Source organism: Panthera uncia, assembly GCF_023721935.1.
Source record: "Panthera uncia isolate 11264 chromosome C1 unlocalized genomic scaffold, Puncia_PCG_1.0 HiC_scaffold_4, whole genome shotgun sequence".
Classification (NCBI taxonomy): domain Eukaryota; kingdom Metazoa; phylum Chordata; class Mammalia; order Carnivora; family Felidae; genus Panthera; species Panthera uncia.
In genome coordinates this window covers 26,333,536-26,405,624 of record NW_026057585.1, presented here as the reverse complement: position 1 = coordinate 26,405,624, position 72,089 = coordinate 26,333,536, and the positions used below count along the sequence as shown (strand labels likewise).

The 72,089-nt window shown below is 42.3% G+C and overlaps 1 protein-coding gene and 1 non-coding gene across 4 annotated transcripts; one reads left to right on the top strand and one right to left on the bottom strand.

Moving 5' to 3' along the window:
* Window positions 1-39,416: 39,416 nt before the first annotated feature.
* Window positions 39,417-39,501, top strand: TRNAR-UCU (transfer RNA arginine (anticodon UCU)). Its single transcript is given in 2 exon segments — window positions 39,417-39,453; window positions 39,466-39,501. It is a non-coding gene; the product is annotated as a tRNA-Arg (tRNA).
* A 10,415-nt stretch (window positions 39,502-49,916) lies between these two features.
* DNTTIP2 (deoxynucleotidyltransferase terminal interacting protein 2) lies at window positions 49,917-70,628 on the bottom strand. 3 transcript variants are annotated; one of them, XM_049616785.1, is made up of 7 exons: window positions 69,561-70,628; window positions 66,890-68,535; window positions 64,925-65,063; window positions 62,122-62,217; window positions 60,545-60,709; window positions 58,894-59,003; window positions 49,917-51,080 (listed from the first exon to the last, which is right to left on the bottom strand). In XM_049616785.1, the coding sequence occupies exons 1-7, from the start codon at window positions 69,630-69,632 to the stop codon at window positions 50,987-50,989; spliced, it is 2,322 nt and encodes a 773-aa protein (XP_049472742.1). In that variant the 5' UTR covers window positions 69,633-70,628; the 3' UTR covers window positions 49,917-50,986. The 3 variants fall into 3 exon arrangements, 1 of the variants encoding a protein (XP_049472742.1); XR_007454702.1 differs by lacking the exon at window positions 49,917-51,080 and having other exon boundaries at window positions 58,919-59,003; window positions 59,732-60,709; XR_007454703.1 differs by lacking the exons at window positions 49,917-51,080; window positions 58,894-59,003; window positions 60,545-60,709 and adding exons at window positions 65,360-65,398; window positions 66,215-66,263 and having other exon boundaries at window positions 62,142-62,217.
* Between the last annotated feature and the right edge of the window lie 1,461 nt (window positions 70,629-72,089).

Sequence of the window (72,089 nt, the reverse complement as noted above, 5' to 3'; positions counted from 1 at the left end):
AGCTATTATAAGACTGATTAATTTAACTACAGAAAACGTAAGAATATCTATTGAACAAAAGAAATAAGACAAGCCATGAAATGGGGCAAGATATTTGCAACACCTACAACTGACAAAAGATTAGCATCCAGAATATATGAAGAACTCCTATAAATCAATTCTATAAAAAATGAGCAAGGGGTGCCTGAATGGCTCAGTCAGCTGAGCGTCTGACTCTTGGTTTCAGCTTGGGTCATGGGTTCCAGCCTTGTGTTGGGCTCTGTGCTACCAGCGCGGGGCCTACTTGGTATTTTCTCTCTCCCTCTCTCTGTCCCTCCCCTGCTCATACTCTCTCAAAATAAACAAATAAACTTTAAAAAAAAATAGTTTGGAAAGCCATTTTTAAAAAGATAGGCAAAATATACAAACATGCATTTCAGAGGAAAGAAAACATGAATTAGCAAAAGCTAAGATGAATGGCAATATCAAAGGGTGTGGAGCATTCCACTCTGGCAAAGTGTAAACTGGTTCAATCACTTGGGAAAACTGTTTAGTATCATATAGTAAAGCTGAAACTACAGATACAATACCCCATCACCTGGGACTTCCACTCTTATATATATATATACCTGATGCTAGGGTTTCTCAGCTTCAGCATGGCTGGCATCTTGGACCAGATGGTTCTGTGTTGTGGGGACTGTCCCATGCGTTGCAGGATATTTGGCAGCAGCCTGACCTCTACCCATCAGATGCCAGTAGCAATGCTCCCTACCTAGTCGTGGAAATCAAAAACGTCTGGGACATCTGCTGACTGTCCCTGACTTGACATTTCTAAAAATCACCCCTGTTTGAGAACCACTCCTCTAGGCTCTTGTGCACCAGCAGAGTTCTACAAGAATGTTCACAGCAACACTGCACAACACAGCAAAAAGCATAAACACATGAGCAAAAAAAAAAAAAAGACTGTAAAACATAAATATCCAGCAAGTGAATGGACATCTAAATTATAAATAATTGCAAGGAAAGATCACACAGTTCTAAAAATGAATGAACTTCTCCTAAGAATCAAAATTACCCTTATAAACATTGGGGAAATAAAGTTTTAGAAGAACAGATTTAGTATAATTGTTTCTACAAAGTTTAAAACATAGGGGTGCCTGGGTGGCTCAGTAGGTTATGCATCTGACTTTGGCTCAGGTCATGATCTCATGGTTTGTGAGTTTGAGCCCCGTATCAGGCTCTGTGCTGACAGCTCAGAGCCTGGAGCTTGCTTTGTATTCTATGTGTGTCTCTTTCTCTGTTCCTCCCCTACTTGCTCTCTCTCTCTCTCTCAAAATAAATGAAGATTTAAAAAATAATAAAATAAAACATGTGAAGTTAAATGGTTTATTATCTAGGAGCACCTACATAGATGGTGTGGTAGACTGTACTTCCCAAACATGGCTGCAACAGTATCTCTGGTTTCATATGCTCTTCCAAAACCTTGTCACTCTTCACTCAAGGTGGAGTCAGTGTCCTTTCCCCCTTGAACTCAGGTAGGACTTTGTGACCACTTCAACTAACAGACACTATGAGACTTCTGAGGTTAGGTCATAAAAGGTGATAGAACTTCTGCCTGGTTTTCTCTCCTGGGATGCTCACCCTTGAAACTCAGCCACCATGTTGTGAGGAAGCCTGGGCCACATGGAAAGGGCCACGTGGATTTAAGCAAGACTCTAGGCCTCACCCCAGCTCCAGCAGCCAGCTGAGGAATCGCTTTGGAAGTAGATCCAAGAGCCCTCAGTTGAGCTGCCCCAGCTGATGGTGTGAAGCAGAGATTAGTTTTACCTATAGAATCCTGCCCAAATTACAGATTTGTGAGGAAAAAAAAAAAAAAAAAAAAAGAAGAAGAAGAAGATCATTCCTGTTTTAGGCCACTAAGCTTTGGGGTAAGCAGCCAACAGCCATCTAGAATAGATGGTAAAAACTATAATGAACAACATGGGTTGAGAACATAAAACTTGGGACCAGAGTTACTAATGGGAGAGGATGGGGAATGTGATTGAGCAGGTGCATGTGGGGAACTGCCTGCCACAGAACGTTCTAGCCTGCTGGCTGAGCCTACCCTCATAGATGAGTGAAGCCACACACCTCTCCTACTCCTAAGCACCTGCTGTGTGGAGGGTGAGCAGTCCTGTGTGGCATTCAAGAGCTAAAGAAAAAAGTTCAGCCCACAAAGGGAAGAAAGTGCCTCGATTCCATGGTGTGGACACAGCTGGCCCCACCAGTCTGCTGCTGTCTTCATGCAGGCCCGAGCTTTTCTGAAGGGCTAGACAGAGACTGTGCAGTGAAGGCTCTCCTTAGGCAATGCTCTTCTGGCGGTTTAATCAACACTTACAGTTAACTGCTGACATTCTGGAAACAAAAGCAAGAACACTTGAAAGGACAACAGTGAACACTCTGTGTCTGAGCCACCAGGAATATTCAGAACTGATCCTCAACAGTAGCATGAACACTGGACACTTATCTTCCAGAGAGAAGGTCTTTGTGTGCAGACCTGGCTCTTGGCAAGGTTGTGGTGGTGGAAAACTGACACTGATACTCCCTGTATGAGCTTCCCTTACTCCTATTGAGAATTCCATGTCCTGTGGATCCAGTGTTTTTCAGGCAGTGAAGATGGCAAATGCAAGGTCTCAAGAGGAATTCTGCTCAATCGTGGGGATTCCCAGGAGGGCCAGTCTGGGAGGGGTAAGGCTGGAACTCAGCAGCGGGATCATTCTGGAAGCTGAGGCATATCACTCATTCCTGGTCTCTAAATGAGTAGAGACCTGGGGCGCCTGGGTGGCTCAGTTGGTTAAGCGTCCGACTTTGGCTCAGGTCATGATCTCACAGTGCGTGGGTTCGAGCCCCGCATCGGGCTCTGTGCTGACAGCTCAGAGCCTGGAGCCTGCTTCAGAGTCTGTGTTTCCTTCTCTCTCTGCCCCTCCCCAACTTTCACTCTGTTTCTCTCTCTCAAAAATAAAACATTACCAAAAAAATTTAAATGAGCAGAGAGCTGAAGATGCCCTTCAAACAAGCAATGGTGATCTAACAGTGTCCACCAAAGAGAGAGCAGATTTAAAAAGAAAGAAACCCCAAAAGGTAGCTTTTTATAGAAAGTGCTTTGAAAATTAAAAAAAAAAAATCACTATTATTTGCTATTTTTCTATGATAGAATCTGGGTCTATTTTTTCTAAAGCAGAAAAGCCTCAAAGTCAAATGCTTCTGAGACATAAAATGTAATGAGTAAAGGGTAATAGAGAGTGGTGGGGACTGTAGCAAAGAGACTAAGGACGAGCCTTTACTAAGGGGGCCACCACTACTCCCCTTCTGCCTGTTGCTGAGATGAGGAAAGCTTGCCCTGGAATGTACTCAATCTCCTGGTTGTAAAGAGAAGCCAGAAGTTCAGACACTCACATAAAAATTCACAATTTCCAAAATAAGATGCCAGCTAAAACAAACATGTATATGAGTAGCATTTGGATGTGTGAAGAGGTAAATAACTACCTCACGTGTTTGTGGAGAGGATGAGTGAGATAGAATTGAACCAACAATCTTTACTAAACAGGCATCAGAAAAACCTAGAAACGTAACAAAAATAATCAGCGTCTATTCACTGTATTTTCCAAAGACAGCCGCACTGGTACCTTCCATCCCACAGGCTATTTTTATTATGTAATCTTGACATTCCTTCAAGTGGTGGGGCTCCTTTTCCTCTCCTGAACCTGAGAAGGATGTTATGACTTCCTGAAGCAACAGTATGGTGGAAGTGATACTATGGGACTTTTGAAGCTGGGTCACAAAAATGCCATGCATTTCTGCCTTGCTCTCGGAAGATGGTCACTCTGTCACCCTGCCTCCATGCTAGGAGGGAGCCCAAGCAGCCTGTGGAGGCCAATGTTGAGTAGAACCAGAGCACCCAGTTCACACATCCAGCTGGGCTCCTCACCAAGGCCAGCTCCAACTTGCAAGCAATATGAGCAAACCATCTCAAAAGTAGGTCCTCCAGCTCTAATTTAAGCAGCCCCAGCTGAAACCATGTCAAGCAGAGACAAACCAGCCCTGCTGAAGCATGCCCAAATTGCAGATTCATAGGCAAAATAAATCAATGTTGTTGTTTTAAGTCATTAAGATTTGGGTGGTTTTTTTTACACAGCAATAGATAACTGGAACAGGTTCAAACAACAAACTATTAGCCAGAGACACTCCCGGAAGAGTAAAGGAAGAGATCCAAGGTCAATTCAGGATCTTCTATGGCAGAGAAGCAAAATTTTGTGGGTTAAAAGGAAAAGGTGTTTTTCTTCCAGATTTCCAAGGCTGAGGCAGAACCCAATGAGACAAGTAGTGGAGGGGAATGGACACACTGAGCCCTAATTCAACCTAACAATCAGACTGAAGAAGGCACTGTAACCCTTCCACATCTGAGTGTACAGTCCAAATCCTTTTCAAGTTTGAAGAGCATTTCTATTTATCATCTGGACAAGTGTTCCCCAGAACAGGTTCTCATACTACCCTCCCTCTATATCCAACTTTCTTAGAAGGGGGTCTGGGAAACTGCATTTTTTAAACCACCCACTAGAGGATTATCTGTGCCAATTTACATCCACCCATCTCTCACGTAACGCTTTCAGACATTTTCTTGGGGTTATTATTAGGATAATGCTTATGGCTTAACATTTAGACAGCCCATGGCTCTGTCAGGGGAAGAGCAGGTGGGTCATTTTTTTTTTAATGTTTCTTTATTTTTGAGAGACAGAGAGAGACAGAGCATGAGCAGGGGAGGGACAGAGAGAGAGGGAGACACAGAATCTGAAGCAAGTCCAGGCTCTGAGCTGTCAGCACAGAGCCCAATGCAGGGCTTGAACCCATGAACCGTGAGATCACAACCTGAGCTGAAGTCAGACGCTTAACTGACTGAGCCACCCAGGGGCCCCAGCTGTGTTGTTTCTCAGCCAGCAGAAGCCCTACCTCCTCAGTGACTGGGTATGATGGGCTTGGCATTAGGCTTCAAGAGGTGCAGGGAAGGGAGCATCCAAGATAGATGGTGGGTGAAAACTTAAAAATCAAATAAAGTCAGAGACAGTTGTGCAGACCAGAGCCTCAGTCCCCCATCACCCCATTCTTTGGGCATTCACCACCTTTTCCCTTCACCAAGTCACTTGCTCAGTCCCAACGAGGACCCCAGCTGCACCTGCCTTCTCTTCAGTAGTAGAAATAGGCTACAAGAACTTAAGCTAAAAGTTAAAAAGTATGTGATTTTAGTAAAAGTGATAACTGAAATATCATTAAATATTTTCTCTTGAAGCAAAAGGAAATGCTTGCCAGCTAATGAAGATATAGAATCTAACACGTAAAAGCCTACTATGCGCAGGGCACTTTGCTAGGTACTCATTGCTGGGGAAGGCAACTGGACCATCTGTATCGGACAAAAGCCACAAAAGGTTACATGCAAGTTGCAAAAATATACCTACAGGTATATGATGGTATCTTTATCAGGTAATCTGGAAGCTGAAACACCAAGCTAATCACTGTGGTTGTAACTTGGGGTTGGATGGGGTGGGGTCGGAGTGGGAGGCAGTGTGAGATTGTGAGGAAATTTCATTCCTTTCTTTTTTTTTTTTTTTTTATGAGAATGAGAAAGGGAGCTCATGCGCAGGGCTTGATGCAGGGCCCAATGCGGGGCTCAATCTCAAGTTGTAAGATCAAACCCGATGTGGGGCTCCATCTCAGGACTATGAGATCACGACCTGAGCCGATATCACCAGTTGGCATAACTGAGCCACCCAGGTGCCCCTGGAAATTTCACTTTCTAAAATAAATTTCTCTGGGGCGCCTGATTGGCTCAGTCAACAGAACATACAACTCTTGATCTCAGGGTTGTGAGTTTGAGCCCCACATTGGGTGTAGAGATTACTTAAAAATAATATCTTAAAAAAAATTTTTTTAATGAATTTCTCTGAAATGTTTCTCTTCTGTTTTTATATTTTGGTGATGGCAGTGTATTAAGAAACTGTAATAAGAAATATAATAAAAACTGTAAGGATTATTTTAAAATACAATACTAGTACTTTAAAACTATCTTTGTGGGGGTAATATTTGTACACAAAAATGCACCTATTTTAAGCATACACTTTTGTTTGGTGAGTTTTGATAAAAATACACACACCTACAAACACCACCTCAATCAGGATATGGAATGTTTACATCACCCCAACAAGATTTCTATCCCTTCTACCCCAGACAACCATTAATCTGCTTTCCTCACTAGAGATTATTTTTGTCTACTCTAGATTTCATAGAAGTTAGAAGAAAATGTAATGTTCTTTCCTGTATCTAGCTTCTTTTACTCAGCATGTTTTCTTTTTTTTTTTAATTTTTTTTATGTTTATTTGTTTTTGAGAGAGAGAGAGAGAGAGAAAGAGAGAGAAAGAGAGAGAGAGAGAGAGAGAGAGAGAGAACATAAGCAGGGGAAGGGCAGAGAGAGAGTGAGACAGAATCTGAAGCAGACTCCAGGCTCTGAGCTATCAGCACAGAGCCTGATGCAGGGCTCGAACCCACAAACCGTGAGATCATGACCTGAGCTGAAGTCGGACACATAACCAACTGAGCCACCCAGGTACCACTCTTGCTTTCTTTTTTTCTTAATTGATTTATTTTGTGTGTAAGAGAGAAAGGGAGCACAAGTGGGGGAGGGGCAGAAAGAGAGAGAGGGAGAGAGAGAATCCCAAGCAGGCTCCATGCTGTTACCAAGAGGCCAATGAGGGGCATGAACTCACAAACTGTGAGATCATGACCTGAGCTGAAATCAAGAGTTAGATGCCTAACTGACTAAGCCACCTAGATGCCCCTCACTCAGCATGTTTCTACGATTCATTCATATTGTTATGGACTGGTCATCTGTTCCCTCTTATTTATGAATAGTGTTCTATTGTATAAATACATAGCAGTTTATTCATTCCTCAGATGATGGACATTTGGATTACTTCTAGTTTTGAGCCATTTTGTATAGCATCAAATTGTTATGAATATTTACGGACAGGTCTTTGTATGGGAATATGCTTTCATTTCTCTGACATATATGCCTCAGAGTGGAATTGCTAGGCTCTAAAGTAAATGTATGTTTAATTTGATTTTTTTAAAAATAGGTGTTTGGGATGCTCAGTTGGCTAAGTGTCCAACTTTGGCTCAGGTCATGATTTCATGGCTTGTGAGTTGGAGCCCCACGTCAGGCTCTGCACTGACAGCTCAGAACCTGGAGCCTGCTTTGGATTCTGTGTCTCCCTCTCTCTCTGCCCCTCCCCTGCTTGTGCTCTGTCTCTCTGTGTCTCAAAAATAAATAGACATTAACAACAAAATAGGTGCTCGCATTTTGAAGCAGCAATTCTCCCATCCAAGTACTAACCAGGCCCGACCCTGCTTAGCTTCCGAGATCAGACGAGATCGGGCGCATTCAGGGTGGTATGGCCATTCACTGAAGCAGCAATTCTCACAATTTACTCTAAATAAATAATCATGGCTGTATAGAAAGATTTAGCTATCTGGATCTACATTACAACATTGCTTATACATTTGCTACAATTTAAGGTATGTATAACCCTGTTATGGATTACCACATGGCAATTTAAAGGGATATTTCAGCCTTCCAGTTCAGGTTAAAGACTTAGCATAGGTATTTACCTTCTCAACTTCCACCATTAAAATAACAGTAAGTGGGTTAAAATGGCATAGACCCACAATAAACAGGGACAGGGGCCATCAACAGTCAGAGATTTCGGGGAGACTGGAGGAAGATGGCAGCATAGGAGGACTCTGGGCTCACCGCGTCCTGCTGACCACTTAGATTCCACCCACATCTACCTAAATAACCCAGAAAACTGCCAGAAGACTAGCAGAACAGACTCTCCGGAGCCAAGTGTAGACAAGAGGCCCATGGAAGAGGGTAGGAAGGGTGGAGAGGCGGTGCACGCTACATGGACTGGCGGGAGGGAGCCAGGGCGGTGGAGGGGCAGCCAGCCTACCCGGCAAGGCAGAGCCCCCAAATCTGGCTTGCAAAAGCAGAGGGGCCGGATGGAGTGTGTTCTGACAGCCAGCAGGGCTTAACATCTGGAATGTTATAAGTCAACAGCTCTACTCCAAAAGCGGGAGGGCTAGAAGACAACGGGAGGGAGAGTTGTTGAGCTCCAGAGGACAGAGCTCAGCTTGGCAGGGAACAAAGGTGCTGGAAAGCGCCATCTCCCTCGCACATCCCCCAGCCAAAATCCCAAAGGGAACCAGTTCCTGTTAGGGAACTTGCTTGCAACGCGCAAACACCCAACGCTGTGCTTCTGCGGGTCCATCCCTCTGATGGGTCTGCCTCCCTCAGGTACTGCAGAGCCCCTCCCTAAGCGGACCACCGAAGGCAAAGTGAGCTGAGTTTGCCCCTCCTGCCCCTGTGCACCTTGCGGATCCACCCCGGCTAATACGCCAGATCCTATCAAAGCAGCACACAAGCTTGGCAGTGTGCAAGTAGCCCAGACAGGGGCCACACCACTCCACAGTGAGTCTTGCCCCTGGGAGAGGGGAAGATAAGGTACACACCAGGCTGACTGTGGCCCCAGCGGCGGGCTGGGGGCAGACATCAGGTCTGACTGCGGCCCTGCCCACCAATGCAAGTTACTCCAGACAGCACAGAGGAAGAGCCCTGAAGTCCCGGGCCACCCCAGGGACTATCCAAAATGACAAAATGGAAGAATTCTCCTCAAAAGAAACTCCAGGAAGTAGCAACACCTAAAGAACTGATCAAAAATGATTTAAGCAATGTAACAGAAAATGAATTTAAAATAATAGTCATAAAATTAATCACTGGGCTTGAAAAAAGTATAGAGGACAGCAGAGAATCTATTACTACAGAGATCAAGGGACTAAGAAACAGTCAGGAGGGGCTAAAAAATGCTATAAATGAGCTGCAAAATAAAATGGAGGCGGCCACAGCTCAGATTGAAGAAGCAGAGGAGAGAATAGGTGAATTAGAAAATAAAATTATGGAAAAAGAGGAAGCTGAGAAAAAGAGAGATAAAAAAAACCAGGAGTATGAGGGGAGGATTAGAGAACTAAGTGACACAATTAAGTGTAATAACATACGCATAATTGGGATTCCAGAGGAGGAAGAGAGAGGGAAAGGTGCTGAAGGTGTACTTGAAGAAATCATAGCTGAGAACTTCCCGGATCTGGGGAAGGAAAAAGGCATTGAAATCCAAGAGGCACAGAGAACTCCCTTCAGATGTAACTTGAATCGATCTTCTGCACAACATATCATAGTCAAACTGGCAAAATACAAGGATAAAGAGAAAATTCTGAAAGCAGCTAGGGATAAACATGCTCTAACATATAAAGGGAGACTGATAAGACTAGTGACGGATTTATCTACTGAAACTTGGCAGGCCAGAAAGGAATGGCAGGAGATCTTCAATGTGATGAACAGAAAAAATATGCAGACGAGAATCCTTTATCCAGCAAGTCTGTCATTTAGAATAGAAGGAGAGATAAAGGTCTTCCCAAACAAACAAAAACTGAAGGAATTCGTCACCACTAAACCAGCCCTACAAGAGATCCTAAGGGGGATCCTGTGATATAAACTACCAGAGACATCACTACAAGCATGAAACCTACAGACATCACAATGACTCTAAACCCATATCTTTCTACAATAACACTGAATGTAAATGGACTAAATGCTCCAACCAAAAGACATAGGGTATCAGAATGGATAAAAAAACAAGACCCATCTATTTGCTGTCTACAAGAGACTCATTTTAGACCTGACGACACCTTCAGATTGAAAGTGAGGAGATAGAGAACTATCTATCATGCTACTGGAAGTCAAAAGAAAGCTGGAGTAGCCATACTTATATCAGACAAACTAGACTTTAAATTAAAGGCTGTAACAAGAGATGAAGAAGGCCATTATATAATAATTACAGTGTCTATCCATCAGGAAGAGCTAACAATTATAAATGTCTATGTGCCAAATATGGGAGCCCCCAAATATACAAAACAATTAATCACAAACATAAGCAACCTTATTGATAAGAATGTGGTAATTGCAGGGGACTTTAATACTCCACTTACAACAATGGATAGATCATCTAGACACAGGATCAATAAAGAAACAAGAGCCCTGAATGATACATTGGATCAGATGGACTTGACAGATATATTTAGAACTCTGCATTCCAAAGCACAGAATATACTTTCTTCTCAAATGCACATGGAACATTCTCCAAGATAGATCACATACTGGGTCACAAAACAGGCCTTCATAAGTATACAAGAACTGAGATCATACTATGCATACTTTCAGACCACAATGCTATGAAGCTTGAAATCAACCACAGGAAAAAGTCTGGAAAACCTCCAAAAGCATGGAGGTTAAAGAACACCCTACTAAAGAATGAATGGGTCAACCAGGCAATTAGAGAAGAAATTAAGAAATATATGGAAACAAATGAAAATGAAAATACAACAATCCAAACGCTTGGGATGCAGCAAAGGCAGTCCTGAGAGGAAAATACATTGCAATCCAGGACTATCTCAAGAAACAAGAAAAATCCCCAATACAAAATCCTTTAGCACGGCTAAAGGAAATAGAAGCAGAACAGCAAAGACACCCCAAACCCAGGAGAAGAAGAGAAATAATAAAGATCAGAGCAGAAATAAATAATACAGAATCTAAAAAAACTGTAGAGCAGATCAATGAAAACAAGAGTTGGTTTTTCGAAAAAATAAACAAAATGGATAAACCTCTAGCCAGGCTTCTCAAAAAGAAAAGGGAGATGACCCAAACAGATAAAATCATGAATGAAAATGGAATTATTACAACCAATCCCTCAGAAATACAAGCAATTATCAGGGAATACTATGAAAAATTATATGCCAACAAACTGGACAACCTGGAAGAAATGGACAAATTCCTAAACACCCACACACTTCCAAAACTCAAACAGGAAGACAGAAAGCTTGAACAGACCCATAACCAGCGAAGAAATTGAATCAGTTATCAAAAATCTCCCAACAAATAAGAGTCCAGGACCAGATGGCTTCCCAGGGGAGTTCTACCAGACGTTTAAAGCAAAATACCTATCCTTCTCAAGCTATTCCAAAAAATAGAAAGGGAAGGAAAACTTCCAGACTCATTCTGTGAAGCCAGCAGTACTTTGATTCCTAAACCAGAGACCCAGTAAAAAAAAGAGAACTACAGGCCAATATCCCTGATGAATATGGATGCAAAAATTCTCAATAAGATACTAGCAAATCGAATTCAACAGCATATAAAAAGAATTATTCACCATGATCAAGTGGGATTCATTTCTGGGCTGCAGGGCTGGTTCAACATTCACAAACCAATCAATGTGATACATCACATTAATAAAAGAAAAGATAAGAACCATATGATCCTGTCAATCGATGCAGAAAAGGCCTTTGACAAAATTCAACATCCTTTCTTAATAAAAACCCTCGAGAAAGTCGGGATAGAAGGAACATACTTAAACATCATAAAAGCCATTTATGAAAAGCCCACAGCTAACATCTTCCTCAACGGGGAAAAACTGAGAGCTTTTTCCCTGAGATCAGGAACACGACAGGGATGCCCACTCTCACCGCTGTTGTTTAACATCGTGTTGGAAGTGCTAGCATCAGCAATCAGACAACAAAAGGAAATCAAAGGCATCAAAATTGGCAAAGATGAAGTCAAGCTTTCACTTTTTGCAGATGACATGATGTTATACATGGAAAATCCGATAGACTCCACCAAAAGTCTGCTAGAACTGATACATGAATTTAGCAAAGTTGCAGGATACAAAATCAATGTACAGAAATCAGTTGCATTCTTATACACTAACAATGAAGCAACAGAAAGACAAATAAAGAAACTGATCCCATTCACAATTGCACCAAGAAGCATAAAATACCTAGGAATAAACCTAACCAAAGATGTAAAAGATCTGTATGCTGAAAACTATAGAAAGCTTATGAAGGTAATTGAAGAAGGTATAAAGAAATGGAAAAACATTCCATGCTCATGGATTGGAAGAATAAACATTGTTAAAATGTCAATACTACCCAAAGCTATCTACACATTCAATGCAATCCCAATCAAAATTGCACCAGCATTCTTCTCGAAGCTAGAACAAGCAGTCCTAAAATTCATATGGAACCACAAAAGGCCCCGAATAGCCAAAGTCATTTTGAAGAAGAAGACCAAAGCAGGAGGCATCACAATCCCAGACTTTAGCCTCTACTACAAAGCTGTCATCATCAAGACAGCATGGTATTGGCACAAAAACAGACACATAGACCAATGGAATAGAATAGAAACCCCAGAACTAGACCCACAAACGTATGGCCAACTAATCTTTGACAAAGCAGGAAAGAACATCCAATGGAAAAAAGACAGTCTCTTTAACAAATGGTGTGGGAGAACTGGACAGCAGCATGCAGAAGAATGAAACTAGACCACTTTCTCACACCATTCACAAAAACAAACTCAAAATGGATAAAGGACCTGAATGTGAGACAGGAAACCATCAAAACCCTAGAGGAGAAAGCAGGAAAAAACCTCTCTGACCTCAGCCACAGCAATTTCTTACTTGACACATCCCCAAGGGCAAGGGAATTAAAAGCAAAAATGAACTATTGGGACCTCATGAAGATAAATAACTTCTGCACAGCAAAGGAAACAATCAGCAAAACTAAAAGGCAATGAACATAATGGTAAAAAATATTTGAAAATGACATATCGGACAAAGGGCTAGTATCCAAAATCTATAAAGAGCTCACCAAACTCCACACCCGAAAAACAAATAATCCAGTGAAGAAATGGGCAGAAAACATGAAAAGACACTTCTCTAAAGAAGACATCCAGATGGCCAACAGGCACTTGAAAAGATGCTCAACGTCGCTCCTCATCAGGGAAACAAAAATCAAAACCACGCTGAGATACCACCTCACGTTAAAATGAACAAATCAGGAGACTATAGATTCTGGAGAGGATGTGGAGAAACGGGAACCCTCTTGCACTGTTGGTGGGAATGCAAACTGGTGCAGCTGCTCTGGGAAACAGTGTGGAGGTTCCTCAAAAAATTAAAAATAGACCTACCCTATGACCCAGCAGTAGCACTGGTAGGAATTTACCCAAGGGATACAGAAGTGCTGATGCATAGGGGCACTTGTACCCCAATGTTTATAGCAGCACTTTCAACAATAGCTAAATTATGGAAAGAGCCTAAATGTCCATCAACTGACGAATGGATAAATTGTGGTTTATATACACAATGGAATACTACTTGGCAATGAGAAAGAATGAAATATGGCCCTTTGTAGCAATGTGGATGGAACTGGAGAGTATTATGTTAAATGAAATAAGTCATACAGAGAAAGACAGATACCATATGTTTTCACTCTTATGTGGATCCTGAGAAACTTAACAGAAGTCTATGGGGGAGGGGAAGAAAAAAAAAAAGAGGTTAGAGAGGGAGAGAGGCAAAGCATAAGAGACTCTTAAAAACTGAGAACAAACTGAGGGTTAATGGGGGGTGGGTGATGGGTATTGAGGAGGGCACCTTTTGGGATGAGCACTGGGTGTTGTATGGAAACCAATCTGACAATACATTTCATATTAAAAAAAATAGAGATTTCAACAAATTTCTTGGAAACAGAAAGGGTTGGGTAAATATTGACTAATACAGCAGGGGGACTGGACTGTAACCAATGAGGGCTCAAGTCAGTCCACAGACCCTGAGAGATGCCTCAGCCTGCAAGTGAAAAGGATGCCAGACAGCAGACATGGCAAATGGGTCTGAAAAACCACTGTAGTTCCCTAATGCAGGAGCCGGCACCTTTGCTCCCTGATTGGACGGGGCCAATTACTTTCTCTGGGTCAAACACTGAAGGGCTCATTTCTGAACAAATTGTACAGGCCCCCTGGGAGAACTAGGGCAGCCAATGGGGAGTTTAGAAGTCCAGAGTGGAACCTTCAACACTACTGCCTTCAGGGACCCCTAACAAGAACAACAACAAACACCTGTCTTCCTGCCAGCTTTGCCTGGAGAGAAGCCTGGGAGCGGACCAGTTCTGCCTTGGCTCTTCCAACCTCCCATCAGCTCCTTAATGCCTCAGTCTTAAACAGGAATGAAGAACCAAGAGTAAACAGATATGGGAGGAAAGTTGGCAATAGAAAAAAATTAAGAAAAAAATGAATCAGCAGGCCAATATGATTCTAGAGGAAATAGAGATGATTCATGGGACAAAAGAGGATTAAACAAAAACTTTTGAAAACCTCAGCAACAACTGGGCAAATATCACAGTGGTAAAACAAGAGAAGGTGCTATGAAGAAGAAACAATCAGAAAACAAAGAGTTCTTTAAAATCCAAAATATGTATGAGAAAAAATGCTACTACTAACAATAATAGGGTTAGAACATAAAGTTGAAGAAATTTCCTAAGTATAGATTTTAAGATTTTAAAACAGATGCAAAATATGGCAGAAAAACCAAAAGAAAGAAGGGGATGATCTAGAAGTTTGAGATCTAAGTAAGAGGAATTCCACAAAGGGGCGCTTGGGGGGCTGAGGCCATTAAGCGCCGGACTTCGGCTCAGGTCATGATCTCAGGGTTTGTAAGTTCGCGCCCCATGTTGGGCTCTGTGCTGACAGCTCAGAGCCTGGAGCCTGCTTTGGATTCCATGTGTGTCTCTCTCTCTGCCCCTCCCCCGCTCACACTCTGTTTCTCTCACGCACTCTCAGAAATGAACATTAAAAAAATAGTTTAAAAAAGAGGAATTCCACAAAGAGAAAAAATAAATATAAAAATAGTAAATAATTTTCTAAAATGACAAAGGGCATGTCTTTGACTGCCAGGGCCCAGTGAAAGCCCAGCACAGAGAAATGAAAAAGTATCCACACATGGTCATAATCACCAGAAGCTGTCAGAACACCAGAAATAAGGAGTGGATGCTAAAAGATTCCAGAGAGAAAAAAACCCAAGTCTCCTTTGAGGGATTTGATGTTGGACTTAAAAGTGCAGACACAGCCAATTCATGAATCAGGGGGAAAGCTGAGTAAAGGTATTTGCAGTATCAAAGTATTTTATTTAAAAAAAATTTTTTAACGTTTATTTATTATTGAGAGACAGAGAGACACAGAGCATGAGCAGGGGAGGGGTAGAGAGAGGTAGAATCCGAACGAAGCAGGTTCCAGTTCCAAGCAATCAGCACAGAGCCTCACACGGGGCTCGAACTCACAAACTGCGAGATCATGACCTGAGCCGAAGTTGGTCACCCAACCAACTGAGCCACCCAGACACCCTGTATCAGAGTATTTTAAATTCTACCTCACGCATAGTTTACCCCAGGGAGTTACCTGAGGACATGCTCCAGCAAAATGAGAAAGGAAATGAAGAGAGAGGAGGCTCTGGGGGTCCTGAGAAGAGTGACTCTACTCACTGAAAGCCACAAAGGGAATCAGCTGCAGACCAAGAGAAACAGGAGCAGGAACATACGGAACTACAGAGAGCGACAGGCAGTTGGTTCTGGCTTTGCTTTGTGGTTTGCTTTGTTTTTGGAGAGGAGGTGGAAAGGAGAGAGAGAGAACCAATAGAAAAATAGCATGATTGAAACCCTGGAAAACATGATGTGTGGATAAGATTAAGGAAATCAGTGAAATGTAAAAAAAGAAATAAATTTGTTCCAGAACATTCTCCTTTGAGGACAGACATTGGCCCCATAAAAAAAGTACTATAAACCTAGTTCCTACTTTGATCTGCTATGAACTGTATTTACGTAGCCAACAAGGGATAAACATCATTTTTTGGTCTTCAACTCTTAGAATCAACCTCAGACCCAGGTAAACAGCAATGATAATTTTAGAATATGTTGGGAGGTGGAAGGAAAGATAGGAAGGAGTGCCATGTCCTTACCTTACAAAGTGAGGAGTAAAGAGATACTATCTATAGTTGACAGGAAGTGGGGGTTTAATTATGCCCTTTGAAGTTGCAGGGACCAGGAAGCTTTGGGAATGGGGGCTTAACTATATTTAGAAGAGTGGAGGGAGGAAGTAGGAGTGGGAGAGCAGTGAACAGATCCTCACATACCACAGTGGGAAGTCAACAGAAAACACTGAAGTTGCTAAATAACAAAGAGCAGCTTATTTAGAAATGTGCAGGTAACCAGCAAATGAATTTGAAATAGGAATATTTAAAATTTGTCCCAGGGGAGCAAGACTGGGGGGGGGGGGGGGGGGGAGCAGGTGACTCTTGTTTTGCATATAAGGTCTTTGGTATTATTTGATCTTAAACCATTTGCATACTTTACTACTTGAAATCTTTAATGTGGAATTTCTCATAAGCAGTTTATAAGACTGTGGAACATAACGGCCTGCAAAAAGTTAGAGGGATATAAAGCCAACTGGTGTTGAAGTCATTGCTGGGTCTTTGGATAACAAATTATTTTATTTTCTTGTAACTTATACATATATACATCTTTTTTTTTTTTAATTTATTTTGAGAGCGAGAGAGAGCTAGTGAGACTGAGCTGGGGAGGGACAGAGAAAGAGAGGGAGAGAGAGAGAATTCCAAGCAGGGTCTACACTGTCAGCGCAGAGCCCAATGTGGGACTTGAACCCTCGAACCATGAGATCATGACCTCAGCCAAGACCAAGAGTCAGTCACTTAACCAACTGAGCCACCGAGGCACCCCTACATCTTTCATAATAATTAGTGTTTTACTCTTACAGTAACAAAAAATAACTTAAAATAAAGTTTATTTATTTTGAGAAAGAGAGCGTGAGTGGGGGAGTGACAGAGAGAGGGAGAATTTCAAGCAGTCTCTGCACTCCCCGTGCAAAGCCCAACAAGGGGCTCAGACCCATGAAGCTGCGAGATCAAGACCTGAGCTGAAATTAAGATATTGGATGCTCAACTGAGGCACCCAGGAGCCCCCAAAAATAACTTTTAAAGATGGACCCCACAAGTTTCTCCTGGGGGCACAAACTATCTCCAGGGGAGGAATACTCAAGGCGGTTATGGTTATGCCTGATCTGAAGTGCCCACCTCTCCCCTGTCCCCTCCCCGTCTCAGATGCAGGCCACTGGCCCAGGCCAGCCCAATCTGATGTCAGGGTCAGGAACCCTAGGATTCTGCCTGGCTTCAAACATATTACTAAAAATCTTACCAACCTACAGCATCAGCCTCCCCCATGCCGGCATCCAGCAGACTTCCACCGTCCTCCACAGGTCCTAGGACCCTAGGACCCTCTACAACCACCAGGGCTGAGCTCACTGGGCTCTCACCCATGTTTTGGGCCCAGATAGGATTGGTCAGGGAGTCACTCAGCCCGGTCCAAATATGAAGGTCCCTGGACTTCAAAACAAACTCATTTGTGGCTAATGAAACAGGGTGGGCATTTTGCTATAATACACCCCACATTAGGATAAAGATACACGGCATAGAGCTGTACTGTAGAGCTGGAATTCCCTTACATTCATTTATCTGTTCATTCTATAGACAAGAAATCGAGACCCAGAGAGGCTCAGTCACTTGCCCAAGGTCAAAACCTAGATCTGATTCCCAGTCTTTTGTCTATAGAATTTTAAAAGGAAGATAATTAAGGTGTCTCTCTTTGGATTACAGGTAACAGAATCTCAGTTTTAAGCCAAAGGAAAAAAATGACCAGAAAAACATTAGAATCCAAGGGCATGAAGTTCAGCTCAGGAGGGATCAGAGCGAGGTGGAGAATGCCTACAGACAGCCGCTCACCTCTGTCTCTCTCTCTCCAACTGGCTGACAGGCGTACATGGCTCCCAGGACGTAGCCCCACATGCCTGGGATACTCCTCAGATGGGAGGATGGATCATGCTGGGCAGACACAGGGTCTGGGCCAGCATAAGCACAGGGTGGGAAGGAAGTTATCTGGAATATCTTTGTTGCAGGGGGTTGGGAGTGAAGTTCTGACAAGCGTTGAATGCTTCTGGGCTATCCTGCTGGGGACATTATTAGTACAGGTACTGTCCTCATTTTAAAGGCAAAGGCCTGAGGCTCAGGGCAGATAAGCACATGGCTATTAAGTAGCACAGACTGTAACTGACTCTCCTTCCTCTTAGTGTAAGACGCTTTCCTTTATGCTCCTCCTCTCTTGTGAAATGATGCTATTAGCATTGGGAGCCCTGGAACAAATCCTGCCTCTCCTATTTGCCATTCTTTGGGGAGACCTGCAGTTATGTGAGGCTCAGTGCTTACTGCTCAAAGCCACCAGGTCTGTGGGCCTCTCTGGGTCCTCGAAATAATGCTGAAAAGTGACTTACCTGCTTTGTTGCCTTAGGGGCTCTCTCCATTTCCTGGTATTTTGTCTCCGTTCAGGAGTGTGTCAGGGAGAGCTCATTCTAGCTCCCAAGAGTCAACTGCTCTCTTTTTTGGAATTTTGCAAGCTAGCTGACATCATGTTGGCTGCCTGAAATTGGCCATTCTGGGAGAATCCTACAGCATGGAAATTGACAAATGCTATCAATCAGGGTTCTCTGGCAATCCCTGTCAGTTGTTAAATATTTACTAGCACATCACTGTCTCCATCTGCCCACTTCCTGCCTGGAAGACTATTGAAGATGTTCATGTGAAAACTCACACTTAATTTCCAGTTCTGAACATCCTTTATATATGCTGAATGGATTTTTAAAAATATCTTTGCAAACATGAATGCTTCGTATCAATTTCGGTGGTAACTCCAGGCCAAATGCCTAAGAGAACAAATGGATTCTTTGTGTAACTCAACTCCCACCCCCACCCCCCACCCCTTTAGCTATAATGCTTAAACACTCTTGTTTTCCACACTCACTGCCATGTCTTTACCTCAGGTCCTTATCTCCCATGGAGCCTGTCACTGAGACCCCTATCTGGTTTCCCTGTCTCCAACCCCCTCTTTTCCTACTCCGTCCCCCAGCAGATCTCTGCCTGGTCAATCTTCTGAAAGCCCTGCCTCTGCCACATCTCCTATCAGAGGCTCCAACTGGCTCCCAACAGTTCAAGCTCCTGAGCTGGTGCTCAGACCACCACCCCCCTCTGTCTTTGCGCCCATTAATTCCCAGGGAATTCAAGTCATGAACCTGGACTGGACTGATCTTGGCTTGTGTGCATTCCCTCTCCCTAGAAGGCCTTCCTTCACCCCATCTTTTCTGAAACCTAAGTGTTATTTCATCCATGATACTGTCTGTAAACCCCATGGTCCAGCCAGAGGTGACCCCAGTCACCCTTGGACCTGTTAGAACTCTTTAATTGTGGCTCCCACATGTCCCTCACAGCCATGACTACTCTAAGGTGGGCTGGACACGATCATCTACTACATCACTGCAACTCAAATTGTGGTTCAGACTGGCAGCCCCTGGGACTCTATTAGAAATGTAAATTCTAAATCCCCATCCCAGGCCTAAGTGAATCAGAATTCTGGGGTACCCTCCAGGTGATTCTAATGCACACTGGTCTACACCCTTTCCAGGTGTTTTTTTTTTTTTTTCTCCTACACAACATCCTTTTTTATGGCTGCTCCTTATAGTATGTGTTTACTGTTAACGTTTTCCCTGCTCATTCAGATTCTAGAAGTCTTTACCTTCTAGGATTGCCCAAGGCTATAGGTGGTTGGTTCCATCTGCCCCAAATCGCATGCCTTTTCTATACTTCACAGGCCCAGGAATGTTCCCTGTGTCCCTCGCGCCTCCTGAGATGTGGAGCCTTGAGTTCTATGCTGCATTCAGCTAGGTGCACCGTCCCTCCTCCACAGACTGGCATTAACTACATTAACTCCCCTCAAAACATTTAGATCAAAGGCCATCCTGTACCTCAGGCAATTCTGTTATCAGGTAGGCTTTGGGTGCAGCCACTTTGGTCAGCCCAGGAGACAGGGCTCCAGAGAGGTTGAAGCCACGTTTCCTGAGGAGAGCGCCTTTCTCTGCCTGGAATCAAGTGTGGCCACCATAAGGCCCAACCTTCAGAGAACTAGGGCAGCCCCTCTTCACCTTTTTGGTAACTTTTTATTTGGAAATAATTTCAAATAATTTGGAAATAATTTCAATAATTTCAAAATTGCAAATAGAGAATAAGGAAATACCATGTACCCTTTACCCAGATTCACCCATCACATACATTTTGCTCTATTTCTTTCATTGTGTTATTCTGTTTTTTCTTAACTGTTTAAAAGCAAGTTACAGACATTGTGCCCCTTTGCCTCTCAATATTTCCTAGAACAAGAACATTCCCTTATATAAACACAGTATGATTGTCAACTTCAGGAAATTTAACACTGATAGAATATAGTTCGAATTCAAATTTCATCAATTGTTTCCCCAAATGTCCTTTACATCTATTACTTCCCCCCCCCCCCCGGCCCAGAAACCCATCAAGGATCAGTCATGTGTTGCATTTAGTTGTCTTGTCTATTTAGTCTCTTAATTTGGAACAGCTCCTCAGCCATTCTCTGAATTTTTTGACCTTGACATTTTTGAAGGGCCCTAGCCAGTTACTTTAATAAGACCGTTTTTGAATGTAGGTAAATGTGGTATTTCGGTGTTAGATTTGGGTAAGCTCTTTTACTGGCAGGGAAATCACAGGAGAGGATGTTCTACCCCTCTCAGTGTAGCTCACTAGGGGATCCATGAGGTAAGTCTGTCCCAAGAGCAGGAATGTTAGCTTTGAGCTCTGGAAAGGCAATGCACAGTTTCTTTGTGAAGGCTGCCCTCTGCTGGCCATTTTCTACAGTGAGGCGCTACGCCTCTGATGACAGGGAGGACAAGGGGCCAGAAGCCCTGAAGTACAGATCCTGACCCTTTACTGGTTGTGAGAGTATAGGAAAGTTATTCAGCCCTATCGAACCTCGTTTTCCTCATCTGTAAAAATCGGGCGACAGTCCCTGAGTCTGAAGGGGTCCTTTAAATGTGGCCAAGTGCAAATGTCTACACGGGCTGCGAGGACTCCTCTTCAGGCCCAGCCCAGGAGGTCCTTGAGTGCCAAAGCTGCTCTTCCGGACCCCCATCCACTACCTAAAAAGCCTCCAAAGTGTCTCGTCTGTGGCTGCCAAGGCAGAACTATTCTCCTTACCCGAGGGTTCCGTGAACAACACGTTCCCATGAATCGTTTTGTGAAGGAACTCGAGGAGGCCTGGGCTTCCATGTTTCTGTGCTGTGGGTCGTCCGGGGTCCTCTGTGCACCCACCAGCCCTCACTCCCATTTCCGCTGGCTGCTGCCACACCGCCGCTCCCAGCCTGGCGGAGCTGTGGGCCCTCCCCTTCCGGGGCTGCTGGAGCAGGCGCTCTCCACCCCCACCAAACTCCGCAAACCTGGGCTCTCAGCGCGTCAGACTCCCACCTGCACCAACCCTGGGGAATTGTGCCAATTCTGTTCTCACCGAGACTTTAGGTCTTTCTCCACATTTTCTTCGGGTCCTTTTTCAGAAACTTAGGTAACCACACACACCACACACACATTTCTTCCTGGCTGCCTGGAAAGATTTATTGAGCACCAATTATACCCCAGGCTTTGCATTGGGGCTGCACGGAACCCCACAGAGCTGATGGCTTATGGGGTGCTGGAGACAAGCAGAGCAGCAACGACATCACAAATGCGATCGCTGTGCCTTCTGAGGCAGACTTCTCATGTCCCACGAGAAGCAGGGCCATGCTTAGTACCTCCCGTGTGGCCCAGGGCCTCCTTTTGAGGGCTTTATTTTTATTAAGTGTTCCCCCAGGACACCAGAGAGAGTCATTTTGTATGCCCCCAGGAGAAGCTCAGAGGAGAATTATGAGAAATAAGTATATCAAGAAAGAGAGGAGAGAAATATTTCTCAGCATGGAATCAATGAGTGGTTTCTTTTCTTACTTAAATTTACTCTTCAGGGGCGCCTGGGTGGCTCAGTTGGTTAAGCATCCAGCTTTTGATTTCAGCTCAGGTCATGATCTCACGGTTTGTGACATCCATCCCCACGCTGGGCTGTGCGCTGGCAGCCTGAAGCCTGCTTGGGATTCTCTCTCTCCCCATCCCCAACTCTTGTGCATATGCACAACTCTCTCTTTCAAAATAAATAAATGTTTATTTTAAAAAATACTTTTCAGAGCAGAGGTATCTGTAGTAGTAAATCTGACCTATTCTCTGGAGCATCTGTGGTCTCTTCATGTTTGGAGGATCTTGGGATTCTTGAGAACCCATAATTCAATGAATGGAATTCTGAGCCTGCTCAGAGGAATGAGTCTCACACAGACAAGTACTCAGTATATGCTGACTTACAAGTGAACTTCACTTATAAAGCTAGTGCCCAGGTTAGGCTGTAAGAGGTCAGGCCAGAAGGCACTGGGGGGGGGGGGGGGCTGGGGGGTGGAGTAGTCCCAACGGACTTGATGAGAAGCCTCCCAGCTTCCCCTCATTTACATGACAGACAGAAGTCACTTCTCATGCACATGAGACGTACCACTGGCTGACCAATCTGCCTCACAGGCTTCTCAGGGAAAATGAATTCCAACATGGAAAGGGCCAGGTACCATTTGTGTGAAGATGCCCTACATGTAAACAGATATACAGAGAACGTGCTTGGGCCGGAAACATGAATCAGGAGTCACTTTACAATGTAATTTTGTAGGGATTGATTAGGGAGCAAACATACTTGTCTTCAACTAGAGAGGGGCGAGTTAGGACAGAGTGCAGCTTACGCAGCCATGGTCAGGGCCTGTGTTGGGTTTATCCTGGTCTATTCCCACCTGCCCTGCTTCCTCATTTGTGTGTATGCTCCCCCACAAAGGATGCCGGGGAAGAATGTGAATGGAGCATTCACAAATGCATCACTACTTCCTAAAGAACAAGTGGGTAAATAATTAAGTCATTCTGCTCTGCAAAGGGGTGAATGCTATTTGGGAAAGTACACTAGAAAATTCCATGGTGGTAAGGACTATGCTGTCTTGTTCACCACTTTGAAGTTAGTATCACACCTGGCAGATATTAGGCACATTAAAAAAAAAAAAAAATTAGCTGTGGTGGAAGCCCACCAGGACCTACTTTGTTCTATCACCGTAGTGTAACTCCTTCTCAGGAACAAACAGAAGGATAGAGTTCATGTTTTCTCGTGACCATATGCCCCAAGCAATACTTTGAAATAAACGATGCTGCAATTTCCAGTTTTGTTTTAATTGGTAATTCATAAAATCCTTTAGAAACCCAAACCGTTTAAACAACCAATTGATGGTAATACTGATGGCATTTAAGCTGTTGTCAGCTTAGTTCTTGATTGACAACGTCAAAACCACCACCATAGCTAGGGTCACAATAACTCAGGAATGCAAAAAAAATGAAGACAGAACAAAATGAACCCCCTCCCCGCCCCCTGCAAACTATCTCAGCTATAATTATACAAACAGGTAGTAACTTGTATTTTACTGAAGTCCTGAAACTGCCTTGAGGGGCAGGTGAGCAAACAGTACATTAAGAAAACCAAAAAAGTTATAATAATAAAACTAGTTTGTCTGTCCTGAGCCTAGGAGGGCAATACCTTCCTGATTGCTCCACAACATTTACTCTTTGGCCATCTGTTTTCCTGGTCCCTTCACATCCTGTGTTAGTAATCCCTGCTGTGACTTTATGGTAACTCAGGGCGTCTTAACTAGCTGGGCTGTGTACCTGGGCTAAGAGTCTACTGTTACAACTTTGTGTCTCCAGAACCAAATTGCCTGGACGTGTATCCCAATTCTGCCACTTCCTAGCTATGATCTGAGCAGGCTGCTTATCCACTCAGGGCCCCAGTTTCCTCACCTGTAAAAAAGGGATAATAGTACTATCAATCATTCATCAACTATTTATTGAGGACCTATATGCCAGGCATTATTCTAGGTGCTGGGAATAAAACAAATACATCAGGAGGCTTACATTTTAGTGGAGAAACAGACAAGTAATGAAGTAAACATATAGTATGTCAAAGAGTGAGAAGTGCCATGGATGGGCATAAAATGGGTTGGTGAAGAACTGTGGTTTTTATTTTAAGTTTATTTATTTATTTTGAGAGAGAGAGGAAGGGAGACCATGTGCATGCATGTGTGCACGAGCAGGGGAGAGAGGGAGAGAGAGAGAGAGAGAGAGAGAGAGAGAGAGAGAATCCTAAGCAGGCATTGTACTATCAGTGCAGAGCCTGATGAGGGACTCAAACCCACAGACCGTGAGATCAGGACCAAAGCCGAAACCAAGAGGTGGGTGTCTAACCAACTGAACCACCCAGGTACCCAGAGGAACTGTGGTTATTAAACAACATGGTAAAATGACCTTGGAACATAGACCCTTAAGATTCTGTGATTAAATTATCAAATGAATTAAGCACTTCAACTGTGCTTGGTACATGGCAAGTGGTACACTTTTGTTAGATATGAGGTATTACCAATGTATGTTAGATTTTTTTGTACATGTCCATGTTGTACGACTGCTAACCAATTTATACCTGTCTGCTATGACTAAGCCACTTGCAAAGGAGCAGTTTCTAACTCAACCTGGAGGCAGCAATCAAGGAAGGCTTTTGGGAATGTGCGTGCTTGATCAGGGTGGTGATTGACCAAGAATTGGCTGGGAGAACAAGGCGGGGAGGGCCAGGGACAGTATGGGCAAAGGTACTGAGTCACTAGAGAACAAAGAGGGTTCAGATCATCACAATGCTTTGATATGGCTCCAGAAAGACACTTGGGTGTTGTTGATAAAGATAAGACCAAAGGAGCAGGCAGGGACCAGCTCATGAAGTGCCTTTGATGTCCTGCTACATAGATTGAGCAGGGGGAGTCATCTGTAACAGACATCTGTGGCCACCTACCCACCAACCAGTCACCACTCACCCTTTTCTCCTTAACTAACAGAACCCCTTTCTGTGGTCACAATCCCTACTCCCCGCATGGTCCTGTGCTTCTCAGAGACAACCATAGAAATGCCATTCCCTTGCCAGTGATTTAGGAGACCCACAAGTCCTGAGGGCAAGTCTGCTGGGGGCCCTGGGAAGGCTTTCCTCCCTGTCGTACACAGAGACAAAGACTTTCCTCCCAGATACACAGGGACAAAGTGCCTCTTCTGCTGCTGGGTGTGGAGGTGCCTGCATGCAGCAGGCATTGTGCATACCTGAAAGGGATCCAGCCTGGGAATGGCACAGCAGAAGGGAAGCACTGGGGCTCCCAGACCTGGAACCACTGAATTCGTCTATGGGGAGCCCCTTCCTCAGGTTTCTTGTTGGGTGAGATGATGGGTGTCTTTTGGCCACACCAGTTTAGTCAGGGCTTTCTAGCTCTTAGAAGTCACGTGATGACATTAGCATTTAGTAAGGCTTCCTCTAGGAGTACAGAAAGGTGAGTGAGGGGAAGACACCAGCAGAAGGAATCCCAGTTAGGAGGCAGCCGTGTCTCCTTCTGGAAGGGTCCACTCTCAGAAGCCTTTCTTTTTCACCCTTGAAAGGATTGTTGACTATCTTGGAAATAGTGAAAAGAAAAGAATGCAAAAAAGTATTACAAAACCAAGTAGTGACCCACAAAAGGACCGACTATGTTTCTGCTCTGTTCTGTCGCCACCAGAGTTAAGAAGACCTGGTTCTAGTCAGCCTCCATCTGGTTGGGAAGTGAAGAACCAAAGAGTTTGCTTAACATACCTACAGGACCCGCTTATTGTTCACCTATCTATCACCTCTGACTAGAACGTAATCTAGAATGTAAACTAGAATCCAAGAGATAGAGACTTTGTCTTGTTTGCTGTCTTAGTAGACAGTCAACAAATGTTTGTCAAATGACCAAATGAACCCCGGGCCATCATGCCAGGCATGGCCCACGCGGCCTGGCCAACTGCACCCCCTGCCTCCTACGTACTCCCTGCCTCCAGTGCCCCTGCACTAGCCCCGGGAACTGTCTCCACCAGTATGTTTAGGACTCCCAAAGAATAAAATAGTATAGACAGAAATAACTTCTTTCCACATTTTCTCTCAGAATTCCCAGTGCTGCTACCCCGGTCTCTGTGAGGTGAGGTTTGGCAGGAGCCTGTGTTTTTCCTCAGCTGGCCAGGAGGCGGAGGCTGACTCCCTCAGCTAAGGGGAGGGCAGAGCATTCCGATGGAGAGGGCTGGATGGGGCTGGACTCCACCATGGAGGCTAAGTGGGGGGTTATACCCTCCAGACCTCTGATGACAACTCTCCCTGTCAGAAGAATCACTTACCAGGAACCAGCCACTCTTCTCTCTCCTGAAGGCCTCCCTCACTCTTGCTTAGATGCACCATCCTTCACCCCTTTGTTCTTCTGCCTCCTCCTGGCAAGGGTCCTCTTCCTCTCTTGGCGGCCCTCTTTCCCTCCTACTCTGCTTCCTGGCTTTATTCCTCTCAGCTTTCCCGTCACACTAACCTCTTTGTCTTCTCTCATTGCTCAAATGACTTCTTTCTTTTTACCCCCCCCCCACCCCCCCCCCGCCGATCTGTAAGCCCATAGCTGCCTGCCGGGGTCTTTCCTCCTCTTCATTTCTTCGGTCTCATCAAAAAAGCCACCTAATCTGGATTTAAAGTTTCCTACTGGGCAGGTGGTTCTGTGTGCCCAGGTGGTCTGAGGCAGACTCTGTGCGAGAGGCAGCTTTGCAAGGCTTGGCTGTGAGCCACACACACCTGAGTTTTGTTCCCAGACATACCCTCCCTCACCTCCTCACAAGTACTGACGGAGACCTCTCAGTGGGGTTTAGTCAGCTCTGGGACGGATTCCCCGGGCAACGTATAAGTGGATGGCATTGTTTCAACACCCAAGGTCAAGTCAGGGAACCAGTACACACAAAACTCCACTCCATAATACAAGATAAAATATTTGAGTGCTAAATGTGTGTCCCCAAGCCAACCTCAGGGCTACAGTCTCACTTCCAAGGCCATCACTGCTGGGCCTCCACCTAAGCTGGCAGCTCACCACAGGCGGCCTGAACTCTGGGACTCATCTTGCCCCACAGCACTGCTTTGCTTTCAGGAGCTAAGTAGCAGCCTCTGTGGGCAGATTCTCCTTCCTACCTGCAGGGAGGTAAGGCATTTTGCAGGTTTAAGCTCCTCCCTGGTAGAGAAAAGCAACCAAGGCAAAAGTTAAGGTCTCTTCAGAGAGAGAACCAGAGGTCATCCAGCAGGAGGCAGTAATATTTCTTTTGTGAAAAGCAAACAAGGCCATGCTCCCTGCCTTTCTGCATTCTCTGCCTGCCCCTTCTGGTGGAGATTCAGGATGGCCCTTTTCACTATCCTCAGCTCAGCCTCCCTCCTTCCCCAGGGCCAAAGCTTTGGAATCAGCAGCCACTGGCTGGGCACTTCCACGTGAAGCAGAGCAGAGGCATTTAGAGGGCATGCAACATGAGTGAAGCTTGTTTGGCCCTCCTTACCCCATTTCTGTTCTGGGCAACTCAGCCTACTTGGCCCCTCTAAATCTGTGCCTACTTTGGGTTTCAGCCAGAGCATGTTTCTGCCCTTGTTTGCCCCCATGGCAGCCTTTCTTGGTGTCCCAGACCACAGTTCCAGCCCAGTGGAACCATTGCTGGGTTTTGGAGGGATTCATTTTTCAAAGAGAAAAGCTTTCAAAGAGAAAGAGAAATCTCTAACTTAACTCATAGAAGGAGCTCAGTAAACATGAGCTGAATTTGGTGGAGAATGGAAGGAAAGAAGGAAGGAAGGAAGGAAGGAAGGAAGGAAGGAAGGAGAGGAGGGAAGGAAGGTAGGAAGGGAAGAGGGAGGGAGGGAGGGAGGGAGGGAGGGAGGGAGAAGGAAAGAAGTTCTGGAAGGGAGGGAGGGAGGGGAGGAGGAAGAAGGGAAGGAAAGCAGGGAAGGAAGGGAGGGAAGGTGGGGAGGGAGGGAAGGTGGGGAGGAGGGAGAAGTCTGCTATCTCGAGTGCCCTGCCATGGGAAGAACCTCAGAGCCAGAGCTTCTAAAAGGTCCAAAGCTGGGTGTCTGGGGTGGGCGGAGGCAGTGGAGAGACAGAGCAGAAGGAACCATCTCCTGCAAGAAGGCAGGCCAAGGGCTGGGCACTCTGTCTGCCCCAGAGCTCCTCTGCCTAGGTCCTGAGGACCCCAGGGGCCACACCCCTTGTCTACACTCCTGCTCTCTCTTCTACCTGAGCTGCTCCTTCCTCTCCTATTCATGCTTCCCATTCCTACTCCTTCAAGACTGGCTACAAATGTCCTGTGAGACTTCCCACTATCCCTTCCCTGTCCCAGTGGCCAGGACTCTTCCTCCTGGGCTGGCCATCAGCCTTGCTCACATTCTCGGAGTAGTGCCTGACCGAACATATTTGTTTCTATGTCTCTCCCCTTCACAGCTTTGCTTATCCATGTACACATCCATGCCTCGTTCATCCCAGAATCGGCTCCTCAGTGACGGAGAGAGACCCGGCTCCCCAGGGCTGCCAGGTAGCTCCCAGGCCAGCGAGGTAGGAGCAGACTTAATGAGGAGTTACGAGATGGTGACTGTTTTGAAAAGGAGGGCCAGGGTGCTGTGGGAGAATGTAAGAAGGGGGTGTGTTCAGTCGGGCTGGGGCGGGGCAGTCAGGGATGGTCTCCCTGACCATTTAAGCTGAAACATGCAGAATGAGGGGGTCCAGAGAGAGGAAGGGGTGTGCGTGTGTGTGTGTGTGTGTGTGTGTGTGAGAGAGAGAGAGAGAGAGAGAGAGAGGGAGAGAGATGGGGGTAGGGTCCCAGTTCACACTGAGCATGTGCATGTGCAAAATCTCGCCAGGGAAGGAGACAGTGCTCCAGGCGGGAGGAACCCAAGCACAGCCATGCAGCCAGGAGGGAAATAGGCTGGAGAGTTAGGTAGGAAAAGATCAGGACACACTGGGAAAGCCATGTTCACTGCCAGCTCCGGAAAGGGAGGGCCTTATTTGTTTTTGTATTCTTGGGGCCCTGCAGAGTAACAGGTGCTCAAGAAGCATTTATCGAAAAAACAAAGAAATGAAAACACTTTAACTAGGGAAACAGAATTTAAACAGGATACGGAGATATGACAAGTGAAACAAAACCTCTCTCAAAGCCAGCTGTGCCACGATGAGAGCCATTTTGACCTTTAACTAGGAGACCAGGAAGCACCCCATCCTTCTGACTGACGCAAAGACAGGTTTGTAATGAGCACACGTGGCATGATTTGAGTTGGTCAGATGTAGCAAGATACATGTGCCAGCTAACCAAAGCAGGCCTATCTGGAGCCAGTGGGGAGAATCTAAGTGACATCTGCCAGGCGGGGACTTCACGCGGCAGGGAAGTCTGGCAGACAGAGACCCAGCCAGGGGCTGTCTTGATGCCACTCATCAGAGAGGGGCTTTCTCTGCTGCACCCTGCAGTCTTGCAGCTCCAAAGATTTGAAGCATTTTAGAGCGAGGGAGGAGTCTAGGGGCCATCTGGTCGGCCCCTCGTTTTACAGAGGAAGACACTGAAGCCAGAGAGGTTGAGTGACTTACCTCCACCCTGGCTCTCAGGCCTCCGGGTTCTACATCTGGGCCTCTTAGAAGCACATCTAATAGGAAGAAAGGAGGGGGAGAGGAGAGCAGGAGAGGAGGGCTGGAGGCATGAAAGGAGAGAAGGAGGAGACTGTGCCAGGGCCATCTGGTTGGAACTAAAAGGGCAAGCAGGGGAGGGGTAGACTAGGAAACATTGCTTGTAACGTGCTCCTATCCCTATTTAGGCAACATGTTGAAAGGCAATAAGAGAGAACCCAATATTTGTCTCTCAGAGGAAGGCTTATCTCTGGGAGGAGAGTGCCCACCTCATAGATCCTGGGTGCCACTGGCTGCAGCTGGGACCATACATCCTCCTTCTTAAGGCTGTTCCACCCTTAGCCAGTAGGTAGGAGCTGGGATCTGGGACCCACCAGTCAAGTTTATCTGAGTCCTCACACTTGCATTATCTCCCATACCTCTCATCTCCTTCCTTCTAGTAGAACTGAGTTTTAGCTGGCGCATGGCTGTCTGGAATAAAGACTACATTTCCCAACTCCTCGTAACTGAGTTGCCTCTGTGACTAAGTTCTGATCAATGGTATGTGAGCAAGGGATCAGGTGCGGCCTCAGAAAGTCAGCAGTGGTTCTCTATCTGGAGAGATGGTGCCCTCAGGGGACATTTGGCAATGTCTGGGGACATTTTTGTTTGTCACACCTGGGAAGGAGGAAGTCAACACTGGCATCTAGTGCATAGAGACCAAGGATGCTGCTTAACATCCTACAATGCACAGGAGAGCCCCTACAATAATGAATTATCTGACCCCAAATGCCAGTGGTACCAAGACTGAGAAATCCTATCTCAAAAGGAGAGAGCATGCTCATCTCACTCCTTCCTCTATACTACTGACTGGAGTGTAGACATGAAGCCTGGAGTCTGAACTGCCATCTTTGATCATGAGGTAGAAGCCACATGTTGAGGATGATGAAGCAGGAAGAGAAAAGGAGTCTGGATCCCTGATGATCCCCAAACTGCCATATCAGCTATGGACAGCTCTCTTCCAGATTTCTCTACCTACAAGTTAATAAAGTTCTAGTTCACTAAAGCCTCTGTTGCTTTGGTTTTCTGTCACTTACAGCTGAACTTAATTAATATACCTTCCCCTCTTGCTCCTTTTTCATTCCTATCAACTATGGGAGCCTCTGTTCACCTAGCCCTTGTTCCTGGTCTCTCCTCCCTTTGTATTCCTTTGTTGCTCCCAGGTTTCACCCCCAGATTTACCTGACAGCTATATTCATTCATTCTCAGTTTGATTTACTTTGAATTCTGACATCTGCTCCAAGATCCATCTTGTTGCAGCTCTGAGACTATCAGGTTCTGCTCCTTCCAGATTCCCAGTCAATCAGGCTCTAATCAGTCCTATGAATCAGCCATAACATTTAGATTCTAAACATTTCTTTGTAACCCACTTTGCAACATGGAGCCACATTCTCCCAGACTAGGCACTATCTGTAATGACCAGCATATAATGGGTGCCAGTTCAGCTGAGTGGAAGCTTGACCAAAGGAATAGACCCCGACCCTTACTCCATACAGGCACTACCAACTGGGTATCAGCCCTGGTCATATTGTCCTAAAGAATTCATCCATCCATCTATCCATCCATGCATCCATTTATTCAACACCTGCATGAGTCATGTTCAAGGCTCTCGCATGGAATCTGTTATGACAATACCCTGGAGGTCTTTCTATTTATCATTATTATTTACCCACAGGCTTAAAAATGACAAACCCTTGGCTACCAAGTAGGATCACCCAGAAAAACAGAGGGGAATAGCTGCACCTCTCTTTATCCCTTTGTGGCTCCCCTTTGCTAGCATTGAAGAACTTGGTATTCATTAGCCCTTTCCTTTCTGGGAATTTAAAGTCTGCTACTGAAGAGCTGAGAAAAAAGTCATGGTGACCCCACCACTATAAAAATGAATTCAGTTTTACAGTCACAGAGTCAGGGATCCAAAAGTAAATCATTTGTATTCAAGAGCAAATATTCCAGAACAAGGAGGAAAATTCAGCCAGCATACTTGCTATTGCTTGAGATTGTCCACCTGACATCTTGAGAATATAATAAAATGCATAGAACAAATCATTTCAAGGGGAAAGTGGGCAAGGACCAAAGAAAAGTAAAACAAGGAACATCCCTGTGCGCCTCTGTAGCCTTCAGATGAACTGGGATAAATTATGAATCTAGTCCCAAATTTCTGAGTCATGACTGTAAATCTGATGTGAGGGTGGAAACTTCCAGCTCAGCCAAAATAATTTAGTGTGAGAAGAACAAAGGTGAATCATTTTAACTGTCTTCCTTTTCAGAGTATTTGTTGGTTGAAGTAGAAGAGCAAGAATACGGCTGTCATATTAAAAAGGGGCAAGAAGTAATGTTCTGGATGCTATGGAAGCCAACTTCTGTGATGGACGCCAATATTCCCACCTCCAGGTATTCACACCACTGTGTAGTCTCCTCCCACATTGTATTAGAGTTGGTCCATGTGACCAGTAGAATACAGTGGAAGTGATGGTATGTGATCTCTGAGGCTAGGTCATAAAAAAATATGTGGCTTACACCTTTCTCTCTCTCACTCTTAGATTATTCACTATGGGGGATGTAGCCCCGTGGAGGGGTCTGTGGCAAAGAACTGAGGCCTCCTGCCAACTGCCACAGGAGTGTGTCATCTTGGAAGCAGATTCTCTAGCCCCAGTCAAACCTTCAGATAACTACAACCCCAAACAACCTCATGAGGGACCCTGAGTGTAAACCATTTGGCATATGCTCCCTGACCCATAGAAATTGTGAGGTAATAACTTTTTATTGTTTTAAACTGCTAAGGTCTAGGGTAATACATTGTTGGTGGTGGTGGGTTTTTTTGTTTTGTTTTGTTTTGTTTTTTTAATTTTAGAGAGAGAGCCTGAGAGGAGAAGAGGGGCAGAGAGAAAGAGAGAGAGAATCTCAAGCAGGCTCCATGCTTAGCATGGAGCATGACATGGGGCTTGATCCCATGACCCTGATATCATGACCTGAACCAAAACCAAGAATCAGACACTCAACTGACTGAGCTACCCAGGAGCCCCAATAGACAATTATTATATCCTTTAATGTCATGTCAGTGTGTTAGAAGTTAATTCCCATGACAATCTTGTGAAATAGAGATTATTTTCTCCATCTTTGAAGTGTGAAAATTCAGAGAGGTAATTTCCTAGGGTTGTACAACTGCCTCCAAAGCCCACTAAGCCACACTGCCTCACTTAGCCAAGCCTCTCAGGCTTTCTCCCTCCTCCCACCGACTTGCAGAGATGAGCCAGGCTGTCCTACAGACAGGGTTTAATGATGATATTATATGATCATAGGGTGGAGGTGGATGAAGATTTGAAAAGTACCTCTGCCTACAAAAATGTTATTCTTTCACACTTGGTGGAGACAAGGTGAAGCAAATGGCATTCTAAAGCAATGACAAATAAATGAAATAACTAAAAAATGGACAAGATGGGGTGCCTGGGCAGGTCATTCAATTGAGCATCCAGCTCTTGATTTTGGCTCAGGTCATGATCCCAGGGTCATGGGATAGATCGTCGAGTTAGGATCTGTGCTGAGCATGGAGCCTTCTTGAGATTCTCTCTCTCCCACTCTGCCCCTCTTCTGCTCGTGTGCTCTCTCTCTCAAAATAAATAAATAAATAAATAAATAAATAAATAAATAAATAAATAATGTTTCTAATTAGAATCACTACTCTGATGCCAAATAACAAGACTCCCATTGAGACAAAGGGTTGTTGGGGTCACTTGGGGGTCTATGACAGACATGCCATGGGGAAAGAGCTGAGACCCTAAAAGCTTGGACACCTCTGCCTGGAAGATTTCCTTCTCACTCATAAGCCTTGTCCCTCAGTCTGACTCAGGAGAAAGGCAGCCTGGAGTGATTCTTCTGCCAATCTTGGAATGGACTCAACCCAGGTTCTGTTGGACGTCATTAACAACATACCTTTCCTTCCCCAATTCCCCACACAGTGGGAAGTAAAAGGGCATAATTTCCTCTGAGCTGATGTTTTGGGCCAATAAATCAGATTAGTCCTGAACTTTCTGATGTAGTTTTGAGATCTCCTTGAGAATTTAAATTAATGCTGATAACAGAAGCCCAAGTGGACTAATGAGAATCTGAATACCTAAATCCCAAACCAGTGCTTTTCAAACTTTAATGCAAATGAATCACCTGGCGGATCTTATTAAAATACAGATTATGGTTTCACCCACCCCAGCTCATCCTCTCCTTGCCCCACAAACTACCCCCACACATACCCCAAGCCACATATTGCATCCTGTGAGCCTTCTTTGCCCCCTTGGAAAAACACCACACTCCACTCGCCCTGAAGAAAAAAAATGCAGATTCTGATCAGCAGGTCTGGGGAAGGTCTGAGACCTTGCATTTCTGTCCATCTTACAGGCTCTGCTGATGCTCCTGGGCCATGGTCATCACTGTAGTAGGAATGGGCAGAAAGCATTTGTTCTCATACTTGGCTGCATATGAAAATCACTTGAGGAGCTGAAAACAAAACAAAACAAAACACAACACAACACAACACAACACAACACAACACAACTGGTGCGGAGCCCCGCATTTAGCCATGCTCAATGTGTAAAAGAACAAATGTGCTATCTGCAGGCGCAAAGCCTGACCAAACCCAGACTAGGGTCAGGCTTGGCCTTTGTCCAGCCATCTCGACAGCAGATGGTGACTGCCACCTGCAGGATGGTCCTACATCCTTCCTGAGCTCTGCTCTGCTTAGAAACCTGCTCAGCAACCCAGTCAACCCAGCCACAAGGTCCAGAGCTGGCGCTGCCTTCCTCAGAACATGAATACCTGCTTCTACCCCACTTTCCCTTTGTGAGTAGACCCCCCTCCCCCGAACACCAGCCTACTGGTCTGAGATTTTCAACCAGCATTTCCCTAGCCCTTCCCTTTGAGGGCTCAATCATGTTCCATTTATCTTCAGCTGTGATTCTCGTCCTCTTGAGAATGGGCTGATGGCACAGAACCACGGAACTGACCCACACTTGACTTTGTCACTAGCACCCTGAACCCCAGTGACCTACTCTACCAGCACCAAGGCCAAATTAGCTGCAACCAAGGCCAAGTTAGCTTGACCCTTTTTCACACCATGCATTGGACTGCTCAGCCTCTACCATTTTCCCAGACTGGTCTTCTTCGTCACATCCCCCAGGCTGTATGCTAATCCCTGCCAGTATCCCTGAGCACAAATTGGCCGTAGGTTAGAGAATGTTTTCATATGTGGCCTTCCTTCCTAATTCCCTCTCTCTGGATGAAATCTCTCTCCCCTAAAGTCCCGTTCCGCCTGTACCTCACCTGGAGACCTCTTGAGCCAGCATCACAGTTGGTTGTGTATCTGTGTTCATTTCGATTAGGCTTATAAACCAGGCACGTCTTTTTTCTTTGGATCTCATGTAGACCCTCAATCATCACTTGCTGAAGAGATGAAGAAGCATAGGAAAACACCAAGTATGCATTTAATGAAATGCATACCCTTTGACCCTTGCCCCACACCCCCAGTCAGCCTGCACGCCACCTCCTAAATCATTTTCTAAAGCCCAGTCATTCTAAAGCACACACCAAAAGAACCTAGTAGCTCCCCATTGCCTGTTGCATTACATCCACATTCCTCATCCTGAACCAGGCCTGCCCAGGCTGCTTTGTCACACTTGGCCTCAATCCTACCTGTCCAACCTAATCTCCCAACACATTTAACTCCTCACCCCCCATGGTACTTCTGTAAGGGCCTATTCGTCCCTCTTTTCTGTCCTAATGTCTATATTTCTTCATCTTGGAAAATTTTATTGTCTTTTCCTTATTCCCATCTTGCCACCTATGTAGTTTGGTTATTGGTCTGGCTAATACTTCCGTGCTAAGATTTTTTAGGATGAAAAGGGCCATCATTTAAATGTTGAGGGATTTTGTCTGGCAAAAAGTTTTCGTTTTGGAAAACCATGCGGTTGCACAAGTAGAAATAAGAATCCACTCAAGGTTGTTTGAGACAGAACTGAGGAAATCATGAAGCTGAAGGTAAATGTTTCCGGCTTTCAGACTGAGAAGCTGGGTGTTCTGTTTGGTAACAGACATGATGTCTACAGTCCAGTAGGAGCTGGGTCATGGGTTGTGACAAATTTAGCTGATGCTGTATCTGAACTCTGGTTTGTTCCTTTAGGCTGTGGCTTTTTTTTTTTTTCTTAATTGAGAGTTTCTTGCTAATAATAACAGCAAACACTTGTTACACACTTACCATGTGCCAGGCCTGAGATAAACCCTTGCAAGGATTAATTTCTGCAATCCTCAAAACAACTTTGGGACTTTTTCAAATGAGGAAAGAAAGGCTCTGGGAAGTTGAGGATTATGTCTTTCAAATCAGAGTCAGAGCCAGGATGTGAACACCAGGAGTGTGACTTTACAGTCTGTGCTCCAAACCTCAGCATCTTTACTTTTTTTTAAAAATCTCATCCTTCTAAAATTTCTAATTGGGGTATGCTTATAATTAATATAGTAGTACATATTTATTACTTGGGAGTGGAAACTCAAAAACCTTACACTGGCAGGGGTGCCCATCACACTTTGCCATTTGTTTTCATATGCTGTACTGCATTATTTGCGTATTGCTTCATTGTCATTGGTCACATTTCTCCCAAGGAATTGGAAGTCTCCTTGGATTGTGTCTTAAACTTCCACTCTGTCTCCCACAGTAGACCCAGGTATATCCTCCCTAAACACTCCATGAACTGAGTTAAATCCATACTCCAATGACCTTCTCCCTCTGAAGCAAAGCAAAGCTAGTAAAAATACACAACACTATAGATTTCTAGGCCTTCTGGGGGAGGCTGGAGCTACTAGTAAGCACTGCAAATAGAACAACATAGTAACTTAAAAATAATTCTGCTGTACAAACATGAAAAATGTTACTGCAGTCTCCCAGGGATGGATTTGAACTTTAAAACACCAAAATGAAGTTCTATTTAATTTAGGGCTTTGCTGTTCAGGAAACTAGAATTGGGCATGATCAGCCTGAGTGGAGGTGGTTACAGTTCGTGCTTTGGCTCCCTCTGTCGGCAGGAAGGAAGAGGTAATTTTTTTTTTTACTTGGAGTAATTCTTGGCTCTGGTTTTATAATGGCTGCTGTTTACTGTATGTACTGTCTGAAAAAATTCATCTTTTAAAGTTAGGAAAGGCTTAAGACCTTAAAACCTACTGAATCTTTCTTCTCAGATGGAAACTAAATACACATTTTCATTCCCTTTACGTGCTAACATTACTGTCTCTGAAGCTAGATTCACTATAAAGCGCTTATTAATTGTCATAGAACACACACAGAGCTTGTTCCGCTGTGGCTTTCCCAGTCTTCTAACTGTAGGGGGTAAAAAGTACAACCTTGATTGCTAGCAGAGTTTGTTACAAGCCTCATTTTCCCACACTGTCTGCTAACCCTGTATCTTGGTAGTGTTTTCCATGACAGGAGAAGGAGCTTTGATCTCAACTAGTAAAAGGAATCAAATATCCAAAATTCTTTGTTTGATTCATCAAGTGGAATAAGGAACACACACATCATCCTCTAGCATGCTGTCTCTTTCCCAATGTCCCCTACGCAGAACTTTTATATATGAGTCTGAATTGTTACTTATGTCAATGACTCATCATTTGAGAGTTGGCACCAACACCTCCAGACAAAATTCCTCTGCAAAGTGTTTCCACAGGGGCACTGAACACCTGTCTCTTCCTCTGTTCCTCCATGTTCAACCCCAAGAACCAGTGAAGACAGATGCCACAAGTGCCTGGTACATTGCAGAGTTCAGTAAAGATTTATGTAAATATGATTTAAAGTCATATTCTATTTTACAGGCTAATTTTGCACATGTAAGAATTCCTTGATGCTTGCAAAGACATATTTTATTTCATTAATCTTTATTAAAGAGGGCATAACAATGTTATACACAAAATGCTTGTTGTCAAGGAATGTTACTTATATTATGGTGGAATGAAACAGGCCTGACAGCAATCAGGGTCCTGCCACTTACTGTTTGGAGAGACAGGCAACCATGGGCCCTCAGAATCCTTGCACACTAAGGATCCTTGCACTAAGATGCAAAAGCCTGCTCACTTGGGCCATTTCTCAGGGTTGTGCTTACAGTGAGCAAACTTGAGGGTGTCTCCCATAGGACAAAGAGCAGTCTTGCTTACTGCTTGCTATAAAATGGTGGGTTCCCCAAGTTTAGCATTTCTCTCCTGTAATGCAATCCATTTTGTGTGCAAGCATCCATCTGGGCCCATCTGCTTCATTCCTGTGAGAATTGGGGTTCGGAACCCAACACAAACATGTTGACACTGCGGCCACTGCTTTTGCTGTAAGTCTTTCATTTATGACCCAGTACTCTCGTGTGCTCTGTCAGCACCCATGAAGCTGTGGCAAGCTAATGTGTTAGCCTGCAAGGAGGGTAAAATCTCAGATTCTTCACAGTTCTTGATACTTACTAGCTCGGTGTCCCTACACAATTAATTTAACCTCTCTTAGTTGCAGTGTCCCTTCTTTCTGAAGGGGACAATAGTAGCTGCCTCATAGCACCGTTGAGGAGTTAACGGTGCTCTTTCCCTCTTTAGAACACTGAGAGACTACTCTGCTTTGATGCCTGATGATGCTAGGCAGGGACGAATGGCGTGAGGCATGGCGTGAGCTGTGGCTGCTGGTGGTTTGGTGCAATGGTGGGCCGAGGACAGACCTGAAGAGCGCGCACAGCTGCAGAGCCGAAATTTCTACGTGGGCGGGGCTCGGAAAGCCGCAAACTGATTGAAGAGGGAGGCCCTGGGGTTTTGTCTGCAGCGGTTGCATAGCAACCACGCAGTATTTACTTAGACTGTCTATTTCAAGTGGCTTCGGGGTCGCGCTGTTGGGGACTACTGGGGCACTGAGCCCCCCCCCCCCCCCCAATCACCCACCTGATTCGTGGCGACCACGCCATTCCGAGGAGCCACTGGCTTGGCCGCCTCCCGCCGCCCCGGGAACCCCGCGGCAGCGCTCGGGCGCGCGCCCTCCAGCCGCACGCACCCGCACACGCATGCTCCCGGCGCTCCCACGCGCGCAGCCACCCTCACGGCTGCCGCCCACGCAACCGCGTGGTCTTGGGGCGCGGACTGGGGGCGGCCGCCCGGCGCCCGCGGACACAGCTCCCGGCCCTCGGACAAGCTCTCAGAGGATGCCAGGCGCGGGGCGCGTCGCCCCCCTCAGTCCACCAGAGCCCGGATACCTCAGAAATTCGGCTCTGGGTCTGTGGGGAGCGAAATGCAACCCAAACCCCGTTTTACCGAACCCTGCGCAAATAAAACACGCACAAGCACGCACACAGACGTCGCCGCGGCCCGCCAGGGAAGAGCCAGGGACCCGGGAGGGGCCGCCGCTCGAGATCGGCGGCTAAAAGGTGCGACGTAAGTGCCCGGCGTTACCGGCCCGGCTTAACGGCGCAACGGCCGGCCTGGTTCCGTGTCGCCGGGGCCAGGGCGGGGCGGGAGCGGCCGCCGGAGAGACCCGGTAGGCGGGGGCGCTCGGGGCAGGAAGGGACCGGGGAGGAAGAGCGAGGGTGTGATTTGTCCTGAGCGGCCAGATACGGCGGCGCCCCGCGTAGGCCCAGGACCCGGCTCTGGCAGCCCTCGGACCGACCGGCTGGGGCCCGGCGGAGTCGCAGGGCTCGGCGACCTCGTGTGAGGCGGCCGCTGGGGAAGGACGGGCGCCTTCGGCTCACGTTTGGTGGCCGCTACCCAGGCTAGCAATACCGTGGTCTCGGCAAGACAGACGGATGGCTGGGGGGACGGCTCAGGGGGCGGTGGGAAGGGCGCGGGGCCGTCGCCTCTGGCTTAACACAGCAGATGCGCGAAGACTCCAACAGGTGGCTCCGTGGCGCAATGGATAGCGCATTGGACTTCTAGAGGCTGAAGGCATTCAAAGGTTCCGGGTTCGAGTCCCGGCGGAGTCGCAGTTTTTCCCGATTCCCCCCCGAAATTATTTTCTGACCCCATCGTTTCTCTCTCCGTTATTTTTTTTCCCTAAACGGTTGAACTTGCCTCTCCATCTCTGTCCTTTCTCCTTCTGCATTGGGCTTCTGCGGCCGTTCCACCTCTAGCCGCTCGCGCCAGTGCGCTCGCCCCCCGCCCCGCTTCCTCAGCTCTGTGGCTCAGGATCTGGGCCCAGCTGACAGCGGAACCTGATCCAGGACCTGGGAGGAACGGCTCCGGCCGGTGGCCCAAGCGAGGCCTCGCCATTTCGGCACAAAGTTGGCCCGGGTCTCGGCTGTTCTGGAGGAGTGTCCCCCACGCTCCTGTGCTGACAACCCCTAGCTCGGAGCGCGGCGGTGAGCGCTAGGGAGGGCGCGGGAAGGATGAGAAAATGGGCCTACACCGTGACCTGCGCTGTGCAGGCTGACTGCCCTTCCAGTCCCGGAGGCTTCAAAATTGTCACGTACCGTAATCCCCAGTAGGATCCTGTCAGAAATGCAGATTCCTGGGCGTCGTTGAGGGCCTCGAATGGAGTCGATTGGGGATGGGGCCCAGGAATCTGCATTTCTGGTAAGAACGCCCGCTCCTCAATCCCAGGATTCCAGTGCTAAGAGGTCCCAGGTCCGTTCTGCCTGTCAGCTCCTCCAGGCAGGGATTGCTATCTTGCATCTCTTCTGACAACTCATAGGTTTGCATGTGACTAGGGTTCCACCTCACTAAATGAAAGTACATCAATGAATGGGCTTTTCAAAATTCACTGTAACAAATTTGATGCAAAAAATTAAAAATCCAAAATTGTCAAAAAACAGAGAAGTAAGCGTTGTTGTTCCTATACCTTAGCCTTTCAATTCTCTTTATAAGCTTTATATAAGCTTACAAGCCTTTCAATTCTCTTTATAACCATTAGTGAAAATGGTTTCTTGGAAATATTTTCAAATTTATTTTATGCACATGTCAATTTTTATATCTGTTGTCTCTGTTGATGTTGTTGATATACAATTGGTAGTATGCTACACTTGCTCTTTCACTTATTAATAGAGGTAGACCTGCCTTGTTCCATTGTACATATGTATTGTAATGATTTAACAGTCTTCAATAGTTGGAAATTCAGGTGTAAATATTTTCCTGTTACAATGCTTCAGTGAACATGCTTGTTCTTACATTGTTGTATGTAGACAAGTGCAAGTATATCTATAGGATAGATTCCTAGGAAGTTGGATTGTTGGGTCAAGGGTTTGTTTGTTCATTCTTTGATAGATATTGCCAAATTGCTCTCCTAGAGATTGTACCCACTTTACTCTCACAGACCCATGTGTTATCAAACAGGTGAAAAATGGTTTCTAGTTGTAGTGTCAATTCATGTCTTTTATTACGAGGGAAAGCTGAGCGTTTTTTCATATGGGGAATGATTTGTATTTCTTTTTTGTTATTTATCTGTTCTTAGGTTTTGTTCATTTTTCTATTGCATAGTTGGTCATTTTCGTATTGGTTTGTAGTTCTTTACATATTCTGGAAACCAGTCCTTTGTTTATATGTGTTACAGTTATTCTTTCTCAATTGATTTGTCTTTTGATTTCCTATATAGTATTTTATTTTATTGCCTTACAGAAATTCATATATTTGGATTTATCAGTCTTTTCCTTTATGGCTTCTAGGTTTGGGGTTATACTGCACTCAGATTCTTAAATAATTTCATTATGTTTTATTTTAGTGCTTTATCTGGTTTTATTTTTATACTTAAATTTTAATTTCATCCAGAATATACTTTTGTATCAAGGGTAAGGTGGGAATTTGGTCCCAGAATCACTGGTAATGAACACCCTAACTCTTCTTTTCTATACTCATTTATTTGAAATGCCTATTTTATCATTTTCTAAATTTCCACTTGCATTGGGGTGCTTGGATTCTCTATTCTGTTCCATTGATCTGTCTTCATTCTGATTCACCAGAACTGTGCTGTTTTTATGTCTAATGGGGCCAATCCTTTCTCATAACATTTTTTGAAAATTTTTTCCTCAGCTATTCTTGAATTGTTTTTCCCACATAATGTTAATAACTAGCACTTATTTAGCATTTATTATATACCAGGTACTATTCTAAGTGCTTTATGCATTTTAAGGCATTTAATCCTCCTGACAACTCTACCAGGTAGATATTATCCCCTTTCATGGAAGGGGCATCTGAAACAGAGAGGTTAAGTAACTTGACCAGGAATACACAGCTAATAATAAGCAGTATGCCAGGATGGGAACCCAGGAAGCCTGGGTCTTTGGGTAAAACCGTAATTCTGCGTTGCCTTTTCACATGAGCTTTAGTTACAGCTAGTCTGGTTCTAATCTTAGGAGATATTTTTATTGGAGTCATGTTATATATAGATTAATATAGGGAGAATTGAACTGATTATGTTGAATCTTACTATTTAAGAGCAGAAAGGAGGGAAAAAAGAACACCTATGCCTTTCCATTTGTTCAGTTGCTTTTCAGGAGTATGTAAAAGTTTTCTATTATATATCTTGAATTATTTAACTTTATTCCTACTTTATCCTTTTTGTTGGAGTCTTTTATTCCATTATGTTTTCTAAGTGATTATTGTTTGTATATAAGAAGGATTTTGATATTTTAAATAATAAATTTATATGTAGCCATCTTAATTGAACTGTTTTACTATTTAAAATGGCTTTTCAGTTCCAAACCATGGGATACCACTTCACATCCACTAGGATGGCTGGAATAAAAAAGACAGACAATAACACACATTGGCAAGGATGTGGAGAAGTGGGGATGTAAAATGGTGGTATCTTTTTGGAAAAAAGTTTGGCAGTTAGTCAAAAATTTGTACAGAGTTACTATAGAACCTAGCAATCTCACTCCTAGAGAAGTGAAACCTGTGTTAACACAAAAATTTGTACGATTGTTCATAGCAGCATTATGCTTAATAGACAAAAAGTAGAAACAACCCAAATGTCCATCAAGTGATGAGTGGATAAACAAAATATGGTGTATCCATACAGTGGAATATTATTATCCAGCAATAAAAAGGAATGAAATAGTGATTCATGTTGCAACATCGATAAATCTTGAAAACATTCTGCCAAGTAAAAGAAACTAGTCATATAAGACCACATATTATATGATTCCATTTAAATAAAATATTCGAAATAGGCAAATCTATTGAGACAGGAAGTAAATTAGTTATTGCTAAGTGCTGGGGACAAGGGGAATATGAAGTGACTGCTAATGGGTATTTAATGGGATTTTTTGGGAGTGATAAAAATGTTTTGGAATGAGTGATGACAATTGCTCAACTCTGAATATACAAAATCCCAGCGAGCTACACATTTTAAAGGGGTGAACGTTATGGTATGTGAATTATATCTCACTTTTTTAAAAGGAAAAGTTTTTTCAGTTAACTACATTGTGGTTTTTGGAAATCTATCACCCACAAATAATTATAGTATTATCTTTCTGTTTTTTATGCCTCATTATTATTTCTCTTGTAATAGCATCTGCTAGTATCTCTAGAAAATGTTCATTTTTGTGATAATGGTGACAGTAGACTGAGTCGTCCTGTTTCCGATCATTATAGGAATGCTTCTCCACTAAGCATGATGCTAGCTTTTGGGGTTGGCGTGCACACACACACAGACACACACACACTTTATCACATTAAGAAACTATACCTAGTTGTCAGTAATCTGTGGAGATTTTTCTCCTTTGATCTATAATATTGTGCAGTATATTGAGAGATTTTCTAATATTCAACCCTTCTTGCATTCCTGAAGTGAATCCTACTTGGTTGTGATGTGTATTTATTTTGGTATTCTAGTATTTTGCAGTTTTTGCATATTTAGAAAGATTGACATTTGTTTATATACCATAAATGCAGCATTATTTAGAATGGCCCCAAACTGGAAATGACCTAGATGTCTATCAATAGTGAAGTGTTTGAAAACAAACAGAAGCAGTCTCCTAAATACACAGAATGAACTGGTGGTTGTTGGGGGTGGGAGGATGGGCGATAAATAGGTAAAGGATGTTAAGAGGTACCAACGTCAGCTATAAAATAAGTCACAGGGATGAAAAGTACAGCACAAGGAATATAGTCAATATTGTATTAACTTTGTATGGTGACAGATGGTAACTACACCTATTATGGTGAGTATTGCTTAATGTATGGAATTGTCAAATCACCATATTGTACACCTGAAACTAATCTATGCCAACTATACTTCAATTGAAAAATTTAAAAAACAATTTAACTGTTTGAAGCAAGTATGGTAGAGCCATATAATTGAATACAATGCAGACCTTTACAAAACGAGGAAGATTTATGTATACTATGGAAAAATATCCAAGATTATATGAAGAAAGCCAATATGAAAATGAGCATGTTTAATATGATTCTCTTGGGCTAAATAATGCTAATAATAATAGTAATAATGTGTATTACTGTGGTTGTATGTGCGTAGAAAATTTCTGGAATCATATGCAGTTAACAATGCTGGAACAGGAAGAACAGTGATATGGGGGGGGGTGGGCCTTCTTTTTTTATATCTCATTGTAATGTTTGAATTTTTTCATATGAAGTCTATCTTATCCTTGTAATAAAAAAGTTAAGTTTTGAAAGGGTAAAGCAAAAGAAAAAACAACAAAAACAAAACCTAATGTTAATGATGAAGGGGAAAAAAACCATTTTGTCTGTTCCCTAGATCACTTTCATATAGGCAGCCTTGTGATACTACTTATCCATTAAAGATTTTCTGAACTTCATCCAACATTTATTGACTACTTACATTTTACTATATGCTGGATCTCAGGCATAAGTACACTGTTTAGGAGCTCCTCCTGTTAAGAGTGGAGAAACATGTAAACAAAGTATCTCTTTACAGTGATTCCAGCAGGTACTGTGTCCTGAAGGTCTTATACAAACATGTTAAGGACTGTGGACTTGACAGAAAAGGTAGTGAGTGGGAAACCACTGAACAGCTTTTTAGGTAGGAAGCAGTGTGACTATTCAATGTGTGCTTTCTGTCCCCACTCTGGCTATAGTGTGGATACCTGGCTGGAACAGTGCAGGACTGGAAGCTGGAAGACCAGTTCAAGGCACTTTGAGTTGTTTAGGTACGAAAATGATGGAGGCTGGGGCGCCTGGGTGAGTCAGTCGGTTGAGCATCCGACTTCGGCTCAGGTCATGATCTCGTGGTCTGTGAGTTCAAGCCCTGTGTCGGGCTCTGTGCTGACAGCTCAGAGCCTGGAACCTGCTTTGGATTCTGTGTCTCCCTCTCTCTGCCCCTCCCCCACTCATGCGCGTGCGCACTCTCTCTCTCTGTCAAAAATAAATAAACTTAAAAAAAAAAACCGATGGAGGCTGGAACTAGGGGTGGTGTGGGGAGAAACCCAGAACACAGGCATTTGATGGATAGGCAAAGAATGAGGTTTTCAAAGAGTCCAAGAAAGGGTAGCCAGAGAAGTAGGAAGAAAACTAGGAGGAAGTATTCTCTCCAAGAATTGATGGAGCAAGGTGCCTCTAGAGAAGGGAGTCAAGAGGAAAAAGCAAACGTCTAGCAGTTTTCCAGACAACTGCTTATGCCAACCAGTTTAGCCCTCACCATTTAATTACTCCCCAGATCCTAGCAAGTAATGATTATCCCCGTTTTACAGATGAGAAAATTAAGATGCAAAGATCTTAGTTCTTAAACTTGCATCTTAAATTAAGATGCAAAGATCATCAGGAATAAGATGAAAAGAGTAGCCTAGAGATGATGGGAAAATATCTGCTCTTCTAAGGCAGGTAGGAAGAGAGGGGGATACAAGCATGAAGGTCAAGGGAAAACCAAAGGTGTTCATTTTTGAAGACCTATTTTCTTTGTGCTCTTTTCCAGCTCTGCCCCACACACCCAGGACTCCAGGAAGGTATTGACAAAGAAGGAGTTGCCTGAAGGGGTGGAGACACTCTCATCCTACTGCTGCCTGTGGTCCATAAAGACTTGAAAGACCAGAGGCTGGGAGTGGTTTCATTCAGCTTCCTCCTGATCTGGGGCTTTCTCCATCTTAATATAAAATATTAAGAAATATTTTATAATCTCATTCATCCTCAATTTGATTTATATTATTGAGTACTAGCATAAAGAACCACGTAGGAAAGACATACAAAGGTGAGTGAGATAGAGTGCATTTTCTTAAGAGTTCACCCTAGTGTGGGGCAGGGAGCCATGGATCGATAGTCCCATTAATTAGGATTGGCTTTGGCTGTGAGTGGCAGGAAACTCAAACAATGCATTTAGCAAGACAGAGGTGTCTTCCTCAGGTGAAAGATCAGGCAGTGGCAACTACTGGACCAAGAGACACCCAGGCTCCTTTTTATTCTTTCACCTTAAAATGCAGCCTCCTCCTGATGTTCCGAGAAGATTGCTCCTCTCCTGCCATCAGGTCAACATACTAGTTAGTGGGGAGAAAATAAAGGGACAGAGTCCCACTCCAAGCTCACTCATCTCAGGGACACTTCCCAGAAGTTGCACATACTGTTTTCACTCACATCCCATAGAAAGGTGAGAATCATAGCTTTTTTTCTCTTTTTCCAGGTAGCCACATTCTCAGCTACAAATTATGTGTTCCGTAACTAGTAAAGAAAGGAACAAAGCTCAGCAGATTTTGTTGGTGATGTGGAAACAGGTATGCAGATAGTTATAGTGCAAGGCTAAAATACAAGTGTGACAAGAGTTACACTTACTAGCTCTGTGACCTTAGGCAAGTTACTTCTTAAGCTGTCTGTGCCTGTTTCTTTTTTTTTTTTTTTTTTTAAATTTTGTTTTTTCAACGTTTTTATTTTTGGGACAGAGAGAGACAGAGCATGAACGGGGGAGGGGCAGAGAGAGAGGGAGGCACAGAATCGGAAACAGGCTCCAGGCTCCGAGCCATCAGCCCAGAGCCTGACGCGGGGCTCGAACTCACGGACCGCGAGATCGTGACCTGGCTGAAGTCGGACGCTTAACCGACTGCGCCACCCAGGCGCCCCTGGCTGTGCCTGTTTCTTAACTTACATAATGACGATAATAGTAACATCTACTTCGTAGGTTTACCTGAGGTTACCTAAATTATTATATATGTTTTGTATGTACACACATATACAGTTACCTAAAAATTTAACTCCCCTCTATATCAAGGCAGCTGAGATGAACTTTTGCCGAAGCTCAAGTCGGAAGTAGTGGCAGATTTGGCTGGAAGGGCAGACGTTAGACAAATTAGCCAAGGTTTTGATGAGCTTCACATTCCGGAATTAAGCTAGGACTTGTTCTTCTCAATGTTCATTGCTATTTTGGCAACGTCTATGTGTATAAATCTGAGTACACACACACATACATACATACATTTAAGGGAAAAAATAAGTCTTGCTGATAATACGCTAACATTAATATCTAGAAAGTCTAACCACAATGTGTGTCTTTTTTGTGTTTACTTTAGCATGTTACTCTATGGAGGGTGGAGGAGTAGGTGTAGGAGAGAATGAGACTGAACAAAACTTCATACATTTCTTTTCACACGGGTGACTACAAGCACATGTTTCTTTCCTATCATTTAAAAAGGTCGAGGAAAACACCTTCTCATCATTTGTAATATTCTTCACTGCATATGGTAACTAAAATTCTCATGGTAACTGGAACCAAATCTAACCATAGTTTTCATATCCATATTTCACTTTTTCTCCCCTTAATGAACAAGATGTCAGAATTTCAGTATGTTGCATGGGGTCTGAGGTCAGATTTGGTGCCTGAGCCCTACCAGTCCCTCCTTTGTAATCCTGGTTGTAACCATAAGAAAAGCCCATGGGAGGGAAAGTACCACTCATCGCACAGCTGGGGACACTGAAGGACTTCTCAGCTAAATTGTGAGGGAATAATTTACATTCCCATCATCCCCTACTTTTAGTAGAGAAAGTGAGGCTCAGAATAGCCCCAACTCCAGTTTCCCATCTTCCCTGGAAGAGAGGAGGCAGACCTGTACTCTAACAGGGCAAGAGTGACTGCATGTTTTCAGACTTGTTAATACAGCAATTCTCTTCACTTATAAAGATAGAGCCCAGTATCTTGGGTTCACTTCAATCCTTTTTCCTCCGGAGGGGTGAGTAGGAAGGAGGCAGGTAGGGAGAATTTCCTAAATACTATGCGTTGAGCCCAAAAGAGAACATTATAAGGTGCTAACATGTTAGGGAAGTATCTTGAACCATCCAGATCTACTCAGCTACTAGCTGAATACCAGAGTCACCTCATCTTAATACCATGTGGAGCCCAAATCACCCAGCCACGCCTTGACCCACCAAATCATGATTTATAAAAACACAGTGGTTGTTTGGAGTCACTGAGCTTTGGGGGGTAATTTGTTACACAGCGATAACTGGAACATACACTATGCACCACCCATCACCTGTACCTAAAATAATTTTGCCTTCGTCACTGTTGATGTATTTACTAATCACGTTTTTTCCACGTCAGGAACTCTCCACTGTTATCTAACTTCATATCTCCTAGCTCGTTTTGAGGTTTCATTTCTTTGATACAACACTGATCTGCTAGGATAGTTAATAACAGGTCATGCTATTAACTCTGCTTCTTGGAAGCTATTAATCGGAAGCATTCCTTCTTCACTTTTAAAACTAGAAACCTTTCTTCCTCATTTTAGCTTATGTAATAATGAGAAGACCTGCATCTTACATTTTAATTGGTCAGATGCTTGGGGAACAGCTATTTAGAATGCATTTTTTGTTTCAGTCCTTACTGAAAACTTCCAATAAAATGTCCTAGGTTATTACTCTGAACGGTAGTTGTCTGTAATGGAGAAACTGAATGGAAAAAGTACCTATACATACCTCAGAAATGGTATTAACATTTTTTTTTCATTTGTTTTCTTGTAACTTACTGTTTCTAAAAGTGGGAATCCCATAAATATATCTCAGTTACTCAAGTTTTTATTAAACTTTTCTATATAGCTCTCAACCACCCCCCCCCCTTTTCTTTTTAAAACTGCCATGGATCCTTGACAGCCAAGTATGGCCTCTCATCAGACATCCTTGTTATGGGGACCCATGAGACAGTTTCTCAGGTCTTAATAATAAGGAATAAATGTTTCTCTAAAGCAGTTTTTATATCAATACTGCACGTAGGACTGATTTTTGTGTTAGACATTAGGAAGCTCAGGCCCCACCTTTACCGTTACACTTGGTTTTACAGAACTGTTTACTGACTTCACCCTGGCTTCATCTGATTTCTACCATCCTCCTTTTCTGTTCCCTCATTTCCTCACTTAAGCCTGTGCAACAAGGTAGGGCGTTTTAGAAATCTTTCAAGGTCTTACAATGTGTTGATGTCCCTTTTATCAGCATACTCTATCATACTGGCACTTTGTATGTTTTATAATGCTTTTCAGCTGAGGAGTCAAGCTACTTTCTCAGTCATTAAGCCTTAGTTCAGGTGAACCACATTCAGGGACACAAGCCAAAATCACCAAAAAACCTACTTCTCCATAGAACTGCTTTGCTTAAAAACAAAGGACAAATACATCCATTATTCAAATATACAGATATTTGTAGAAGATTATTTGTAGATTTCCTTCTGACCTTTACTATAATTATACTTAGATATCTTTCTTTAGTTTTGAAGGTTTAAAATAAATTTAAGATCATATTTGAGATGAAACTATAACATATAAATGTTAATAGAGATACCTTTAAATGATTTTTAGTTGCATTGTTTATTCCACTGAATAAGTTTTGTTAATTGTTAAAAACTCTTCTTTTTGTTCCAAGTTATTTAAGTGGCTCCACAAAAATACATATAATGAAGTAATGTTAAAAATGAATCCATGGGGACAGAACAAAAGAGAGCACGTTAAAATGTAACTAAAAGTAAACCCTCAGTACACCTCTGTGGTGGCTTACGGACTGACTGAGCTGGACTCGGCACGTAGGCTCAATTCTCTTTCCTCACCACTGCCTCCTAACCTAGAGAGCTCGAATGCTTTTTTTGTGTGGCAAAGATCAGAGGTCACTAATCTTGTTTTCCTTGTAATATGCACTGGACATCACAAATATTTGTCATAGCTGCAGTTTTCAAATACCAAATATTCAACCCATCATGGCATTCATGAGTCAGAAACCATAACGAAAATCATACAGTAGATAAGAAGTTGATATACACCATGACCCTGAGAAAAGCTGGGTAAGTCCTCAACCTTCTGTGCACAGAGACATCATACTGAATGATTATAACAATTTTGAATCTTCTTACAGCATAGTAGCATGAGTTGAAGTAATGTTCTGAGAACAGTGACTCCTGGAAGAATCTGCGAAGGTTAAACTAACTTACTTCTTGTTTTGATTATTCAATGCTCTCATAGTGGGGTCCTTCTTTTACCCAGTGGGAAGCAAAACTTAATATTCTTGGAATAAAAATTTTTCTGTAAAAGAGAACAGATGCAGATACTTGCCTAACTCCACCTATGAATGCCACTGTCAGTTCTAATACTAGGTTGGTTATGATCCCAAGCAATAAACACAAAATACGAGATTTTATATTTACTGAAATCCCAAGGAAGCAGTTTGCTGGAAAAATAAGAGGTTCCATAAATGATGACATTAAAGGGAAGAACCCACGAAGAAGCATTATAAGAAATGGCCAACACGCCTTGGGTACCACAAGTAGGTTAGCCAGGATGCATACTTCTGCCATTGGAGAAGGAGATAAACGCAACCACTTTAAAATTATTCCTGGCCAAATTAAAATTATACTGATTTAATCCTAGTTCACCTGAAACACAACACTCAATCTAGATAAAATTAATCTTTCTTCCCGTTTTAGTTGCTAGGGAAAGAAAACAGTTCTCCTGTGTCTTCTACCTTTAACCCAAACTTTCTGGGAAGTCTTTGTTACCTTTTTAAGACTTTTTTATAATTTCATTTAGCTTTTCAGTCATACTGCTCCAAAAATACTTTGGTTCCAACTATGCCTTTTATACTTGAAACAACTGTAGCTTCACCAATTTTCTGGACCTAAACTTGGAAATGGGCATTTCCTGTCTACCATCCCCCCCCCCCCCCACCCCTACGTGTGAATCACGGTATTGTTTAGCTTTATTATAGAATTTTAAAGTTTTTGTATATGTTAACAAACTTTATACTTTCTAAATGTTTTTTAATTCAATTTTCTTTAAATAACTAAGTGTCGAAAACTTTACAAAAATGTTAATCATCTTAAAATGGTTGATGTTTTCCTTTTTCTCCCTCAAAGGGTCTAAGGATGGGTGGGTCTTTTGTAGACATGCTTGTTTTTATCCCAAGGGGTATGTGACTGATTCTCCCTCAAGTCAACTTCTTTCAGACAGGGCCATTCTATATTAATTTGTGTGATGATGTTAGTTCTCAAAAACATCTTGAGTAAACAAAGAGATGTAAAATACGTGGCTTGCTCGGTGAATCTCAATTGCGAAATTTCTTCTTCTTTCGAAACTTCTTTCCTGCTGCATTTGCTGCTTTTTCAGCCATGATCTCTGAGTACTTCCTTCGGTTATATCTAAAAAGAAAACCAAACCTTTAAGTTCTAAAGTAAGACATTAGAAGTTAATGTAATGGTGGCTGTATAACTTCTAACCCTCAAAACATTTTTTGCATTATCACTGTTTAATCACATTTGTACTAAGTTGCACCATGTGAAGCTGTACCTGGAGCTGGGAGACTGAGCAGTGAACAAGACAGCCACATTCCCTACCCTCATAGAGCCTGCAGTCCATTGAGGAAAAAATGGCAACTGTAAGGGAGGGCTTTTGAAAACTTTCAACCACTGGACACCCATGCACTATATCCAGTTATCAGATGGTATCAAATGCTTTAAACATTTTTTGTAGGGTGAAAATGTAAAAATAGACTAATGCAGAAGCAGATATGAGGCTCTATCTATCTTTAAGCCAGACATTAAAGAGATCTGCACTAAATTATTTTTGTTTTGTTCATGAAAATATTTGTTTTTGTTAATGTGTAATGGGATATTATTTTAAAAGGAATTAATAAACATTTTTAAAGTTTCTTAATTTTAATTGCCATTATGTCAAATATTAATAAAATGTAGTACACAAAAGTTCAAAAGAAGGGCTTATCAGTACAGTTAATTAGGAAAAAGTAAAAATTCTCTAACCTGTAAAATTAGCCAGAAAGTTCTAGACCACTTTCACTGTTACATAAATCTGTTATTACTAAAGCTGCGGATTAGCTAATACTCTCTTTAAAACAGAAGCTATTTAACAGTTTAAAGAAAAGCAGAGGGGAGGGGACCTGGGTGACTCAGTTGGATGTGTGACTCTTGGTTTTGGATCAGGTCATGATCTCATGGTTCATGAGTTGGGAGTTGGAGCCCCGTGTCTGGCTCTGTGCTGACAGAGTGGAGCCTGCTTGGGATTCTCGGTCTCCCTCTCTCTCTGCCCCTCCCCCGTGCACAGGCGCTCTCAAAAATAAACATTTAAAAAATAAAACAGAAGCTATTGAAGCCCATTACAATATTACAGCTCACTCAATCCCACAAGAAGTCAGCACCACAATTTACACACATTCTAACAAATGTAAGATTACATTAAAAATGAAACAAAATCATATGTGTTCAAACTTCAGTGACATTAAAGTAATATAGACTGCTGTACACATGGGATGTTACATATGAATCCAATGATGACCACAAATCTAAAGCCGTAACAGATACACAAAAAATGAAGAGAAAGGAATCCAAGCATAATACTAAAGAAAGCCATCAAACCGTAAGGGAAGAGAGCAAGAGAAGAAAGATCAGAGAAAAACTATAAAAACAACCAGCAAACAATTAAAATGGAAATAATTACAACCTATCAGCAATTACTTTAAATGTAAACGGCCTCAATGTTCCAATCAAAAGACACAGGGTGAATGACTGAATAAAAAAAGAAGACTCCTCTATATACTGCCTACAAGAGACTCACTTCAGCCTGAAAGTGAAGGAATAGAAAGAGATATTCCGTGCAAATGAAGTGGGGTGGGGGGTGGGGGGGCAGGGTAGCAATACTTGTATCAGATGAAATAGACTAAAAATAAAGGCTGTTGCAAGAGACACAGAAAGGCATTATATAATAAAGGGATCAAACAACAGGATATAACTATTGTAATTTCTATGCATTCAATATAGAAGCCCCTAAATAGATAAAGCAAAAACTAACAGACATAAAGGGAGAAACTGACAGTAATACAATAATTGTAGGGAACTTTAACACCCCATTTACACCAACAGATAGATCATCCAGATAGAAAATCAAGGAGAAAACAATGGCTTTAAACAACACGCTGGATCAGATGGACCTAACAGAACGGTCCATCCCAGGAACAACAGAATACACATTCTTTTTTTTTAATACGTAATTTATTGAAATGCTTTTCTTTATTTACTTTTTAATGTTCACTTATTTTTGAGGAAGAGAGAGAGAGAGAGAGAGAGACAGAGAGACAGAGCATGAGTGGGGGAGGGGCAGAAAGTGAGGGAGACACAGAATCAGAAGCAGGCTCCAGGCTCTGAGCTGTTAGCTCAGAGACCAATGCGGGGCTTGAACTCACAGACCATGAGATCATGACCTAGGCTGAAATCAGACACTCAACTGACTAAGCCACCTAGGCGCCCCATGAATACACATTCTTTTCAAGTCCACATGGAACATTCTCCAGGATAGGTCATGTGCTAGCTCATAAAACAAGTCTCAATAAATTTACGACTGAAATCTTACCAAGCATCTTTTCTAAAGATAATGATGTGAAACAAAATGAATTATAAGAAAACAAACACATGGAAGCTAAACAACATGCTGCTAAACAACATGCTACTAAACAACCAATGGGTCAATGAAGAAATCAAAGAGGAAAAAAATACATGAAGACAAATAAAAAATGAAAATGGTCAAAAATCTTTGGGACACAGCAAAAGCAGTTATGAGGGAACTTTATTGTGATAAAGGCCTACCTCAAGAAAAATACTTCAAACAATGTAACCTTACACCTATGGGAACTAGGAAAGAACAAACGAAGACCAAAGTTAGTAGGATGGAAATAAAGATCAGAATGGAAATAAATGAAACAGAGACTAAAAAAACAAAAAAGCCAGACTCGTCAAGAAAAGAGAACTCAAAATCAGAAATGAAGGAGAATTAATAGATATCACAGAAATACAAAGAATTATAAGAGAATACTAAAATAAAAAAAGTATATGCCAACAAATTGTGGACAACCAAAAAAAAAAAAAAAAAAGATAAACTGCTAGAAACATAAAATCTTCCATAACTGAATCAGAAATAGGAAATTTGAACAGACCTATTACTAGTAACAAAACTGAAACAGTACTCCAGACTCTCAACAAAGTTCAAGATCAGATGGATTCACAGCTGAATACTATCAAACATTTAAAGAACAGTTAACATCTATTCTTCTCAAACTATTCCAAAAAATAGAAAAGGAAGGAAAAACTTCCAAATTCAATCTGTAAGGCATTTTCCTGATACTGAAGCCAGACAAAGACACCACAAAAACAAAAAAAACCCCAAAACACTATATGCCTCATGAACAGAAATGTAAAAATCCTCAACAAAATATTAGCAAACCAAATCCAACAATGTTAAAAGAAATCATTTACCACCATCAAATGGGATTTAATCCTCAGATTCAAGGGCAGTACAATATTTGCAAATCAATGTGGTGCATTAGTAGGAAAAAGGATAAAAACCACATGATCATCTCAGTAGGTGACCAAATACAACATCCATTTATGATTTAAAAACTCTCAACAAAGTGGGTTTAGAGGAAACCTACCTCAACAAAATAAAGGCCATATATGAAAAACTCACAACTAACATCATACTCAATGGAGAAAAACTTTAAGAGCTTTCCTTCTAAGATTAGGAACAAAACAAGGATGTCCACTCTCACTAGTTTTATTCAATATAGTACCAGAAGTCCTAGCTGCAGCAATTACAGAAAAGAAATACAAGGTATCCAAATTGGTAAGGAAAAAGTAAAACTGTCACTACTTAGATGACCTGACATACATATAGAAAACCCTAGACACTAACAAAACACTAACAAAGTGTTTAACCCTAGATACTAACAAAACACTAACAAAGACACTAACAAAAAATAATCAGAATAAATAAATTCAGTAAAGCTGTAGAATACAAAATTAATATGGAAGTTGCATTTCTGAACACAAATAATGAAGTAGCAAAAAGAGAAGAAAACAATACCATTTACAATTGTACCAGAAAGAAAATACCTAGGAATAAATGTAACCAAGGAGATTGAAATGACCTATATGCTGAAAGCTTTAAGACACTGATGAAAAAAACTGAAGACAACACAAATGGAAAGATGTATCACACTCATGTACTGGAAGAATTAATATTTGTAAAATGTCCATAGCACCCAACATAATATACAGAATCAGTACAATCCCTGTTAAAATACCAACAGCATTTCTTGAAGAGCTAGAACAAATAAACCTAGAATTTGTATGGAACCACAAAAGACATCAAATAGCCAAGGCTATCTTTAGAAAGAAGAACAAAGCTGGAGGTATCATAATCCCAGATTTCAAGATATACTACAAAGCTATAGTAATCAAAACAGTAAGGTACTGGCACAAAAACAGACACAGATCAATGGAAGAGAATAGGGAACCCAGAAAATAAACACACACTTACACGGTCAGTTAATCTAGGACAAAGGAGGCAAGAATATACAATGGAGAAAAAGTCTTTTTAATAATTGGGAAACCTGGATAGCTACATGCAAAAGAATGAAACTAGTCCACTTTGTTATTCCATACACAAAAATAAACTCAAAATGGATTAAAGAACTAAATATGAGACCTATAACCATAAAACTCCTAGAAGAAAACATAGACAGTAATACCTTAGGACATAAGTCTTAGCAACATATTTATGGATAGGTCTTCTCAGGCAAGGGAAAACAAAAGCAAAAATAAACAAGTGGGACTACACCCAAATAAAAAACTTTTGCAAAGCAAAGGAAACCAACAAAACAAAAAGAGACAACCTACTGAATGGAAGATTTATGTGGAAATGGTATCTGATAAGGAGTTAGTATTCAAAATACGTAACTTCCACAATTCAGACCAAAAAAACCAATATGATTAAAAAATGGGCAAAGGGACCATAACATTCTCCCAAAGAAGACATACAGAAGGGCAATACACATGAAAAGATGCTCAACATCACTAATTACCAGGCAAAATCAAATCAAAACCACAGTGAGACATCATATCATACCAGTCAGATTGGCTAATATCAAAAATACAAGAAGCAACAAATGTTGGCAAGGATTTGGAGAAAAGGGAACCTTCGTGCACTGTTGGTAGGAATAGAAATTGGTGCAACCGCTGTTGAGAACACCATGGAGGTACCTCAAAACATTTAAAATAGAAATACCATATGACTCAGTAATTCCACTAGCGGGTATTTACCCAAATAAAACCTCAAACTTGGAAAGATATATGTACCCCCTCCCATGTTTATTGCAACATTTACAATAGCCAAGATATGGAAGCAACCCAAGTGTTCCAAGGACAGATGATGAATAAAGATGGTGTTAGACACAGACACACAGACACATAATGGAATATTATTGAGCTACATAAACGAATGAAATCTTGCCATTCATGACAACATGGATAGACCTAGAGAATATTATGCTGAATGAAATAAGTCAAAGAGAAAGACGAACACTGCAGGATGTCACTTATATGTGCAATCTAACAAACAAAAAACAGACTCTCAAATACTAGTCAGAATGGCTATTATCAAAAAGAAGTAACAAGTGTTGGTGAGGATATAGAGAAAAGGGAACCCTTGGGCTTGGTTGGTGGGATGTAATTTGGTGCAACCACTATGTAAAACAGTATGGGGGTTCCTCAGAGAGAGAGACAGATAATAAACTGATGGTTGCCAAAGGGAGGCTGGTGGGGGAATGGGTGAAGTAGGTAAAGAGGATAAAGAGGCACAGACTTCCAGTTGTAAAATAAGTCATGGAGATGGAAAGCACAGCAGAGAATATAGTCAAAATTACAAAAATGTATGGTGAGATGATAACTACCCTTATAGTGATGAGCATTTTGTAATGTACAGAATTGTCAAATCACTACATTGTACACCTGAAACTAATAAAACACTGTATATCAACTATACCTCAACAAAACCAAAAACCACATACAACGCTGAAAATCACATTTCCTTCTGTATATCACACTTACTTCTTCTGTTCCAAGACATTCCTACTAATGGAACATATGACACATTAAAAATGTTAAGTTCCCTATCCTAAAGTATTCAGAGGCCAGAAACCTCTTAAGGAGAATGTTGTAGAAAGAATTAAAACATTCCATGGGCTAGTAGAGTGTTTCACATAGTGTGATACATAAATTTAGGTGATAGACAATATTCACTTAAAGCAATGTATTTATCTTCAGGTACATTACAAAAATTATAAGCCAACTAACCCATTTATAGTAGGCAATATAAAGTTCCCTTTTATTTTTTTCTTAAAAATTTTTAAGTTTATTTATTCTGAGAGAGAGAGAGAGAGAGCGAGCGCGCGAGCGAGCGCATGCCAGCAGGGGAGGGGCAGAAAGAAAATCCTAAGCAGGTGCCAGTGTCAGCGCAGAGCCTGATGTGGGGCTTTCATGAACCGTGAGATCATGACCTGAGCCAAAGTCAAGAGCTGGATGCTTAACCGACTGTGCACCCAGGGGCCCCTCAAGTTTCCCTTTAAAATAAAAGCAGGCAACATACAGATGATGCAAACATGAAAATGGTACTCAGTGACTGAAGTATAGGAACAATGAACTGTAAGACTACCTCTAACCTGCAATTTTATGAGTTTCATTCTACGAAATTTCTAGTTTACTGCCATCTTCCTCATGCTATTACTTTTTAGTGAAAGCACTATCAACACTGCTGTGATTTCTGAGATTGCTAGCATCGAGATTACAAAATACAGGCCAATTTTTAACCAGAACATATGGATCACACTTAGTAAGCAAAGAATCAGCTTGCACCACACCTCTGTGGGGATGGAGAGAAAACGACAGGCTTGAGATAGAATAGGAGAGACAGTCTGAATGTGGGATTAAAGGAAGTGCTAACGGATGGATGGTGATGCTGTTCAGTCATGAGGTACAGAGCACTGGGAAAGGATCAGACTGTATTGCAAGGGTGGGGTCAGGAAAGACCAAGTTAGCCCTTAGAGGTGCTTGTGAGATATCCACTGGATGCTCCTGAGGCAGCAGATGGCTATGTGGGTATGGACTCAGGAGAGATCTGGACTACACATAATACATTTGGAAGCCAGCAGTATATAAATTATAACTGACGCCCTATGGGGGATGAAACTCCCAAGGAGAGAGTAGTGAGAAAAGAGCATTGCTTATTTCTAAAATTTTTACCATTACCCAGACTAATTAGGTTATGTAACACTTGGGTTTAATTTGTTTTCCATGCTGACAAAGTTTTTAAAACCCTTTGACAGACCTTTTCGCTTTTGCTATTAAACCAATCTGGAAGTTCAACAAGGGTTTCTGTATGAGGTATGCTTTTAAATCTCCTAGAATACACACATAGCTGCTTTAAGGACATTTAAACATACTCCCAATTGCTCCCATCTTAAAAAAATCCTCCAACTCCACTTCCACTTCACAAACTTCAAAGAATTGTCTCCATGTCTCCAACTCTCTCCAATCCAGTTTCCTCCCCATCACTCCCCTAAAACTCCTGGCAAGAATGCTGTGACCCCCACGTAAATCCAAAGGAAGTTTTTAGTTCTTATTTGATCTCTCCGCAGCATTTATTCCTGTTCACCATTCCCTCCAGTTTATATCTGCTTGTAACACTCTCTTTCCTGCCTGCTATGACACTATGCCATCCTGGTTGTCTTAATGTCCGTTGGCCATTCTTTCCCAGTCTCCTTCACAGGTTCAGTCTCCTCTAGCCAGTCAAATATTTACGAGCTTCCATGTAAAGCAGTAGTTCTAAACTGGAAACTGCTTATGCCCCACAGGGGACATCTGAAAATGTCAGTAGTCATTTCTGTCACATATTGGGAATGGAGTGCTACTGGCTTATAGTGGGCAGACACCAGGGATGCTGTTAAACATTCTATAATGCACAGGACAGTTCCCCCTAATAAACAGTTATCTCATCCAAAATGTAAATAGTGCTGCCATGCTAAAGCATTTAAAAATTACCTGAAATTTAAAAGTTTATGTATGTTCGAAAGGAAAGCATATGTAATTCAAAATGAAACATAAATTCCTTTACCTTCTGAACTCAGAATCAGCCAGCAGTTCTTCCACAATAGTTCTCTTCCTTTGTTTTTTGGGAATTCGGGAATGGTAGAAGTCAGCTGGATTGTCAACAATGGTTCCAATCTATGAGCAAATGATTGAAACAAGTCATGTAATACTTGAATGCTAAGTTGCCTTCATATTTCAGGGTAGCTCTAACAAACTGTATTTATAGAGAGGAAAGGAAAACCCAACTTAAATTGAACTGATATTAAAGTTAGTTTTGCCATTTTTTTAAAGCAAAAAGAAGTCACTTATTCAATTGGCATTGAGTCCTACTAATGACATTTCAATAGAATTTATAGTAAAGTCAAAAATCCTTTTATGTAATTTAGTGCTAGGCACTACAGCAAACTCTTGATGAACAGTGTAACTAGAAAAGTGGGACAGAGAATTTAAATTCTTTTACGTTTTAGTTTCTCAATATAACTGACACATATATTCTACTACACGCTTATTTGATCTCATACGTTATCATAAATGCTACCTTCTTAGTAACCACTCTGTTCATACATTCAACCAAGTAAAACTTACAGTGTCTACTATGTGCCAAATACTGTGCTAAGTGTTTGGGAAACAAAGACAACATCTGGCTCCTGCCAGCAAAGAGCCCACAGTCTTAAGGAAAATCCATAGACAGGTAACTAAAAGATTAAAGCATAACATATTATGCTGAACAAAACACTGCAGATGCCATGAAAAGATAAGTGACCACTTCCACCTAATGGAAGTCAGCGTTTCACAAGGATGACATTTTAGCTTAGATTCGTATGGGCAAAATTTCACCAAGCAAACATAGCAGAGCTAAGTACATCATGCAAAGTCGGAATGCCAAGACCAGTCTGTGTATATTCTGAAAAGACAGTGGCTGAGTGTGTTGAAGCTTAAGAGGGCTATGTGACAAAAGAAGGGCTAGTTAGCCAGTTGGAGTGCAGACTGTATAGACTCTACCCTCTTTGTCATAAAGAAACATCGAAGGTATCCTTGCATGATACCTGTGATATCACTGAGCAGAGATGTATCATGAGCAGACTGCCTTTTTTTTTTTTTTTGTAAAGAATAGATGACTGGCTACAATGTAAAGGATAGACTATAAGGGAGAGCAGACCTGGAGAAGAAGGACTACTATAGTAATTCAGATGACTGACAAGTAAGGTAATCAACAAGAACAGAATAAAGTTGACAGCTACCAGAGGGTGAATCAACTGGATTTGCATCTGCAAACACTTTGAAAACCAACTTTTAACTTATTTTCAGCATTTTCCTGGAGATGACCCTCTACCTGGAGAAGTGGAGTTTGGTGCAAATGATTCCCTATGTCCTCCTCCATCTTGTAAGGATTCTTGCTGTTAGGCTAATATTATTTATACACGATACACCCAACTTAGAGGTTCCGTAACTTTTAGAGGTATGACCTGGCAACTTAGTTACCATTTGCAACACCTTCTCTCTATAGAGAACGCCATTACAAGTTGGTGGCCAACTGGGTTCTGGCCATTATTACACAGCCTAAGCAGATGTGCGTCATAAATATTCATCTGTGTTAAGAGTAAACAGAAAGAACACTATAGTGCTCTCCAAACTAAAATCCACAGAACATCACCACCACCATTGTTGTTTCATACCTGGAAGTACTTGGGGAAGCCATCCCTATCATTTTTCTTGTAAAACCTTTTTGGGTCCACGCTAGCTCTCATCTTCAGTGCTTTGAGATCATTTTTAAGTTCATCTGTCAATTCTGGAGCTTTCATACCAAACCAGCCATCACCCGCTGATTTTTGTCGTTCTTTCTGAAATTCAGATTTCAAGAACAATTAAACTGAAAATTCTGACCTTAATAAGCAGTGTATAAACTATACCTCATTCCCTCCAAAATTATATATAGAGAATTTCATGAATTAAAAACAAGAGGTTACTTTACAGAATATATTAGTCCTCAGATTCACCTTTCATAAAAGAAATTGAATCACAAGTGTTTACTTTGGTAAATTAGGCACAGTATTATCAGTTTCATAAATGAGGGTTCCTTAAAATTTATTTTGTGTCTTAGTAAGAATTGCTGATTTGCCGGAGAATAACCCACACCTTTAATCTTTATTCTGTAATCTGGCCTACACAAGAGATAGTATATAAAAACATTTTCACTTCTGGAGCTTGTATGTGAACATTAACATTTTTATTCAGTCACCCAGGTGACTCAAAGTCACTTAGTCTGACCAGTCCAGAAATTTATGTTATTTCTAAAATTAAAAAAAAAAAAAAAAGGATTCTATTCTTTGAGAAACTCCCAGCAAGTTATTTACCTAATTTTATTTTTCATTCATACAACATTATGGAGTGTCTACCACATGCCCGTAATGCTCCATCTTAGTGCTGAGACATTACCAGGGAACACCCTCAAATTTCCTTCAAGCTCCCTTGATAACTTTACCCTTATTAGTTGAAATGGCAGATGGAAACAATCCCGTATTTTTACAAAAGAAACTAGTTTGTTAGGGGTGCCTGGGTGGCTTAGTCGGTTGAGCATCTGATTTCACCTCAGGTCATGATCTCACGGCTTGTGAGTTTAAGCCCTGTGTCGGGCTCTGCGCTGACAGCTCGGATACCTGCTTCAGATTCTGTCTCCATCTCTCTCTGCACCTCCCCTCTGTTTGTGCACTCTCTCTCTCTCTCTCTCTCTCTCTCTCTTTCTCTAATATAAACTTGAAAAAAATTAAAAGTAAATAGTTTCCTACCCTCTCAGTGGGCAGACTACAGAGACCTGGGTTTTTTTTTACATTAAGTTCCCTACGACAGCTTACAACAGAGCTCTTAACTCTTTGTGAACAGTACCTATAAACCAAGAGGTGTGGACAGTAACCTTATATGCTGGCTGTCTAAGGAAGGGGAAAAAAAGATTTTCACCAAGTGAAAATCTATATAAAACGTGTTTATGAAACTGTATTTTATGGGCCCTTAAATTTTTGTGATAACTTTCTTTGCAAATACATTTTTTTTTAAGATTTTATTTTTCTTACATAATCTCTACACCCATTATGGGGCTAGAACTCACAACCCTGAGATCAAGAGTCACTTTACTGACTGAGCCAGCCAGGTGCCCCCAAAATACATATCTTTAAGTTACACAACCATGGTGTATAAGCTGAATATATATAGTCAAACGCACCTAAACATTCTAAATAATGAGAGCCACTATACTTACTCTGCGTTTTTTCTGAAGTTGATACTTTGATTCACTATACGGTGGGACACAGTAGTTTTTTTCAAAATCAGGAGTAATGATGGTTTTCTGCAAAAGCTGCAAAAATATTAAATTGGTTTTAAAAATATCAGAATATCATATAATCTTTTCCAACATCTTTTACCTTCTAAGCAAAACATCTCCCACACTGAAGACTACTCCAAATATATTAGCCCTCTTTATATACAACCATACTACTGCAAAGTTGTTTCAGTCCTTAAGTTTGTAAATTCTATTACAATAAAAATGCTTTAGAAAGCAAACTGAAGGATTATTTTAGGAAACTTCATCTTAAATTTCTTTTTCTAAACTAAATCAGCACACATCAGATTTACATTAATTTGTCTAACTTGTTTTCATGGATTTGCAACCAGCCACTTGCACCAAACTGGAAAATAAAGTCAACAGGAAAAATCCCATAACAGCTCTTGAAATCTCTGAAAAAAACAAGCAAAAAAACCCTAGCCTTTAGTAAGTTCTTTTGATGTTGGTAAAACAGCTTCCTCTGATCTGAGGAGTTGATATTAAGTACAGTGATATAAATCTGATTAAACAACACTCACTTTTTTATATCAACGAAATCATCCTCTCGATAAATCTGCTTTGTACAATTCAACAACATATCTCAGACACTCTTTTAACATCAATTCACACATAGATCAAATTCATACTTTTTAATAGCTGTTACGCACTATAATTTTTCTTCCAATATTTAAGTGTCCATCAAACCTTTTCCCACTTAAACACTATAAACATCATCTCTACACACATGATTATTTCTGTAAGATTCTAAGTTTTGACAGGTACTGCTAAATTGCCTTGTATTCAAGTAAGGTTAAATCCTACCAACGGTTAATCAGTGCCTTTTTCTTTACATTGCTACCAACACTTGGTGTTTTTGTGTGTTGTTAGTGGTGCCTTATGGCTGTTTCCATTTGCTGTTGATCATCTTTTTGTGTATTTATTAGTTATATACAAGTCTTCTGTGGGAGATGCCTGTACTTTTGGGGGTTCTTTTTCAGAGGTTCTTCTGCATTTTTTGTTTGCATACGATAAACAAATATTGTCATAATACTATTTATGTTACTAAAAAGTGCTTCAGGGTAATTAGTCCTCTCCCATAGTGTAAGAACTAAAGAAGACTGCTCCTGAGCCCTCAAAATAGTTCACAGAAATATTAATTTGGTCAATAATATTTGAAATTAATCAATTCAGAAATCCTCAATTCAGGTTCAGGCGTAGGAGTTTCTGGATAGTAGAGTAGCAGTCTAGACTTTCCTTTCACTCAGAAATGAGAGCATGACATTTATTTAGCAGATTGTTAGGAGCTTGTTGTGTATCAAGTACTATAGTGTGAGTGAGTGAGTGAGTGTGTGTGTGTGTGTGTGTGTGTGTGTGTGTGTAGAGAGAGGTTGGGGGGTGGATGCCACTGACCAGTAGTGGGTAGAGGCCAGGGATGCCGCTACATATACTAAAGTGAACCAGACACCTTCCTACAACAAAGAGTTACTAGCACAAAAGACCAGTATTGCTGAGGTTGAGGAATCCTGTTTTAGAAACATAAAGCCAAAAGACAGGAAAGTAACAATTATACCATATGATCAATAATGAGTCAACTCTATATTGGGTGTTGCAGAAGCACAGAGATGGTGGAAAAGACTAGAGTTGGAGAATGTCTCCCAAAGGCAGTGGTCTATGAACTCTGCACTGGCTTTGGAAAGAGCAGAACATGTTCAGGAAACACAGCATGTGAACACAGCTGAAGGAACAGAGGCACCTTGTTTTGAAGAACCACTGAAGGACTTAAACAGGAGAATTTCATGGTTAGATTTGTGTTTGTGTGTTTTTTTAAGTAAACTCTACACCCAATATGGGGCTTGTACTCACAACATGGAGATCAAGAGTGGTATACCACATATACAACTTCCAACCGAGCCAGATTTGTATTTTTAAAAAGAGAAATCTAGCACAAGTATGGAGCGTTGCTCGAAGAAAAGAATAAAGAGACCACTGCAGTAGTCTAGATGAAAAAACAAAGCCCTGCACTAGCCAATGACAGTGGGGTGAAAAGGAGGGAACAGAGGACAAGGATGTAAGAAGCGGCATCCCTTAGGCTCAGTGATTGACTGCAAAAGGAAAAGAGATTTTGGCATCATTAATCAGCACAGAGAATACTGAAGAAGGAGCTGGTTCCAGCCAGAAAGAGAAGGAGGGCTATTAGTGAGGTCGAATGCCTGAGCAAATCTGAATGAAGAGTCCACAGGCACAACAGGATTTAGACACAACAGGCACAACAGACCTGAAGGGACAGCAAGGCTAGAAAATACAGATTTGGGGAAGCCATGCACGGTTGTGATGAAAGATGAGGGTTTGGGTGAGGTTGCCTACCTGGGATTTCCTTCTGCAATTATATGTATAATTTTAGGTCTATATGCAGGTATGTATTTTTCCTGATGGGGGGAGTGGGCACCCAGTTTTCAGATTCTCAACAGCATCCAGGACAGTTAAGAACTAAAAATATAGCAGGAAAAGAGAAGAAAACACAACCCCTGGGATAACTGGTAGGTGCAAGAAGAGGAATGCTGATCCTGTATTATTTTTCAAATGTCATCTTTTATAGCTAGGACTTTGAGGGGGGGAAAAGGAGCACAGTAGGCTAATGTGGTTTTCCTGCAGGAAAATTAGTCTCTTATCAAGGACTAATAATTTCTAGAAGTGACTGCATAGTTCTGTGAAAACCAACAGGACACTCCGTGTAACTTACCGTGTCTTTCTTTTTCTCCTTGATCTGTGTTAGGGTTCTCTTGTTTGACTGTAGTTTGTCTGCATTGAAATTAATATACAAACCACCCAACTGCTTGATACTCATACCAGGGTCTATGCTGCTGCTTGTCAACTTCAGACTGAAAGAGAAACAATCACTTAAAGATCAAGTAATCAAATAAAAATGGAAACAACTGAGGCTGTATTTTTATTTTTATTGTTTTTTTAAAACTTTTTTTGAGAGAGTGTGTGAGTGAGTGGGGGAGGGGGTCGCAGAGAGAGAGGGAGAGAGAATCCCAAGCAGGCTCTGTGCTGTCAGTACAGAACCCAACGCGGGGCTCGAACTCACAAACCGTGAGGATCATGACCTGAGCTGAAGTCAGATGCTTAACCGACTGAGCCACTAGGTGCCCCGAAACTATATTTTTAAAATCACCTTTTTCTTTCTCTCCTTTATTGCCAATGACCCCTCCCCCTACAAAAAAAAGAAAAATCTTACTTTTACAATGGATTCTGAAAAACTGAATACATGTTTTAAATCTAATACAACCATTTAGAAGAACATTCTAGGATGAATAATGAATGAAAAAAGTTTTTTTGATTTCCTAGATTTTCTTAAAGATTAAGACCACATAATATGCCAATGTACTTCATAAAGGAATTTTATAAAGAAAAGAATTACAGAAAAGAAGAGATACATCTGGCAGTTTAGCTCAACTTCATACACAGGCAGTGAGTTAACAAATATACACCTGCCATCGCTAATAACAATGAGAAAGGTTTTGAACTTCCAAGTTACCCAAACTTAAAACGTTTTCCTGGGTAACTAAGGGCATTTGGTAATGCTTCTAAATCAGTGAGTTTTAAACAGTAATGAGTATCTGTATTTCCCACTGAAGGTTTTTAAAAATATAGAAGTCATATTCCAGGATCTACCAAATCGGAATCTTCTACAGTTGGGTCTGGGCTCCTGCTATATTTATGTAATAAGAATTTCTACTTTTACATTATTGAAAGGTCCTGTTTATAAGCAAATACATTTGGACTTAAAGTTACTTTCTTACCTAATTATTCATATAAACAGCAGTTGAAAGCTTTGACCAATCTTTACTGGAAAGTGAAATCACTACTGTAGTGGTTTGGCAGTGATTCTCAACCCTAAAGGTACATCAGAATTATCCTGGAGGAGAGTGACTTTAAAAAATAATAAATATGCCTGCGGCTAGCCTCAGAGGTTTATTTCATTGGTTTAGAGTGAAGACTGGGCATCCATTAATGTATAGGCCCTTACCAAGGATGTCTGTATTTCCAGTGGATACACTGCCACCAGGGACCTGTGCCTAGAAAAACAAATTTAAAACAGAAAACAAAAGAAACTAAAGAAATAGCCCCAAACATTGGTACTTTTCAATGGGTGACAGATTATAGGTGATTATTTTTCCTCCAGCTTTTCTCTATTTTTCAACTTGTCTATGATCCGCATGGAGGAAAAGGAAAAAAAAAGTTCCTTTCCTTTCATGTTGTTCTTAACTATCATGTAGGAAAATCTTTAATAGATTTCTAATAGGTCACTGGTGGGAGAAATACGACTAACAAAGGCACACACAGAGACCAGGGAAATGGGGGATAAAAGAGCTCTTTCATAAAGAACCTGAGGCAGGGGCTCCTGGGTGGCTCAGTCCGGTAAGTGGCTGACTTGTGCTCAGGTCATAATCTCACAGTCTGTGAGTTGGAGCCCCACATCTGGCTCCCTGCTGTTAGGGCAGAGCCTGCTTCAGATCCTTCCCCCCCCACCCCCTTCCCCGCTCATGCTCTCTCTCAAAAATAAACAAACATTAAAAGAAAGAAAAAGAACATGAGACAGTAATTTTCTCAATTCCCTTGATTTCTTTTATATTTTTATGGTAAATTAGCCACTTGAAGTATGTATCAAAAACCTACTTTTAAAAATAAAGGTAAAACTTACAGTTTAGACTTTGTGCTATTTAATAAGTCGTCTTCATCACTAAAGTCATCATCTTTATTTCTGTCAAGGTCTGATGGTTCTTCACTTTTTTCATCTTCTTCCCCCTCTTCTTCCTCAGTGGCAACCTCACTTGCCTTGTCTCCCTCATCCAGGTAAAAATGTTTATCAGTACTCAGTCCGGGAGTTGTGTCGATTACAAACAATGGGTTGTCACAAGACATATTTTCTGAGTCTCCATTTAATGACTCCTTTTGACCATTATTTTCAACAAAACACACAGTGTCCTCTTCGTTCTCACTGTTTTCAGACTGCTGGCTCTCATCACTGCTGAGCACTAATAAAACAGAATCACCTTTATCCAGAGATGTGTTGAGCTCAGACTTGAACAGTTTGGTTTCGCTCTCAAAATCTATATCCCTTTCGTCATTCATGTCTTCACGGATACCTTTGACCGTGCACTCTTCTTCTTCATCACTACCACCACCAAATTCTGTCAGGTCACTTGTTTTTATGGTGTTCTTTCTCTCTTCATTCCATCTGTCCACTTCTACCACTGCAAATGTCTGAGCTAACGATTTCATTATAGCCTCACAGTTCAGATGTGAGGACTCTGATGTAGTTTTGTTATTTTGGGGGGTTGACTGCCTCTGAGAAACTAACTGCTGAATGTCAGTGTCCTGAGGTTCAGAAAGGCTCTCCAACTGAGAATTTTTCTCATTTCTTTCTTTCTCCTCCTCTACCATTCCTTTGGATTCTTCATCTAAATTCTTACAATTCTGTTTTGTTACTTCTTTGAGAGGTACAACAACACTGGCCTGTTTTTCCTCTCTTAGATTAGAATGTTGACGTTTTTGCACTGCTTTTTTTCCCCCTGAATTTCTGTGGAAGGAATCATCAAAGTCTGTATAAGTTTCATTACTATAGAAATTTGGCTTATTTATCTGAGAAAGAGATCTTGCAAGTAAACAAGCTGTTTGTCTGGTATCTGAATCCTCTGAATTCGTTGGCAAATTTATAATCTGCTTTTCAGTTTCTGGTACAACGTTAGTATATTTCTCCTCAGTTTGTGACTGTAATTTCTTCTGCATACTTCTTGTTGTTCTCATAGTTGTAACTTCAGAAAATGAAGAAATGTCTGAGTATGATGATTCAGCATCAGAAATAATTTCTGCATATAATTCTTGGTTTGGCTCACTTAGGGATTTAGCCTTACTTCTTCTAGTTCTTGTAGTTATTAATGTGGGCGGCACAATTCTAGAAATACCTGAGACATGTGATTCAGCTTCAGAGTCATCGTCTTCTTCAGCATGAGACTGATTTATTGGAGTTATTTTCAGCCTTTTCCTAACACTAGACACCGGGGTGCATGCAACCAAGATCTGCCGTCTCCTAGTTACTCTTAAGATGGGATCCTGGAGCTCAGACACAGAAGAACAATCTGACTCTGCCTCAGAGGTCTCTCCATCAGTATACGGCTTGTTTATCTCTGGTAATGAGACTGTAGTTCCACTCTTCCTCTTTCTGCTTTTAGGAGTTCTAGGGACTGGACTTTGTTTCCTCGTGGTTTGTGATTCAGCAGTAGTTGGGTCAACAGGTGGAGATTCTTTCCTGCTTTTTGGATGTGCCTGAATTCTTTTAGCAGAATTCTGGAAGTCAGAACAAATACACTGTCATTTAGGTAGGGCTGGAATTAGGGCAAAGCGAGTGAAATACTCCTCTCAGGAGCAAATTTTAAGAGGGCACTAAAAAACTCCAGTGAGATTAATACAAGGACAACCACCACCACCACCCACAATTAAAGAAAAAAAAAATCAACTTAAATACTGGATCTGCCCCTGCATTTGCAGGACCCTTCCTCATAACAACGTGTACCCATGATTTTAGAAAGTAAAAATAAAAAACACATTGGATCTGACTCTACATTTGGAGGACCCTGCCTCAGTCTCCTCCCCAAGACCTAGATCTAACTTTAGGGACAAAACAAGTAATTGAAAATTTTCTGCACTGAGTTATCAAATGCCAAATATGCTTGGTGGACCTGCATTCCGATACACACACACACAGGAGGAGAAGAAGGGAAATACTAACTCTGAGCACAGATGTGTTTAGGAACACACACACACACACCAGTGGAATCAGTCGCGTCCCTTACCTTCACGTACCTAAAGGAATTAACGCTCCATTCCCTTGGCCGCACAATCAGACCAACGGACCACTAGCGCCACTAACAGCCACCAGGCGGCGTCACTGAAGCTCTCCCCCACGCCGAAAGAAAGTGCTGAGGCCATTACCAGCTCCCCCACGTGAAAACGGTCACCTTCTTTTCACCCTCATCAACTCGTATTTGGTTGCCGAAATTAATCCTCCTTCGTACGGTGCTAACAGGTTAAAAGGCCGCGGCCGTGCACCTGCATTACGGAGGTGTTCTGCCCGAAGCAAGTTACCTGACCTCTCTGTTCCCTGCTGAGGACTGCCTTAAAAGATAACAGCGAGGACCGAAGAGGTAGCTATGGGCTTGGCAACGGGCCTGAAACAAGGCAGCGTGCGACCGGCTCGGGCCCTTCCCGCCGCTCGTCCTCACGCTGCTCCGCCGGGCCTGCGCGCCGCCCTACCACCCAAGCGCCGTTCTGCGAAGCGGCGGGCAGAAATGACGGCACGCTGCGACCCCTACCTTCTGCTGGGAGTCTTCAGCCAACGTGGCTTGGATCGTGGCCTGAGGCCGTCCGGACCTGGTTACCACCATCTTCCCGGCTCGCGGCCACCTCGGTTCCGGCGCCCCGGAAGTGCGTCAAAGAAGCGACTTGCTAGCCTTTCCCGCGAGGATTCCGGAACTAGCGAGACTCTCGTGCCAGTCTCCGGCCCACGGACCTAGAAATTCTCAAGGCCACGGCTTCTAGCGTTCGCTGCGGTGTTTGCTGTGGAGGACTGATCCACCGGCCTTCTGCAGGGAGTGACCTTCGTGGCGGCGGCGGAACCCGCAGTGACCGAGGGCCCCGTGCCAGTTTCACACAAAACTGGAAAATTGCATCTTCTTTCCAACTTCATCCATCCTCTTATTTGGCAGTTCTAAAGATCTTAATGTAGTCATGGGTGTGACCGAAGGAATCATTTGCATTGTTTATAATACCTTTTTTTTTCAACATCCTGCCCTTATTCGTACAGTTAAATAGTAATAACATTGAAAGACTCTTTGAGGTAAAGATGTATTTGTTAAATGTCTCAGAAACACGGAGACTAGTTAGGAAGCTGTGTGATCTAAAGGTGGGATGGTAACTAGTGATCGGAAATAAGCAGAAAAGAAGAAATGTAAATTGTAAAGGAGAGCGATCGTTTTGTTTTGTTTTGTTTTTGTTGCAGTGAAGGAAATGACCAGAATCAAAAGGCGTTTCATTTTCTTTTAGGATGAAGGATGGAGACCTAGAATATATCTGAGGAGAATGGAAAAGGATTGAAGTAGGTAAACGGATATTGGAAGTGAGAAAGGATGAATGCCTCATCAAATCTATTCTTTACTGTTTTATAAGAGAAAACCAATTTCTCTTACTGTCACAAAACATACTTAAGTGGGCACATTGCCATCTAGCTAAATAGGTCCTTTCGGTAGCTTCCCTTGCAGCCAAATGTGGCTAAATTTTGGCCAATTACATACAAATTAAGGGTTGTGTAGTTATTTAGGGACTACATGAAAAGTAGGGATTTTTCATATAGGGACTATATGAAAAGAGAGGAGGTCCTCCCTGCCTTCTTTAATTCATTTTTCTCCCTGGAAAGCTATATTCTCCGGTTTCATGCAGCAAGTTTGTGCCATGAGGATAAAGCCAAACTTTAGGGATGGCAGAGCAGTGAGAAAGAAAAAGTGAGTCCCTGACAACTGATGGAGCTGCCATTTCAGTCCTAAACAGCCTACTTCTAGATCTGTTTCACCTGAGAGAAATACCTGTGTTTTTATTTTTTTTCTTTTTCAAGTTTTTATTTAAATCCCAGTTAACATACAGTGTAATACTAGTTTCTAGTGTAGAACTTAGTGACTCATCACTTAAACTGTCATCTGGAGATTTTCTGTTACTTGCAGCTGAGCCTAATCCCTACTGAAGAATGGAATAAAAAATAGAAATGGAGGAGTTAGTCACAAAAGAATGCTCCTTCCTTTGAGGCAGGAGGGAAGAGTTGATATCAAGCACAGAGAGAATGTGAATGCAAGGAAATTAAAGGGGAGGAAAGAAGAGGGGCTTTTGGATGGATAACCTCAATTTTCTCTGTAAATAGAAGATTCATCTACTTAGAGGAATGGAAAAGGTTTAGACTGACTCTTATGGGGAATGTGGTAAAACAAAGGAGGAATTTTAGTATGGCCAAGTAGCAATGAGACTATGTAAGGAAGAACATGAAAGAAAACAGGCTAGATTTAAAGACAAGATAGAATGCTGTAGAGGAAGGAAAACGAACCTATTGGAGGTGAGTAGTGGAGATCAAAAGCATGGAGGACAAAATGTCAATTATAGTAATAGCAATGAGCTCGAATTTGCTGGGTACTAAGTGCTTTACATGCATTAACTGTACAACTTTAACACGAACAAATTCATGAAAATAGCAATTAAGATCATAGGAGTGGGTATAGAAAATTGGGAAGTATTAGAAAATCAATGTGTAATGTTCACTTGTAAGTATAGCCCCTTTAAAGTGAAACAAATAGGGGCACCTGGGTGGCTCAGTTGGTTAAACAACTGACTTTGGCTCAGGTCATGATCTCACTGCTTATGAGTTGGAGCCCTGCATCGGGCTCTGTGCTGACAGTTCAGAGACTGGAGCCTGCTTCGGATCCTGTGTGTCTCTCTCTCTCTCAAAAATAAATAAAACATTAAAAAAAAAAAAGTAAAACAAATAAAACCCCCAAACATTACAATCTTAACAAGCTCAAGAAACAAAATGCAAAAATTAAAATGGAAGTACATATTCATAATCTGAGAAGACAGAGCTGGTCTACTATAAACAGTCTGCTGATAATAGGCAAAACTGTGATGTGTTCTGTTTTTATGTGGGCTAATCAGGTCTGCCATGTTTCTATTTCTACCTTTATTGCCTACCCTCTTTATCCAAGGTGGATTTAGGGCCAATTCAGTATACCCAATTTTAGTTAGATATAGTATGAAAATACAGTAGTTATCACTCAGGCTCAAAGGGAAATTCTCCCTTGATAATA

What these genes read in the sequence shown, in the direction of transcription:
- DNTTIP2 (XM_049616785.1), bottom strand. Translation starts at nt 69,632, where the DNA reads ATGGTGGTAACCAGGTCCGGACGGCCTCAGGCCACGATCCAAGCCACG. An exon ending in CTGAAGACTCCCAGCAGAAG is followed by an intron (nt 68,536 to 69,560) that starts GTAGGGGTCGCA and finishes TCTGACTTCCAG; the next exon opens with AATTCTGCTAAAAGAATTCA. An exon ending in AGGAGAAAAAGAAAGACACG is followed by an intron (nt 62,218 to 64,924) that starts GTAAGTTACACG and finishes ATATTTTTGCAG; the next exon opens with CTTTTGCAGAAAACCATCAT.